The 72,089-nt window shown below is 46.2% G+C and overlaps 1 protein-coding gene across 1 annotated transcript; it reads right to left on the bottom strand.

Annotated features, from left to right (window-relative positions):
- Positions 1 to 25,938: 25,938 nt before the first annotated feature.
- On the bottom strand, positions 25,939 to 51,780 carry Hapstr1 (HUWE1 associated protein modifying stress responses). Its single transcript, XM_078024621.1, has 4 exons — positions 51,158 to 51,780; positions 50,476 to 50,556; positions 40,595 to 40,870; positions 25,939 to 28,338 (listed from the first exon to the last, which is right to left on the bottom strand). The coding sequence occupies exons 1-4, from the start codon at positions 51,381 to 51,383 to the stop codon at positions 28,094 to 28,096; spliced, it is 828 nt and encodes a 275-aa protein (XP_077880747.1). The 5' UTR covers positions 51,384 to 51,780; the 3' UTR covers positions 25,939 to 28,093.
- Positions 51,781 to 72,089: the final 20,309 nt, after the last annotated feature.

The raw sequence follows: 72,089 nt of genomic DNA, 5'->3' as shown, positions 1-72,089 counted from the left end.
AAACTCTGATCCCACCCCGGGACATCGATGTGATTGGCCTGGGGTGTGGCCCCCACATCAGGGATTTTTTTTTTTAAGCCAGATGATTCCAACGTGCAGCCAAGGATGAAGACCACAGCAGGACCCTAAGGTCCCCCAGCCTGAGCCTGCATCAGACAAACCTGGGGGCTTGAGAGGGGCTGATTGCTGGCCTTCGACCCCAGAGCGTCAGATTCTGGATGCCCAAGATTGTGCATCCCTAAGCCGCTCCCAGGTGACGATGATGATGCTGGTCTGCAGACCACACCTGGAAAACAGTGCCCTCCACTGTGGACCCATCTGTGCTCTGTGCTCCATGCCCATTTGACGGATGGGGATACTAAGAACCAAGCAGAACACTTCCCCATCAGCCCAGAAAGCCAGGCAGCCACTGGGGAAGTGGCCTCACCTAATGGCTTTACAGAGTATCTTTGTGGGTCCTTGATGCCCAAGCCCCACCCATGTGACCATGTCCTTTCTGCCTGCTATTTCTCATGGGCTTAATAGTCCTGCCTTTAGTTAAAGCAATCCCTGGCCGCCCGCCTGCTTTAATTCTTGTATAAACACACACACACACACACACACACACACACGTACTGAGCAAAAGGAGTGAGAACGGGGCGCTCTGAAACCCCAGCACCCAGCCACCTGCAGCCGGGTCTGCGTTTCCATGTTCTTCCCAAGAAAGGGGACCATGCTGCTGAATTTCCAGCGGCTGCGAGCCAGCTCCGGGCAGCCCATCCCGTACCTTCATCTCAAAAGGAACTGGGATTGAAAGGGCAGAAAAGACACTCAGAGGTCATCTGGGCCAGCTCCCAGCGTCTCCCATCTCCTGGCAGGACGCAGCTGACAAGGCTTCCCGGTACCGGGACACCCAGCAAACGCGATCTCCCGGCGCCCCCTGCTGGGTGTGTGGGGAATGGCTGGGAAGCCGGGCAGCCGGAAGCTGGGGAACTTCAAGGACCCAGGCGCTGCCTGCTCTTGCAAGGTGCAAAATTCCCCCAGAAAACTCGTCAGCCTTTGCAAAACTACCCGGGCCTAGGGGATCAGCTCAGGGGTAGAGCACTTGCCCAGCCTGCTTGAGGTCCTGGGTTCCATCCCCAGCACTGAAAAACAGGTTTTCAAATAAACGACTTTGAGATTTCATAGATTCTCAGCTAATTCCCACAATTATGTCTCCAACAGGTAGACATTCAGTATCTCGGTCACTACAAGAAGTCCCATAAGAAACGCCGGAAATACAAAGAAAATGGTCTCTACGGGGATTGGCAGGTGACAACCCACCAATGAATCCAGACCACTGAGTGTGTGTTCATACAGCTCTCACTGTAGATTCTTACACCTTTAAGTTGTTTTAAGCAGGGTACAGTGGTGCCCAAAAGTAATCCCGGCAATTTGGGAGGCTGAGACAGGGGTATCACAAGTTTAGGGTCAGCCTCAGCAACTTAGTGAGACCCTGTCTCCAGATAAAAAATAGAGCTGGTGACGTAGCTCAGTGGTAGAGAGCCCCAGGGCTCCATCCCAAGTACCCTCAAAAAAATTGTTTTAAAACCATCAAAAGAAGAATAACATTTTGTAACTTATAGAAATTGTAAGAAATTCAACGTCCACATCTGAAATGTTACTGGGACTCGGCCATCGGTAATCACTGACGTCCACCCAGGGCAGAGATAGACGTTTCGGCCGAGATGGTTCAGCACCCAACGACTCAGAGTATTCATTCTCTGCCCCTTACAGAAAAGTGTGCCGACCCCTGGTCCACGAGGAGAAAGGCCAGCCCCCGCGCCCCCTGGCTGCGGCTCCAGGCACCTCTGGGTGGGATCACACCATCCTTGCCATCCCAGGACGAGTCTCATCAGGGCCCCTTGCTGGCAGATGGTCCTAAAACGTTTGGGGATGAGGGCCAGGATGCGAGGGGCTGTACTGGGTCAAGTAGTGTCACCCCAAATCCACGTCCTCCTGCAGCCCCAGCATATGACGTCATTTGGAAATGGGCTCTTCACTCATGTCGCCAGTTAGATTTAGTTGAGGTGGCACAGGATCAGGATGGGCCGTAAGCCCAGGGACCCGTGGACAAAGGGAAGAAGCCATGTGACAACAGAGGCACACTCCCACCTGCCGAGGACCCTCCAGCATCAGGGCAGCCTCCAGAAGCTGCGGGAGGGGACTGGGACAGATTGTCCCTGCAGCCCTGAAGGAACCGAGGTTGTGAGCACCTTGGTTTGGAGTTCTGGCCTCCAGGACGGTGGGTGAACAAGCTGCCATTGTTTTAAGTCACCTGGTCTGTGGCCCTGTGCCCAGGCAGCCCTGGGAGACTCACACCGGCTGCAGGAAGCCCCCAGGGAGACAGAGCCAGCCTCAGGCTCCTGTGATGAGGGTTGGAGACACGCCTGGCAGCCGACCTGCGTGAGGCCACGTGGGGGTCTCAGGGACACCCACACACTTCCAGTGTGAAAGGCCAGGCCAGGAGCGAGGGGGCACTGAGACCTCAGCTCTTGCTCACCTGCCCTCGGTGGCCCAGGGTGTGCACCGTGAGGTGGGCAGGGGCGTCCACCCTGCAGGATGTGGTGTGGACACAGAAAGCCAGCACTTACGTGGTGGAACTGCAGCTGGCATGTGGCATGAGTGTCCCCCAAAGGCTCCTGTGTCCGAGGCTTAGTCGGAACCTATAAGAGGTGGGGTCTCGTGCCAGGAGGTCACTGGGGTCTGGCCTTGGAAGGGATCAATGTCATTTCACAGGACCAGTTAGTTCCAAAGAAAGTGAGTTTTTACAAAAAGAGCAAGAGTGGCCCCTCCCCAGCCTCTGGCTTCCTGTCTCACCAGGTGATCTCTCCCTCCCAGACCAGCTCCCACCACGATGCCATCTGCCACGTCGTGGCACATCTAAGAAGCCCTCACCAGAAGCCAAACAGATGAGGCCACCTTATCTTGGACTTTCAGCCTCCAAAACCAAGAGCTAAATAGCCCTCTTTTCTTTATAAAGTACCCACACTCGGATGCTTCGTTGTAGCAACAGAAAACAGACTGCTACAGGTGGTGTGAGATACAGCTCTGGGACAGGAGAGAAGAGGGAGGGAGGGACAGGATGGGAGGGTTCAGCATTTCATCCGCTGTTACCCCAGAGCAGAGCTAAGACTCTGAATTTATTCTCCCACAGGGCTGCCCACAGCCCTTCTTTAAATGCCTGGCTGTTCTGATACTGTCGGTAGAATGTGGACGCTTCATCAGTGGAATTTACTTTACAGATTTTAATAAAAAGGGGATCTGACATGAGTTCCTACTGATATCCCAGAGCACAAGGCCCAGAGCAACGCGCTCTTCCCCAGCAAGCTACACAGAAAATAGCACAAAGCTCAGCTCTTGCAAACTCCACATCCCCCCCACCACCCTTGGAGAGGGAATTTCCTAAGTGATACATGATGGGGGCTTGGAGGAGCACCACAGCAGGACAGAAGAGCCTAGATTCCTAAGCAAGTGGTAGAGGCCCTATCTGAGGGAAGAGGCGTTGGCCCGTGTTGATCGTACCACGGGCACTGGGGACGTATGAGCCGCGCACTGCACTCAGAGGTCAACGTGGGCTCCAGGTGCACAGCCAGCTACAGGCCCTCAAGCCTCCCTAACTGGCAGGAGTGCCCGGGGGCTTGGGTTTGCTCCTCCAGCTCCTCCTGCACCTTCCTATGCTGGGTCCAAACAGTTTCGTCACATGCGGGAAGAGCAGAGCCGGGCTTGCCCCCAGCCCCTCGTTCCACCTGCAAGCAGAAGCTTGGAGGCCAGGGCTGGGGCTCACTCAGGGCAGAGCAGGTGCCTCATGGGCATGAGTCCCCAGTTCTATCCCCAGCACGACAAAAATATATATATAGAAAAATCTTAGAATTTTTACTGTGTTTATAAGAGCAAAACGGTGGGGCAGAGATGTGCTGTTTTTGTCTGCTAAGCCTAGACTTTAGCTCACAGATGCAATATTCTATTGATGTCAAAGACCATCTTTAATAGGGAAATGTGGTGCACACATCGGTAAGCCCAGCAACTCAGAGGCTGAGGCGGGAGGATTGCAAGACCAAGATCGGCCTTGGCAATTTAGCAAGGCTCTAAGCAACTCACTGAGATCCTGGCCCCAACAAATTAAAAATAAAATAGGCTGGGGATGTGGCTCAGTGGTTAAGCACCCTTGGATTCAATATCCAATTCAAAAAAAAAATTTTTTTTAAATAATACCAAGCAAAATAAGCCAATTCAGAAAACCAAAGGCCAAATGTTTTCTCTGATATGTGGAAGCTAATTCACAATAAGGTGGGGGGCACTAGGGACGAATAGCGTTACCTTAGATTAGGTAGAGGGAAATGATGGGAGGGGAGGGGAAGGGAGGGGATGAAGGGATAGGAGAGATAGTAGAATGAAGCAGACATTATGACTGTGTGTATAGATGTGACTGCAGGACCAATGTGATTGTGCAACACGTACACTCAGAAAAATGAGAAATTATATCCCATCTATGTATGAGATATCAAAGTGCCTGAATGCATTCTACTGTCATATATGACTAATTAAAACAAATTTTAAAATCAATTTAAAAATCAAAAACTAAAAACTAAAACAAATGAACAAAAAAAAAAGCAACCACATAATGAATATACGATGATTAGGAGTTACAAGCAATGATCAAGATGAGGTCCTTCGAAGGGAGTTCTGGTTATTAAATCGACGATGAAATATTTGGGGGAAAATGGAACCACCAAGTGTAGAAATGACCAGATGACTGAAATGGAATTCTTTCTGGAACATTAAGACACAGAAATTTCTACCTTTTCTGCAAGGATCTTACTCAAAAGCATTTCAACATCGAATCTGAAATAGCTAATTTTAAAAGAGAATGAAAATCCTACTCTACTCTGAAAAGCAATGCCAATGTAAGAAAAATAAGCTTGTGGAAATGGGAGGTCTTTGTTAGTTTAAACCTGGGAGACTCTGAATGGAATTTTTGGCTTGTGGGAAACCAGTGGTCATGTGGATAAGCTGCACAGTTCTTTTAAGAAATGACACTGTTTTTAGGTCATTTAGTGGTGATGCCAGAGTTGTTTTTTTGCTTTTCGCTTTTTGTTTTTTGGAGGTTTTTTTGTTTGTTTTGATTTGTTTTTATTTTGTATTGTTCCATCTGAGCAAAGATGGAGACAAAAATTTGTGATCCTGGAAGGAGAGAGCGAGTACCACCTTGAAACTATCAGGGGCTAATGCTGGATCCAAACTTATCAGAAATCTTCTTTATAAAAATAACCTTGTTCTGAAGTATGAAAAGGCACATATAAAAAGTGTACAGTCCACAGAACTACGGCAAAGTCAACATACCTGTGCAAACACTTCCCATAGAAAGAACGAGAATACTACTGAAATTCCCAACCGCATCCCCTCTAGGCACGACTCCTGTCTCACAGGTCATTGCTGCCCTCCAGTGAAACGTCTGTGGACTCCTCTCACTGCCTGGTACTCAACCATGTGTTCCTGACTGCATTGTATATAACGAGCCACACAGTGTTACCTTCACGTCTGGTCTCTTGCTCTCACTGTTATTCTTTGAAGTTTACTCAGGTGGTATGTGGTAGGATTTCCTCTTTTTGTTATATTGTTATGTGGTATTTTATTATATGAATACCCCACAACTTTTTAAAAAATAATATTTAATACACTGTCCTGTGGCGGGGACCAAGCTGCAGTAACCATCAGAAGTTCATAAATCAAAGTTCATAGCTTATGACCATGAATCCTTGTGATGTTCAAGTTGTCTTCCAGGGGTCTCAACATTATCGCGTTTTCTGATTTCCCTCACTCAAATTCTGTCCTTTAGGAATCGGTTAATGTATAACTCTCATCCTTAACATGGTGGACATCAAAATTAGATCAATATGGTTTAGTTCAATCCATGTGATTCTGTGACCATCCCTGACCACCAATGGAGCACTGGTGTACACTATACCAGTCAATGATTCACAATCAATGAAGTGTTAGCAAAACAATAAAAATAAAATAAAATTGAAATGTGTTCTTCCTATTTTATTATTAATCATTTGTTTTAAAACTGAAGAACAAGAAAATGATTTCTAGTAAAGATTTCTGTTAGGGGAGATACTTCTGTCATGTAGAAGACGTTGATTAACGTCACCAATGTGCACACCAAAAACGACCAAAATGGTGGACTTTACATGGATTTTACGACAAGTTCTAAAGTGAATGATGTAATGGGCCCAAGAAAATCAAGCTGTCTCCGTGAGCGAGTGCATTGTGTGGTGTGCTGGTTACGTACCAGGAAGAAGGAGTGTTGAAGGAGAATCCACCCTGGGGCTGGGAGGGGGCTCAGTGGGAGAACATAGGCTGAGCCTGTGTGCGACCCTGGGGTCAGTCCCAGCCCAGAAGAAAAGAAGAAGCAAGGATCCACTCCGCGTGTCGTGTGTGCTAGATGTGCCACTGGGCAGTGGTGCCCTGGTTTTATACAAGAGGAAGCAGGCCCAGAGAGGGAGAGGGGCTTGACCAAAGTCACACAGACGGTAAGTGGAAGAATCTCGATTCAAAGTCAGGCCTGTCTGTCCACACTAACACGAAACTGTCCTCTCTCCTGCCATTTGGCCACCTCCATATGGATGGTGACCCTCTCCCAAGTGGGGGAACCCGACAGCCGAGATCTTCATGGAGGTTAGGATATCAGGGACAAACGTGGCAATGCAGGGAGAGGGAGGTGACCTCGCTGTGACATGTCTGCTGTGACATCGGACCAGCCCACACTTGGGACAGAAGGAGGGAGGGTGGCTGGGGCAGACAATTGAGAAGAAGCAGGTGCAGGAAGAGCTCGCTGCCCTAAAGCAGGACATGAATGTGTGAAGGTGGCCCTCCCCAGGCCATTAGCAAGGACAAAGCTAACCAAGGTGACAGGCCAGACCCTATCAGCAAGCCGTACCAGCTGCCCTCCTGGACATGACCATCCTATAGATTCACCTACCTCTAATTTGCCGCCCCAAAAGCCCGAAGTCCCTCACCTTGGTCTTGTCACCCATCTGCAAACCACTCTTTTGTTAAGGGCTTCACAAGCCCAGGTCCCGGCCAGGCCTCTCCAGGTGAGCACCATGGACACGGTAATAAATGGGTTTGGTCTTCTCTTGCTGTTTTTTGTTGTTGTTGTTGTTGTTGTTTGTTTGTTTGTTTTGCGTTGAGTATTGAACCCAGGAGTGCTCTATCACTGAGCTACACCCCCAGACCTTTTTATTTTTAGGTCTCCCTAAGTTGCCTCCTCCTGCCTCGGCCTCCCGAGTGCTGGGATCACGGGGTGCACCACGGCACCCAAGCATGCCAACCTGTCTTCTGTGAGTCTCATTTTCAAGGCCCCAGCAGAGAACCCACCATCTAGATCAACACCTCTAAATTCAGATGCACCTGATCCCAGCACATCGGCTCCCTCGGTAGGGAACAGGCCAGGACCTCAGCCACAAAGACCCCAGAGGCCACGGGCACTCGGCAGCCAATGCCCACAGACGCCGGCGGCCTGTGGAGTGCGGCCAGCTGCTGACAGCTGAGGCTCCTTTTGGAATCCTGGACTATCACTTGGATTTTTCTGAAACCCAAAGCACTGGGTCTCCTCCCATGGCCCACCAGAGGCTGGAAGAACCCCAGCTCCCGCAAGCCCCCAGCATTCTCCAGGGGGCCCTCCCCCTCCCTCCCTCTCTCTCTCTCTCTCTCTCTCTCTCTCTCTCTCTCACACACACACACACACACACACACACACACACACACACACACACACAGGGACACCATCATCCACAGCCCACAGAAGCAGGGGAGAGGAAGGGGGAGGGGGAAGAGGGAAAGAACACAGTCCCATGGCCCCATCTGATTCAACTTCCAAATTCAATAGACTAACATGTTAAAGATTTGAATAATAATAAAATGCCTGCGCTTCAAAAGAATATATTATCCAGAGCCAGCCCACCGCTGCCCAAGGCACCGCAGGAGACAGCAAAGGAACCAGACTCAGCCCCCAATAGGGACAGGAGAAAAAGAGACCCGGGCACAGCGGGCCTCAGTCACCCCCAGGAGGAACCTCAGAAGTCACTTCTAATAAATCAGCAGCGAGATGCTGACAGGTTGTATTTGTCCTGCTGGCAGAGGCTGCCGCAGCACCGATTCTCATCACGAGCTCTAAGCTGCCCAACCTGGCCCCAGGGACTCCCAGAGAGCCCATCTTCCCGTCAAAGGCAGCACCGTGCCGACACCGTGTGGCCCTCAACAAATACATGTGGATGTTCTCAGTGGCTAAACTGGACCTCCTCACCAGGCCAGCGTCCTTCTAGCAGCCTCTGCCCCTGTCTGTCCTCACCTCCTCTTCTCTGTCCTCACCTCCTCCTCTCTCCCCTGTCCTTGAGCCAAGAACTGCTAAAACCTAGACGTGGATTAGCCCAAATAAAAATAATCAGCCGTAACTCAAGAAATGTAACTCAAGAACAAGAGGGAAGACCCAGGCACACTGGTGCAGGGTGCACGTCAAGTTCAAGGACTGAGCTACACTTCCTACCTCCCAGTGGTAGAGAACAGGCCTAGCATGCACAATGCCCTGGGTCCTGGCCAGTCCGGCGGCACAGGTGGATCACAGCGACTCAGGAGGATCCGAAGTTCAAAGTCAGCCAGGGCAACTAGAGAGACCCTGTCTCAAAATAAAATAAAAAGGACTGGGGAGAGAGCTCAGAAGTAGAGGACTTGTCCAGCATGTAGCAAGGCCCTGGATTCAATCCCCACTACCATAAAAAAATAAGCAAATAAAACAAAATGCACCCCATTTTTTAAATGGAGTTGTCTATATAGCAATTTCTCTATAATTGTACAGAATATATTCTATTAATGTATAACAGAGTTAATATGTAAAATACCTTGTCTCAGAACCAAAATACCAGTATGTACTTTCAAAAGAAACCTCTATCTATGTCAAATAATAATAGAAAACATCTTCTCCTTCGATGTTATATTTAGTGTTGGTAAGTTTCTGTGGTTGCCTTTCAAATGAGTTAAAGAGTTACCATCTTGACTTTCATCTTCTCTCCTTTTCATCCCTAACAATAAACTTTGTAACAATTCTCTTTCTTCAATTTTGCTGTCCGTGTGCTTTTTCCCTCAGGATTCCTTCATAATCAAGTTCGTGTTCTGAAACTGAACAATATTTTGCAGAATCCAGAACTTGAGAGCTAAATAGGGTCTCAGACACTAGATGTGGTGGTGCCTGCCTGTGATTCCAGCAACTTGGGAGGCTGAGGCAGGAGGATGACGAATTCAAGGCCAACCTCAGCAATTTAGAAAAACTCTGTCTCAAAATAAAAAATAAAAAGGGCTGAGGGCATAGCTCAGTGGTAGAGCACACTGGGTTCAATCCCCAGCAGCAAAAAAAAAAAGAAAAAGAAAAAGAAAAGAAACCCAACAAACATATCATTGTACATATCAACAGCACACGTCAACAGTACTTATTATTGAGTATTTGATAAATGCACCATAAGTTAAAAGCACAAAGGTGAACTCAGGCCACTGGCCCCTAAAAAGTGTTCAGCCACATTTTTGGAAACAGAAAAAAAACAGGAGAAGAATGTGACTGAATTGTTTTGAAAGGCTGGGTGTCAAATGTGGAGCAATGAAGCTATGTGTTTGTAAACACGGCTATTTAAAAGCATGTTCAGCTTTCCTTGCGATTAAAACACCGTGCAAATTTGTGAGGCTGTCTTGTTCAGCTAAAATCTGTAAACAGAAGAATTCAAATGATATCATTTCTAGTTGAATTAATATGATCAGACTGTTTCCTTTTTTATAATAGTTAGGAACAAAACAAAAAACTTAACAACCTGATCTATTTTTCTTCCCCAGAAGAACCCATCTCTAGAGTTCTCACAGGGGACAGTCATTATGATTAGACGCTAGAGAAGCTAATAATAAAAGCCATTTACTAAGGGCTTACAATGTGCTATAACCTTGATAGGCAACTTACATGAGCTTTCCTCTCATCCGCCCAAGAAATCTAGGAGGTAGCACATCCTAATGAGTGATTGAATCCAGGGCCTTGCACATGCTGGACAAGCTTGATCCTAATAGAGAATCAAGCTCAGGTATAAGTAACAGAACACAAAATGGCAGTGGCCTAAATAAGGTAGAAGTTTACTTTTCTGGGACATTAAAAATCTGGGGGGCTGGGGATGTGGCTCAAGTGGTAGCGCGCTTGCCTGGCATGCGTGCAGCCCAGGTTCGATCCTCAGCACCACATACAAACAAAGATGTTGTGTCCGCCAAGAACTAAAAAATAAATATTAAAAATTCTCTCTCTCTCTCTCTCTCTCTCTCTCTCTCTCTCTCTCTCTCTCTCTCTCTCTCTCTCTCTCTCCCTCCTCTCTCTCTCTTTAAAAAAAAAAAATCTAGTACGAGGTGGTCTAGAGCTGGTGTGGTGGCTCCAGAGTATCAGGGAAAGGACTTTCTCCCATTTCCTTGGTCCACTGTGGATACTTCCCATTCTTCATTCATAAAGTGACCTCACTTTGCAGATGGTGGCTCTGTCTCCAACCCTTATGCCTGCAACCCAACTCAGTAGAAGGAAGAAGGGGAGTGGTAGGACAACACCCCTGAGAAGTTTTCTCTACCACTTATCTTATGCCCATTGGTCATTCCTTGATCACATGGCTACACGTAGCTGCAAGGGCCTCTGGGAAATGTAGTCCTTATTCTGTGTATACGGTTACATTTCCCTCCCAATGTCAGAGGAGAATGGATCTTGGGGGGAAACGGGCAGTCTTTGCCAAAGGTGGAGGCTATTGTTAATTTCTTTTAACAGATGAGATCTAGATTTAGATGACAGCAGCGTGACTGAGGTCACAGAGGTAAAAAGTAATGAGCTAAGCTTTGCAAAATATTTTGTGGCGCTTGTTCTCATGTACCTTGCACTAGTAAAGTATGAGTTATAAACCTCTCTACATTGCTCAGCAGAGAGAAATTATACAAAAGTCATGAATTCAGAATTTTGCTCTTTTATTTTAAAAAATTGCTGGCAAGAATGAAGAGTAAAAAGAACCCTCATACACTGTTGGCGGAAATATAAATTAGCACAACTACCATAGAAAACAGTATGAGGGTTCCTCAAAATTAAAAAATAAACCACCTCCTGTGGGAAGCCATCCTGACACGTGACTGGGCGGCTCCCGTTAAGGGCCTGAGGCGCTCTGGCTGTGTGGGAACTTTCCCGACCCTTTGCTGATGAGAGAGCCCATCCATGTGGGGGTGTGCCTGACCACTGACCCCGGGGGCCCAATCACTGACCCTGACCTTGGAGTGCAGCCCCCCCCTCAACCTTCATTGGATGGAATTCTCCCCTGAATCTCTTGTTCCCCAATAAAAGGCTACTCCCAGGCTGTTCACTCTCTCTCTCTCCTGCTAGCCCTGAGTAATCCTGCTGCCCTGCTGGGCGATTAGAGGTGGGAACCAGAGAGGGGGGCCGTCTCGGACCTGGCAATAGAAATAAGGTAACTGAGTCTGTGTGTTTTATTTCGATCTCTTCTAGCTAACTTTATGCCTAGAACCTCATTAATGAAACCATTGCGCAGGCCGCATGGTGGAACCTCCAATGCTGCATGCCTGTAATTCCAGCCACTCTGGGATCTAAAGAAGGTGGATCATAAATTCAAGGCCAGCCTGGGCAACTTAGCAAGACCCTGTCTCAAAACTTAAATTTTTTAAAAGGGCTAGGGACATAGCTCAGTGGTAGAGCACCCCTGGGCTTAACACCCAAAATGACAAAAATAAAAAATAAATAAGCTACCATCACATTTTTCAGCTGTACCACCCTGAGTATACCTGAAGGAAATGAAGGCAGCATACAAGAGAGACCGGCACAACCCTGTGCATTGCTGCACTACTCAAAAGAGCCAAGATGTGGAATCAGCCAAGGTGTAAGTATTGCGTGTTTTTTCTCATATGTGGAAATTAATGTTTTTAAAAACTCAGGATCTGAAAGCAGAAGAGAGATGATTGGGGAAGGGGAAGGAGCCTAGGAGGGGGGAGAGAAGGGAGGGCAGGAGAGGGGAGGGGGGCGTGATCGAAGCAGGATATGGGCTTGTGTGGAAATGACGAACTCAAGCCCATTAATTAGCACAATTAATACGTACTAACAATTATAATTGTTAAAACAAAAAAAATAAGAGCAATACAAAAGAAAAAGAGAAATTGACTCTTTTAGACAAGTTGCTGTTTATTTTTTCAAACAGAACTGTGTAAAGTGCAGCCACTCCTGTGGCCAGGGACAGTGGTGTCCTCCCCCTGGGGTAAGGTGGAGGAGGGGTCTGCTGTGCTCCTGTCCTGAAGGGCTGGTGAGTTATCCAGAAGTTTCTGCCTCCATCCAGGGCTCCCACTGCCCTCTGCAGCCCCCTGTAGGAAAGCTCCGTGTCCAAGTCCGCCATCTTGCTCTTCCCCACAAGGGACAGTCCAGTGGAAGGGCGAGCTGGTCAAGGGAAGAGCATGAGAGCAGGAAGCACAGGAGCCAGGGAGAGATCAGGAAGGAGCAGGGGGGCTTTGGGGAGTCTCAGGACTCGGGGGTCTCCCTTCCCCCACCTGCCACTAGGCCTTTCCTCTCACAGTCCCCTGCCGCCAGACCCCGTGGGCCCACTGATTGACCAATGCCAGGCAGCTGCTCTCATGCACCATGCCAGGTACGGAGTGAGGAAAAAAGAGAGGTAGTCCCCACCCCCCAAAAAGGAAAGTGGGTAAGAAACAGAAGCAACAGAAATAAACCATAATGGTGAACTGGGACAAGAGTGAGGAGGGCAAAGACAGGAAAGAGGCAGAACCCGTAGGGGCGGCTGGGAAGGGCCCAGGGTTGACCAAGGGCTAAAGGAAGTTGGGGACCCAGCAGGGCAGGGAGCCCCAGCCCGAGGGGCCAGCAGGTATAGAGGTTCCCAGGTGAGAAAGGGCTGGGCCTGTTCCCAATGGGAGAGGGGTCCAGGGTGGCAGGTGCGGAGTGGGCAGGACAGTCTAGGGTCAAGTCCTGGGCAGGGAGTGCCCAGCCAGCTCCACTTGGAAGATTTGAATCCTGATGCACATGGCATCTGGGCAGGGCTCAGACTGGGAGTGGGCAGGACAAGATGACTTGTGAGAAGGTATGTGGATTCTGCACACCTGTCCCTGGCCATCTCCAGTCTGACCTCCATGATTGCCCTGGGGTCACCCTGGTCAGTTTCCCAAAATCCTTTCCCAGCATACTATAAATAGAGAAAACCAGCCAGGCACAGGGATCCACACCTGCCATCCCAAAAACTCAGGAGGCTGAGGCAGGAGGAGCACAAGTTCAAGGCCAACCTGCACAACTTAGCCAGACCCTATTAAACACTAAAGAGGGCTGGAGGTAGAGCTCAGTAGTACAGCACCCCTGGGTTCAATCTCCAGCATGAAAGAAAAAAAACCATTAGCATGCTACGTGGCACCTTACAACTGGACCCTGGCACGAGGCACTCTGCCTGACTCTTGGATGTTAGCTTGAGATATGCCAGGTACATCGTGCTCTGGATTGAAGGCATTTTGTCCTGACAACATAAGTTAAGTGCCTGGTTAAGTGCCCTTGGGTTCAATCCCTGGTACCAGGAAAAAAAAAAAAAAAATCTGCAGTGAGGCCAGGTATGGTGGCACATGCCTGTAATCCCAGCAACTCGACTCAGGAGGTTGAGGCAGGAGGCTGGCAAGCTTAAAACCAGCCTCAGCAATTTGGCAAGGCCCTAATCAAATTAGTGGGACTCTGTCTCAAAATAAACAAATAAAATTTAAAAAAAAAAAACAGGCTGCAGATGTGGCTCAGTGGTTCAGCGCTCCTGGGGTTCAATCTCCAGTACCAAAAAAAAAAAAAAAATCTTCAATAAAGAGTTCAAAGACAAAGCAGTCAGGGGCTGCCCACACTCCAGAGACACAGCTGGAAACTCTACCACAACCAGCCAGCGCCACTAGGAGGGCCAAGCAGAAATACAAGAACAAACGCACTCCCCAAATAACAAACAGGGTGTTGGAGTCTCAAAGTGCTCTCTCACGCTGACAGGTATGGTGGTGCACACCTGTAATCCCAGCAACTGGGAAGGCGGAGGCAGGAGGATCGCAAGTTCCAGGCTGGGCTGAGCAACTTAGCGAGATCCTGTCTCAAAATAAAAAGTAAAAAGGGCTGAGGATGTAGTTCAGTGGTAGAGCACCCCTGGAGTCAATCCCCAGTACCACAAAAATTTTCTTAAAAAAATAAATATCCTTCATTGTAAACCCACAGTCCTGCTCTGGTCCTAGCTCACTGTGAACTTAACAAATCATCCTGGCTCCCGTTCCCCCACCTAGTCTGGGATCCCAGCCCCCCCTGTCTGGGGAACCAGAGTCTTCTAACTAGTGAGCTGCACCCTCTTGTTCCTGTCTGTCCCCTCTCCCCTGCAGTCAGGGGAAACTTCGAGAACGTACATCAGATGCCCCTCAAAACTTCTTTTCTTTGAACCTCCGTATAATACCCGCACGAATTCACATCAAACTCCCCACTTCAGAGTGTACAGTTCAGCGGGTTTTGTGTGCTTCCTAAAGTTGTTCTGTCCGTCACCATTTGTCTAATCCCAGAGCTTTTCTTTACCCCAGCAAGAACCCCCACATCCTGCCTTTCCCCAGCCACAGCTATTCCCTGGGTGGAATTGCCCATTCTGAACATTGTGTGTAAATGAATTACATAGACACAATTTCTCATGTCAGGCTTCTGAAATTTAGCATTGAGTGTTACTGAGGATTGAAATCGGAGTGTTTTACCACATGAGCCACATTCCCCACCCCTTCTGATTTTTTATTTTGAGACAGGGTCTCATTAAGTTACCCAGGCTGACCTTGAACTTTCAGCCTCCCATTGCTGGGATTACAGCGTGTACCACGGCACCCAGAGAGCATCATCTTTTCAAGGATCCTCCACGTTGCAGCATGAATCAGTGCTTCATTCCTTTTTACAGCTGAATAATGTTTGGATATCTATACTTTGTTTACTCATTCATTGTTTGGATATCTATATTTTGTTTATTCATCCATTGATGGACATGTCGACTATTCTACTCTGAAGCTATTATAAATAATGCTGCTATGAACACTTGGTGTAGATTTTTTTTGGTTTTTTTTTTTTTTGCGTTGGGGGGTACCGGGGATTGAACTCAGGGGCACTCGACCACTGACCTCATCCCCAGCCTTATTTTGTATTTTATTAGAGACAGAGTCTCACTGAATTGCTTAGCACCTCGCTAAATTGCTGAGGCTGGGTTTGAATGCGTGAGCCTCCTGCCTGTGCCTCCCGAGCCACTGGGATTACAGGTGTGCAGCACCAGCCACATGTAGATTTTTAGGTGAACCTGTTTTTAATTCTCTTGAAAAAAAAAAAGTGTGTGTGTGGGGGGGGGAGGGGGTCCCACAGCTGTCTAACAGTTTTCATCAGTCTTGAAGTGAAGACTGAGTCTTTTATCCTGTCTGGCCTGGTCTGAGCCTTGCCCATCCCTCCATTTCTCCAGTGGTCCCCCTCCTGCTTCTCCAAGGGGCCCCAAACTGCCTTCTGTTCTTTTCAACTATACTCGCTCCACCCAGGCCCTTTGCAAGGGCTGTTCCCACTGCCTAGAACTGCCTGCCTGGCCTCATTACCCTATAAACTCAACATGGGCAGCAACTGGTCCTGTCCACCACTGTGTCCCCAGGCACAGTGTCTGGCACCAAACAAGAGGTCAGTAAACACACACTATTCCTTGTCCTGGGTCCACAGCACAAGAGTGAGCCTCAGAGCCTCAAGAAACCTAACAAGTATCTGTGTGCATTTCTCCAGGGAGGGAATCTGTGGTTTCATCAGATTTTCATGGGGTCTATGCCAAGTCACCATCGCCAAATCACAAAGTGTCCCTGGTCTGTGTCATTGGTCCTCAAATTTCAGAATTACTTCAGAATTGCCCAGGGGCGGGGGACAGGCTCTAATTTAGATATTTAGCACCCCTTCTCTCCAGCCAGGTCTGAGTCAGGGGCTTGGAGACAGGCCCAGAAATCTCTGCTAGTTATTACTAATAGTCTCCCACCAGGTGACCTTGGTATGGGTCTCAGAAACTCTCTTCCAAAGGCTTCTTTGCCCCCTTAGGGATCTTGCCGTAGGCAGCTGGGAGGGTCTTTTAGTGCTGACTTTCAGGAAAAGAGCAGCTGTCCGAGGGGTCACCCGACACAGTAAAGAGAGGGCCCCTCTCTGCCCTCTCTCAGTGTCCCAGGGGCTGCACGGGTCAGATGCCCTGCGGTCCAGGAGCCTCTAGATGGCAGTGCCCAGCCAGAAACAGAGCCCGCTGAAGGTCAGGGAACACCCAAAGGGAAGGCTGCACTCTCCTGAGCCAGGGCTGCTTCCTGGAGGGCGAGACTTCCGGTGACCAGGAACCAGCAGCCCACAACCTCCCCCAGCTGGCCCACGGTGACGCGGGCAGCCAGGACACTTAGCTGAGCAAGGAGGGAGCTAAAGGAGGGACGGAGGAGAAGAGAAGGGAGGAAGTCGCTGGAGGGTTAATGTCCACCTGACAGCAGCTAGCATTTATCGCATACTCTGCTGCCCCCTAGGCCAGGCCAATCCCCATCCTTAGGAGCACTTCCCAGGTCTTGAAACCATAACAGATGGTTCACCCAGTCCTCTGCAGGAGAATCAGCTCAACTCTCATGAAAATAGGTGTAGAGATAAGACCACAGGATGCAAAACTAGGATCACTTTTAAAGATCAATAGATTTGGCCAATTTATTTTCTGAAAATGTTTTAGCATGTCCCAGGAGCAGCCTGAGAGTACGTCAGCTCTGGCTCCCCAGCACTGAGTACTGACCGCCATCTTTAAAACCGATTCAAAATACTGTTTTTAAAATTAGAACTACCAGCAAGGAAATGTCTGAACTTTTTTCATATATTGATTGGTCGTTTGTATTTCTGCCTCTTAAAACTCCCTTTTCACATTTTTTAAAATTTTTCCTTTTTGACATATCACTTTGTTGGGTTTTTTTTTTGGGGGGGGGGGTACTGGAAATGGAACCTGGAGTGCTTAGCCACTGAGCCACGTCCTCAGCCCTTTTTAAAATTCTATTTAGAGACAGGGTCTCACGGAGTTGCTTAGGGCCTTGCTAAGTTGCTGAGGCTGGCTTTGAACTTGTGATCCTCCTGCCTTCAGCATGAGCCTCTGGGATTACAGGCGTGCACCACAGCACCCAGCTGACATTACTTCTTATTCACATATAAAAATGTGTCTGTACCGGTATGTGTATCAGGGAATTTAAATCGTCCATTCTTGTCATAGTTCCATTCTCCTTCTGATTTTGATTACATTGTTGAAAAACAAAAATTTACATTTATGTACATAATCAATGTTTTAGAAACTACTGTCCATCGTCTTTATAAGGTTCATTATGTATCCCTCCAGTTTTAAATGTCATACATTTAGGCCTTTGTCTTGATGTATACATGAATTTATGCTCTAACCTCATCTATCCCCCGCAGTACTTTCCCAACACTGTTAGTTCATGAAACCCTCCCTCTCGTTGTTACTTGACAGAACACCAACTTCTCACATGAATCAGCTATTCTATGGAGAAGCTACCCTACCTCACTGTGCCTGCACCTAACTTTAATTATTGCTATTAGTAAGTTGCAATTTCTCTTATTTCAAAATTTCCTTTTCTCAACTATACATTCTTTATTTTCCAGTACCGGGGATTGAACCCAGGATGCTTCATCATTGAGCTACATCCTAAGTCCTTTTTATTTTAAGACAAGGTCTTGGCTAAGTTGCCCAGGCTGGCCTTGAATTTGGGATCCTCCTGCCTCAGCCTCCCAAGTTGCTGGGATCACAGGTATGCACCTCTGCATTCCTTCTTTCTTCAAAAGGTGAAAGAGCAAATGTTTGTCTATGTCACAACTACTCAGCTCTGGGGTCAGTTGTAGCAAATCAAGTGTCTGTATTGCAATAAAACTTTACAGAGACAGTGAGTTGGATTTGGCTCGCAGCCTGTAGAAATTACCTGGGGAAAGCATGAAAATTGGGGCTTTGGGGACAGAGGGGATATTAGTCCATCTGTGATGTCTAAGGACCACTCTGTAGTGTATCTATCTAGTCTGTTTAATAAATACTTAGATAGTACAATACTGACAGTATGGCAAGTACTAGAGACTTTATAAAGTCATTAAATCCATGTAAGCCCCCTAACAACTTGAAAAGAAACTATCATTATCCATGTTTTACAGACGAGGAAACTGAGGCCCAAAGAAGTTCACTGGATTTGCTTAAGATCACATGACTGGTTAAGTGCTAGAGCCAGGACTCGAATCGGGCGGCCCGGCTCCAGAAACTGAACCTCAGCATTACTTGTAGTCCTGATGTGTGGTGTTCTTCTTGAAGCGTTAGTATTCTAAGCCAGCCTTTTAATAAAAGAGCTCCATTTTTATCATAAACTGGAAGTATAGTTCAGTGGGAAAAGGCATAACTGAGAAACCTCTCTCCACCCTTAGACCATAAAACACTACCATTTACCAGGGGTGCGTAAAAAGCAAAGTCAAACACATAAAACGGTTCCAAATGTGATACTTTCCCACTGAATTTCAAGCTCCACTAATACAGATCAAAGAAATGTCACATGGGCAGAGTTCAGACTTTAGAGATAAAAATCTCAAGTTGGAGTTCCAGCTGGGCATCCCCTTTCTGATGGTCAGCAAGGCAGGCCCCTACACTGCTTCTGGAGCTGGGGAAACTATGAAATGGGAAGTGCCCACAAGGCACCCTGGAGACAGAGGTGGGCTACTACTCAGAGCCATGGTCCTTCATTAAGGTCTCAGCTTTACAAGAATTCCTGTGGGATTGGCCGGCTTCCTGTTTCAGCCCAAGGCTAGTAGATGGGTCATAGCCACAAGTGGGACCTAGGAATTTTGCAGGCAAAGCCCTGAAGGGAGGCTCAGAGTGCTACCAGAGGCCCATCTGCAAATCTGAAAATGAGAAATTTGGGGATGAGGAAGCAGGCCCTAAACCCAAACAAGCACAATTTACCGGCTCCTGAGCTCCCAACCCACAAGCCCAAATCCCAGGCCAGCAGGTGGGGAAGGTGAGGCCCAGAAAGCTAAGCCTGTTTCTGAAGGCACTAAAAGGTCACCAGCCCATGCTCCAGGCATCCCGGTCTGCAAACGGAAGTGCTCACCAGGGTCTGCTTGCAAACACACCAACGGGAGTGTTTAAACAGATGTGCGCTCGCAAGTCACCTTCTGGTGGCTGCCAGCTCTGCTCACTACCTGTCCCCATTCACTGACAAGATCTTTCAGAAGCCTGCAGTGTTGTTACCAGTTTGAGACAAAATATAACGGAGGTCTAGACGGGCAAGTTAATGGTTGGCAGACAAGGTCGGGCATGCAGACCTTCCCTGGGTCCTGGAGAAGGGTGAAGGCAGCAGGGAGTTCCTTCAGGGAAACAAAAATCAAAGTCTGAGTGGTGGGTTGTGGCAGCAGGACCCCTTGCATTCAAGCCCCACCCCCATTTCCAGACCCCTGTTGGCACCCCAGGATAAGCTGGTCTGGCGACTGTAGCTTTAAGGCTCTGGTGGGCAGGCCCAGTGTCTCCATGGAGCTGGCTCAGCGTAGTTTGTCTGCACATTCTTCAGCCCAAACAGGAAGTGAGTCACTGCCAGGGAATGCTGGGTGCCCGGAATTAAGGGGCTCAAGGCCAACCTAGAGGCCCTGAGGAGGCTAGGCCTTTCACAGAGGTGGGTGGGAAGAAGCTCCAGGTTTTCTTGATCACTGAATGGGGTGACTGCTGGAAAGGTCTCAGATGCAGTCTAGATGCATCGAGCTGACCAGGATCAGCAGGTCGCACAGGTCTCTTGACAGGCTAGGCCCCCAAAGGCATTAAAGGCCTGCGAAAAGCCAGCAAAATGCTTTATATACTGAGAGCTCCTGTGCTGTAGTTTCCTTTACAGATGTGGAAACTCGGGCTCTGGTTATGTGACCTCCACTTAACCTAGGTTCCTAAAGGTCCATGCTTCCAAATCCCCCCTGAGTTTGAACCCAAGCTTGAGCACCACAAGAAAGGCTCAAAGTTCCCTCCAGAAAGCACAGAGTCCAGACAAACCTGGGCTCGGACCTGGCTCGGCACTCCTCCTAGCTGTGGAGTGGGAATGCCCTCCTCCCCTCACTGGACATTCACCTGGTGTCAGAACAGTGAATGACACAGGCAGACCCTGCCCTCCAGGAAGCAGACCCCAAACAAAAGTAAACCAGTAACGAACAAGGGACACAAGGGCACCCCAGAGGCAGACATTACAGTCCAGGTGCCATCCGCAGCTAGGGCTGATGGTGACAAAGGGAGGCCTCTGGAGGAGGTTCAGAAAGGCCAGCTCAGACCCCAGAGCCTGGGAATGACCCATGCCTCCCGCTTCAAGTGGCCTCCACTGGAGCCTGTCTGTCCCCTACTAGCCTGTGCCAGGAAGTCAGCCCTGGCAGGACCTGGCTGCAGGCTGGCACAGTGGGAAGGCAGCCCCCTGGAGGCTGCAGGCTTCCATCTGGGCAGGTGAAGTGACTGTGGTGCGGGCTCACAGGTAGCTCTGCAAGAGCCCACCTGCTGGTGCGCCCCTGGCACCTAGGGTAAGGCAATGAATCACTGGGGACAGAGTTCCCTCACAGTAGGTACACAAACAAGGAATGCACCACCCCCAGCCACACTCTATTCCTCTCACCTATGGGGACAGAAGGGACAGCCTCCACCTTCAACTGGCCATTTCACAATTACACACTTCCATCTACCCTGGAGACCTGGGGAGAGCGCCATCCTGCAGGTGGGTTGCCAGGGGACAACTTCCACAGCACTAGACCCGTCACCCCCCTAGCATTAGGGAAACTGAGGCAGACGCCAGGGCGAAGTGCAGGAAGTGCCGTATGAGCATCTGCATGCTGCTTCAAGTACTGCCAGTGACTTGTGACTGGGGGTCCCGTGGGGCCTGGGGAGTGGGCGGGCAACTGCTCCTTGAGAACAAGGCTCCAGCCAAGTTGACGCCGTGGCTGACATGCTCCAGGGCCAAGGGTCTTGGTTTTCTGCTGTATCCATCAGCTTGACCTGGCCCAGCTCCCCTTAAGAGGCGGCAGTGGCTCCAGTCACCCCTTCATGATGTGACACACAGGAACAGCAGACTACTCAGAACACAATCACCCATATCTTCCTGTACAACCCCTGAAAATAACATGTTATCAATGTTACCCTAAAATATAAACAGAGGTAAATGGGTGGTAAGATTCACTTATATTTGACTTTAATTTACTTTAAAAAAAAAAAAAAAAAAAACCAGTGTGACCCACCCCAGACCTTTGGATACAGTGTTTGTATGTAGGTGGGGAGTCCAGGAATCTGTTTTAAACTAACCCAAGGTGACACAGCCAGCCAGGCAGGGTCACTCCTGGTGAGCCATGAGTCATCATGCCCGGGGCCTTGTGGGTGCCAACTTCCCCCTGCCAAGCCCAGAAGACACCCTGCCCCAGAGGAATGCTGGTCATGCCAAGACTTCCTCAAAGCCTGAGGCCTGAAGGCGGGGGTGGGCGGGCAGCCAGGGCCCCATATGTCCTCTGAGGAACAGGCTGCCCTCAGCCTCAGGGCTGGCCCCAGGATCCAACCTCACTGTCCAGCTAATAGGAAGAGGGGCCCAGCCCAGGACAGTGATCATTAGTGATTGTGTACTCTCAGAGCTTGAAGACTCCTAGTGCCTGGGCCCCACCCCAGAGTCCCATCAAGCTTTTCTGGGGTACATTCTGGCTGATTCCAATATGCAGAGAGGCTGAAAACCAGAGAAGGGATAGAGTGAAATGAAGGCTTTAGACAGTGGGAGAACCCAGGAGAGCCCTTGCTGAGGGACCCTGAGAAGGGAACTTTATCCAAAGGATGACCACAATTAATAGCCCATATCTGGATGCAAACCAGGTGCCAGGCATCATCCCACCAGATGGAAGGCAAGGCTGCGGAGGCAGGCACTGGGCAGAGTCCTGTTCCTCACCACCACTCACATTTGTCCTTGACTGATGATTGTCCCAGGAGAAAAAATAAGGATTTTTACAAAATGTTCTCAAACCACTTTTATCTACTCACTTATTCAAGAAAAATCTATACCTACCCTGTGCCAGGTGTGGACATCCAGAGCGCCCGGGCATCCAAGCTGGTTGAAAACTAACACGGTCACATACAGCAGCTTAATACCAAGGAACCACGGAGAGGAGCAGAGCGCACCACACAGCCTTCCGGTCACAGCATGCTGCGTGTGTATGTGCATGCTCACGGCAGGCCCTCGGGGAGAAGTACTTCTTACTGTAGACCATAGCCCAGCATGTCTGAGAAACAGAATGGCCAGAGGCAGGCCTCCACAAACCCAATGGGACTGTGTGAACACACAGCTCTACACAACACCCCCGCTAAGCTAGGAGGCCCCAACAGCGGTCAAAACCCCTGAGGACTGAGGAGTGGCTCAGAGGCAGTATGCTTGCCCATCTTGTGCAAGGCTCTGGGTTCCATCCCCAGTGATGCCCCTCCCCCCAAAAGCCCACGCCCCCGAGCAGTTACAAATTTGAAAATAAACCTTGAAATGAACACAGCCATCATGATTTTGACATTTGCCATGGGGAGGAATTAGTAAGTGTGAAACAACCTCCTTCCACCACTCAAGGACAGTGTGACACGGGATTCGTGCTGGCACCACCATCCCTGAACCCCTGAAGAAGAGAGAGCAACAGTAAGATAATCTTCTCTCAAAGCTCAGTTACAAGTCAGGCATGGTGGTGCATGCCTGTAATCCTAGCTAGTAGAGAGGCTGAGGCAGGAGGATCACAAGTTTAAGGCCAGCCTCAGCAACTTGGCCCTATCTCAAAATTAAAAATAGGAAGGGCTGTGGATAGAACTCCGTGGTACAGCACCCGAGTTCAATCCCCACTGTCAAAGGCAGAAGGGTTCCGTTCCAGAGGAGCACATGCCTTGGCCCCCATGTGCTGAAAAGCCTGAACCTCAAGCTGTTCTTATGGGTCAGGCTGCAAGGCGTGGAGCGTGCACAGTCCTCTTCACTCCTGAGGCCAGAGGAAGACCCAGGGCCCTGAGGCTCTCCAAGGCAGTTCCAGGAATGACTAGAGCGCTGAACGATTGCAATGCCCACTGACCTAAAGCAAAGGAGAGCCACAGCCCTTGCCAACAACCGCTCTCCACGCCCACACAGTGCACAGCACTCTCCAATACTGACACCCCTCAACTTGGTCAGAGAGGCATAGTCCCCCAATCAGCGATCAAGTGCTACTGGCTGTGAGGCTGCCGGGACCCACCCACCCGGGGCAGTTCCTTAGTGGGCACAGGACCTCACTCGGGTGGTTAAGTCCTTGCCTTGAAAACTCCCATTTCACAGCACACACCAGCTTAATCACGCTTGTTACCTCCACTCAGCTGCCCCCCAAGCCAGCTGAAACCAATCTTCAAAACCCACTGAGGAGCCTCCTACAGTGGCTCCTCCACTCCAACTCACCCGTAATCACCTACTGATTAATGTCTACACAAGAGACTTGTAAACATTTAGAAAATTGTCTGGAAAGTCACCTTCCACGATTCCTGAGCCTCACCTTTGCTGAAGGGAGAGGACATGTCAAACAGGGCCTTTACGCTAATATCTGACATTTGAGTTATCTTCACAAAAATGCATTATTGATTTTTCAGTGGCACACTGAAATCGATGTCTTGTTGACATAAACTACGTGACAAGCAGATGCCAAAATGTGCCTGTAAATGTACTTGACTTCCAAGGGATCCAGCCACCAAGAGTCACATCTTTCTATTTTACCTTTACATAGTTTTGGAACTGAGTCCAAAAAAGCAAGCTTACCTGGCTTAATTCTATCCCCTGGCATAATTCTAGCATTTGAAACCCACAAAAAACTTCCCTTCATATAAGAGGGCCAAAAGCCATTTAAAGTCACCAGATCACTCTGCATGCAAGAATCACAGCTGCCCAGCTCTGGCTAAGATGCAAGCTCCTGGCACCAATGACCATGCCATTCCAAGTATCAACTGATACCTGAGAGGTTTGGCAGAACCTATCCTATTTAAATATAAATTCCTTTAAGTCAGCAATTTCACCTGCATGAATTTATCCTATGGAGACTTAAAGAAGCCAAAATAGCCACTGCTACCCTTCTACTCATTATGGAATAGCAGCGCCAAAACTTACTCCTTCTGTGAAGGCCTCAAAACCTGTGCTGGAACCTGTCTCGGGTCACAGACAAACCACCACTACTAAACTTCACGAGAAGGGCGCAGGAAGCAGCTCAGCAGGCAGACCTCACACCTCTCCTCGTGCAGTGGGACAGTGGGACAGACACATACCTCAGTGTCCAGGCCTGCTCCTTTCTCAAATAATGTGCCCACAGAGACCTGCCAGGTACTCCACAGTGCAGCAGGACAGCTACCCTGAAGGGCAAAGTTGTCTGAACCACTGGAGCCAGGTTGGCTCTCAAGAGAGCAGGCAGGGGGCTGGGGATGTGGCTCAAGCGGTAGCGCGCTCGCCTGGCATGCGTGCGGCCCGGGTTCGATCCCCAGCACCACATACCAACAAAGGTGTTGTGTCCGCCGAGAACTAAAAAACTAAAAAATAAATATTAAAAATTCCCTCTCTCTCTCTCTCTCCCCCCACTCTCTAAAAAAAAAAAAAAAAAAGAGAGAGCAGGCAGCAGGAGCCATTAACATCTGATCAGAGCCTCCTCTATCCACAGATGACCTTGTATGAACACTCCCAACCTCACCACAACAGACACCTCAGCGACCCATCTAATGGGTGAACTGCCAGGTGACAGGCTGCTGTATGAAATAAACCCAACGGGATTCATCTGCCAACAGTCACTACATGCAGGGAGCATCAGGCCAAAAACAGCGAATCTGCTCATCATTCTTCTAGAATTAATGGTGCTGCAGATGTCTGAGACTAAAGGTTCCATTTCAAAATCATCCCCTGGTCCCCTGCACCTGGGTTAACCACCCCTCCTCTTCCTATACAGGGAGCCACCCCAGCTTTCACAGATGAATGAAACCATTAGCCCCAAAGCCACAATAAAGTTTAGTGAGCTAAACAGCCCAACTTAGAAAAAATCTAAAAGACTAATTGTTTTTCAAAAACCTAAACTTCCTCTATTTACAACAAAAAGTTACTCGGATATGATGATCAAAACAAAACTGCAGACAAGCCCCATGGTGTTTTGGGTTTTTAAAATGATTTATTCACTTTATGATTTAAGGTATGTATCTACTCCAGTTGGGTAAACCACATTGAAGAATCTGACTGCAGTTCTTTAGATTTAGCCAAATGCTTTCCATTAATTTTGTTCTATAAAATACTACACATTAAAAGTTTGAATATTCCAGCCATGCTCAGAACGCTGCAGGGTAAACTCAACCTGCTCGTGCGAAGTTAGAGCAACAGGAGCAGAATTAATGAGCTGCAACGTCTAAAGAATCAGACTCCAGCTGAAGATGAAGAAGGTCTGTTCACCCAATCTAAACTTCCAAGTTTTAAATTTCAGTCTATGTTGTTCAAGAGTCTTGGAGGGGGGGAAAAAATCGGCATTACTTTTCAGTACCACACAGTATGCAATCTTCCATGATTTGTTTTGCATCTAAACTGACACAAAGAAGTTTCCAAGTATTTTGAACTAAACTGTCAAAATTAAATTCTCCTAAGATTAGCAATCATCTCCCTTCATACTAGGGGTTTCAGGGTCATTCTGAGAGCTCGGGGCATAGGAAGAGCGCAATGGGACATAGAAGTGGAGGGAAGGTTACCACAGGTGACAAGGAGCACTTCAGATTAAATGCAATGGAAAAAAGTAACAAATGCTAAAGTTTTTAAAAAGTTTAATGGAGCCAATAAGGCATATAAATTGTGTTCTGGCAGACCTGCTTTCTCTTACCAAAGAAAATGGCACATGTTTTATCAAAATTTGACAATTGAGAATAAAGGGTACTAAGATTAAGCTTCAGAGCACCAACTTAAAACAAAACAACCAAAAATATTGTTATTCAACTTAGAAAGAGGAACAAGAACCAAGGCATAAAGGGGAGATTAAATATGTGTTCCTCCATCGCAAAATCCTGTAGGAATAGGAGTTCTGGCCTCTTGTGAGCAATGCATCACATCACCAAACCCCAATTCCAGAACCTAAATTTACAATGACAAAAAAGCAAAGATAATTCCAAATGCAGTTCTTGGTATATTCCAAAGGGAAGCTTTAAAGTATTCATAATACATAGGCATGTCCGTTTCAGGTAAAATGATAGATTGCTATAATTCTTCCTGCTATCATACTCTAACAAAAAATGATCCACTTTTGCAAAAATTTAGAATACCTTTCATTCCTACTTTTGAGTATGGATTTCACTGTTTTAAATAAGGGTTATATCTATAACGAATACAGAACTTCAATTCACACAACATTTCTAACATTCCATTCACATCCCACCCAGTCAATAATGGTTAACTTAGCAAAGTTTCTTCACAGAAAGATATTAAATGGCTGAAGAAATTGCAAACTTTAACAAAGTGCTGTAATTACTGGAAAAACCCTTACACTGATTTGCAATGGTCATTTAAGGATAAAAAATAGGAAGTAACTGATACTGGACTACAAGTTTGCAAGGAAACATTTTTCACTGTCCTACTTGATATATAATAATAGGATAGAATAAATTACAGTACCTGGCAGGCTGACATCAGTTCTTCATCTAAAAAAGACTATCATTCAGTTCAAGATATTAAAAATGAAGATGAAACATGCTCTAAAACATTGTAGCTACAAGAGGTCTTATATTTACTCCAAGAGGACTCTATTGAGAACTTTTATTTAGGTCTACCTAACATCTAGAGAACCTCCATGCGATTCCACCTTTTCTAGAATGAGATTCCAAACTGCACTTCTTAGAGGAGGGGGAATGGAGGGACAGGGAGAGTTGGGTTTTGCTACTTAAGTTGTGATCACATTATTAGTAGATAAAACAGCTTTGTCACCTTCCACCCACTATAATGGAAACTGCACAAAGTAGGGATCCGTGAAAAATGAAAAAGCAGATATGAAAGACTAGAATAAATACCTATCCCACCCATCCATCTCCCTCTCACTAATACTGAACCAAAAGGAAGCCCACTCTCAAAGTTCATGACCTCTCTATTTCAGGTCACCTTGAATGCAGACTACAAGTTTACATTTACCGTAAGGAGTACCCCGCATAGAAGTAGTACTTGTCTTAAAACTGAGTATTTGAAGCCTACAGGGTTAATCTGGGGCAGTTTAATAATATTGCTATTTTTAGAGCACTAACACACACAAAGTGAATCCAATAAAGTTTTGTGTATTGATTCAATATTAAGTATTAATTGCATGACCATCATAGCACCTCTTTACATCACACAATCACCAGAATTAGAAACTGTGTTGAAAACTAAAAACAGGGCACAGTCCAATAATTAGAAGTTGCACACTGTTACTATATAGAAACCAGGTGCATGGTACAGTGCGGCTATAAAAATGGAAGCCTGCAGATCTGACGAGGAAGCCAAATCGTGTTTTTAGACAATTTTAGGAACCTGGCAATACTGTTGAAGCAAAATACTCAACACAGCAGGAAATGGACTGGGGGAGGGGAGGAAAAAAATTCTATAACCAAATAAACATCTGATATTTCCTTTCCCTTTGAGAATAAATACAGTTAAGGTCACTTTTAGCCTTGGAACGGATATGTTTGCCTATGATGATCTTGCTAATGACTACACGATATCTGATGTCCTCTGCTAGGATTATAGTTTTTGAGAAAGCCATATTACAAGAGGCATCTACTGTAAATACCTAGAACTTCCTTTTATGGCAACCACTATCGAATTCACTTGTCTTAAACAGTGAACAAGGGAAGATGGCCTCATGTTGCCTTTGCAATAATAGTATATGTTGAGGATCGAGTGGCTTTCAAGCAGCATGGTGGGTGTGAAAAATGTTTGCAGTTTAGATCATTCTGTTGCGTTTATGGGTTGGTGAGTCTGTAATGACATCGCCACACTGGGCTGAGGTACGCTTTCTAGTTCCACCATTGTCCAAGTGGAGTGCCATTTCTTCTGATATGAAAGTGTTCAAATCGACATCATGGAGTCCATTTCTCCTTCGACTAGCATTCGATCCACTGCTTACATGTGTAGGAGAGCCTGGGGTACTCGAACGCACGCTTATACTAGCCATTGCACCACTAAGACCTAGGAAGAAGAAAAGAGGTTTTAGAGTTGCTCCATTATTTAGCCCTCTTGAAAGCAACCCACTTTATTTTCCACGTTGTCACAGTGTCAAGGGGTATCTTGCCAATTTTCTCTGTAAGGGGTCACCAATGAGTGGTTAAGTTTTATCATTTTTTTATTGGCTTTGATGTGGGGCTTACAAGTAATACTACCAATATTTATGGTAGTTACACAATATTGGTAGCAATTACGGAAAGCTTACCGTTTGTCAAGCACTGTGCTAGGTGTACAAATACACCATGAGATTCTCCATCTCCTTTACTAGGTAGAAACTGTGCAATTTGCAGAGGGAGGACAGGAGGTGCTTATTTAAACAGGACATTTAGGTTTTTTTAAAGCCACCACCCCAATAGATCTGTGCAAAGCACGTGTGTGTGGTGTACATAGGGAAAGCAAGAAGTCATTTCCAGGCCTGAGAGGGCTTGGTCAACATCCCCCTCCAGAAAAGATGAGTATCATCCAAAATAAACACATTGTCAAGCCTGAAAAGGTATCCTTGTTAAAAATTATGCTAGGGCATCACATACAAAGTGGGTGTGCTCAGGACAAATGGGTCTACACAAACACCCAAGGTCTGGGTTGTACTTGGTAGATTCCTCAGGAAAGCCCAATCAATGCTGTCTCTAGTCCTTCAGAAGGGAAGACAGTGGTAGGAACAGTTCTGGCTTTGCTTTCACATCATTAAATCGGAATATAGCTAGCACTGGTCTTTGGACACTCATTCCTCAGAATCTTCAATTTAAGGAGCCAAAACTATATTCCACACCTAAATGTCCAGGAGAAACCTGTGAAAGGCACAAGTCGTGCCAGGACACTTTATAACCATGGTACTGAACTCAGAAACCTAGCACTGACAGTGGATTTTCCACCTTAAGAATTTCCCCTTCCACTCTCCTAGCCTCACCTAGGGATTCTGTCATTGCCTGATTGGATTTATAACATGGAGTGTAGCTGATGTTCCTGAAGAATAAGATTTCTTAGATTTTAAAATAAGCTTCTTGTTTTGATTTGGTAGGAGTCCATTTTAATTTTGAACTCTGTAAAAATGTGGCTTAAACTTGAAAGTTGTGTTGAAAAAAGAATCCTCTGCCTCCTACCATATCAAATGTGCTTGAATTCCCCTTGATGTTGTTGGCTCTCTCTGAATCCTCTGTGGACAGTGCTTTCCACCCATGGCCTCAGCCACCTCCCATCTCTACCACTATTCAATGGTCCACGCCTCCCTGATAAGGGTGGCTTGCCTTCCTGCTCCAGGGGCCTTTGCTCTTCTTTCTGCACTACTCCAACCAGTCCCCTTCAAGGTCTCCCTCAGAACATACACCTCAACAGACACTGGTGGAGGTCTGAGGAAATCTAAGTGTCCCTCTACCCTCTTAACCTTTCAAAGGCCAGCACCTGATTACAAAAAAAAAAAAAAAAAAAAAAAGGAGAGCACTAATACCCAAGTACCTTCCGTGGTCAGGCACTATTATCAAGTACTTTGAAATGTAATCTACAAAGTAACTCTATAACATGCAAATGAAAAACCAAGATGAAAAAAGCCAGGTGCAGTGGCCCACACCTGTAATCTCAGAGACTAGGAAGCTGACGCAGGAGAATATCAATATAAGGTCAGCCTCAGCAACTTAGTGAGACCCCACCTCAAAATAAAAAATAAAAAGGGCTGGAGTATGACTCTGAAGTCAAGCACCCCTGGGTTTGATTCCTGGTTTGGGGAAAGTTATATAAAAGGTTAAGTTATCGACAATAAGCAAGAGCTGAGACCCCCCTCCCAACTCAAGTGGAATCTATACTCCTATTGGCTTTTATTCTGCCCCTTCTTAAAGCCTAAATTGTTTCACCAAGAAAGTGGCTTCAGGATCAAGGGCCAGCCTACCTTAGTACTCATCTCTCTGGCCAATTTTCTCCCTCTCTGCCCTCTTTAACCCACCCCAAAACTCGAGATGATTTACACACTGCCAGTCTCCTTGATTAGCAGCTCTTCCTCAAATTAGGCCTGTGTTGCTTATCAACATTTAGACCTGCTGCCTGAGGCCCAGAAGCTCCTCCGGTTTCCTGCAGGCTGGTTCTCCTACCTCTCCTTTTCAGTCACTGGCTGGCTCCTCTTCCCTCCTGCTTCCAACTCTGCTCCTTCCTCAGCTGGCTCTGCTGGGTTCTCTTCTGCCCAACAGGCAGATAGGCAGGTGTCACCCAGGGGAGTTCCTCCACCCCTTAACCTACCCATATGTACCAACCAGTGTTTTCCAAAGCTGGACCACAGGAGGAGACCCCTCTCCTGCCTCAGGGCCCACTATATTCCTAACTACCTTTAGGACATTTCACACTTCAAGAGAAACTGCACTCTCTCTTCCCAACCCACAGGCTTACTTGGAAGACAAGAAAAGGAACATCCTGGGCTCTTCTTATATAGTACATTCAATCATCTCTGCCTATAGACAATCTTTTCATCTCCATCTAAAGGACTCGACACAGGACTAGGCATGGGCACAGAACACTGAATTCTGAAAAATAATAAACACCCCAAAGTTCAACCCTGCATTCTGTAATCTACTGATATCTGAAGCTCAGCTTTTGACCTCAGGGAATAAACCCAGACTGCTAGCTGCTCATTTCATTTAAATCAATGCCACCACATTTAAAACTCAATTATCCAAGTTGTTGGCATTTTTAAAAAGTTAACACAGCCTGTTAGCTTCCTACAAGGAAGCTGTGCCTTCCTTTTTCCTAATCCCACAACCCATGACTCACTATGAGGAGGTGCCCAGAACTCCTGTGATAACCTTCTCATACTTGTTCCATAACTGGGGAATTTGGAGATTTGGTAATAATCAGTCAACTTCAATAATTAAATCCAGGATAGCCTATACCATTTGAAACTATAGAAAGAATTCACAAACTCCACTCTAATACCCTTTTAGTTATGGTCCTGTGAAATAATGACAATAGCAAAGGCTTATAAAACACTCCCATCAGAAGTAGACTTGGCTAGTCACTTTAAGCAAATTTATCTTGTTACAACTTCCCCATGAAAAAGAGGATACATTAAACATCAACTTGGCTAATTTGAAAATTCCCCAGTATTGTCTGGGAAATCATAAGCATTATTGGATATATGACCTAGAGTTTAAAAGCTCAAGTAAAATCACAATGTGCAACATTACCTAATAGCTACTCTCAACAGTGAAGATCTTTTTAAGTTTGACTCACTAATCTTCCCCAAAAGGTTTAACACAGTGTCAAAAAAAAATTAAGATTAACAACCAAAATATATATGCATTTTAAACAGCCCAAATTTTATTTTACAAACCAATGACAGCTACTGGAAGATGCTTAGGAAACCTTAGCTAAGCCACATAAACAATTAGGCCTATACAAGTACAGAAAATCTAAACATGCTTCAAAACTAAAACTAAGTTGTCTGTCCTGAGGGCATACAACTTAATTTCTACCAAAAAACACACTTTTTCAAAAAGGCTATGGGAATATCAATTGACAAAAGCAGTAGAACAAGTAGAATGATTAGACAGAAAAGTCTCAATTGCTTAATACAAGATAAATAACTCAGTTTTAAAGGTTCTGCATCCATTTAAAATATTTAATGCAGGAATGGGGTAAAAATGATTAGGATGATTTAATCAAACTTTGAAAACTCCCATTTGGAACTAAAACAAATTTACAGTCCAGGTTATAGGAATCCAAGTTACATGGCAAATTATTAAAAAGTAGCACAGAGCTATTATTGTCATACCAAGTTCATGCTTAGGGTAATAAGAAAATGCTGTTTGCAGAATTGATTACATTTAATTCCAGTTTCCCAGCGCATTGTCACACACAGGCAGAGAAAGAGCAATTGCTGACCCAGTCAATCTCACTGCCTTGGTCCGCCAGCCAGGGGCTGAGGCTCCGTCTACACTCTCTATGGGGATCCCAGAGCCTCAGTCCCCTGTGAAGAGGGCTAGCCCTGGAGGTGAGAAGGCACACTGTTGATCCACAGGCACAGGTTCAGGCCCTCAGCAGATCTGCTCCACCAGTGATATCTCCTGGAGAAAGGAGGATCTGAAATCCCCCAAACTGGAACAAAACGGGTAACATTCTACCTGGAAGCCCTAAGAAACTGGCATTCTTGCCTTGGAAAAGAACTGCACTGAGATGTGCAGCACGCCCTGTGCCCAAAGCTGTGTTCTGAAATGCCAGGCAAGCACCTGTAGTGTCAATGCAGTGTTTTTTAGATGTACCAGGAAGGTGAATCATTTAAAAAAGAATTCTACTAGGAAGATTCTGGTAATTTGAAGTAGATACCACTCCCCACCCCAATCTGTAAATTGTAATACTGAATTTTTATTGAAGTAAAGCACACTAAATCAAACCAGTTACAAAGATACATGTATCACACCAAGAAAACATTTTCAGTTATGCTGACAGCCCAAATGCTTTCCATTTTTCAGACAGTTTTTAATGCCATGGAAAAAAATGCTCACGACGTTAAAATGAAAAAAGCAAGATACAGTAGCATATATGCAGTATGATCTCAACTATGAAGTAATTTTCATATTTATACATTGAAAAAAGGACTGAAAGAAAATGCAAACATTTAACTGCATGTGGGACCACAAGATACTGAATTTTTTTTTACTTTTTGGAAATTTTCAAATATCGTAAGATATTAAAATAAGTCAGAAAATGAGAAAATTGAACTCAGATATTAAACTGCTTCATAACTACCAATAGATGACTATTAAATAAGTACTAGCTACATGAACTGGCTTACGCAAAGCCACCCAGAATCCTTTTTCACTGCAATTAAAAAAAAAAAAAACAAGCCAACAAAATTTTATTGCCGGTTCAAAACAACCCTACTCCACTGATGTTGGAAGCTGTTAGGTCTTACCTCCGGAAACTTCAGTGTTTAATATCTAACCTTTTTCATAAGAAATTTTAATGCTATCTTAATTTTTCTTGTTCTTAGAGGCTGGTGTGAGGAAAAGACAATTTAGAAATCTCAACCTTCAGATAAAATTTAACTAAAGACTCCTTGAGATACTATAACTGATTTTAAGAGACTGCTTTGATGCATTAATCTCTTACGTCTTTTTACAAATCAGGTTTTTAGACATTTTACTATTAAATAGCTGTCAACAGTTCTGTTACTTGAAAGATGAAGACTGTAACATTCAACAAGCATTCAATGAGAACCCGCCGTGCTCCACACACTGCTAGAGTGCGCGCTTCCTCAGAGAGCAGGACTGAAAGACGGATGGACAGAAACCCTCACTGGTTGCTTCTAACAGTCCTCAGCCACGCAACACTGTTGTAGTCTCTTCTATAATGGGATGTCAGTTTCAGAATCCTGAACCTAAACATCTGTGTTAGCTGTCAAGATAAATTTTTCAACATTTAGCTACATCAATGGAAGTGACAGGAATGTAGGGGATAGAGGGGACACAAAACAACTGATTAAATTTCTTAACATGTAATGAGTATAAATTGCCTAGGCAATTTTAATCAGGAAAGATTTGCTCTCACAAATCTGGTAACTTCCCTTCAAAATCTCACTGGCACACATGGATCAAAGAATGTTTTAACAAAAACAAAAAGGTACAAAAACCTATACTCAAAGGAGAAAGAAAAGGTTCAGGCTGCCTAAATGCAGCTTTCCATAAACTCCAGGATAAAGCAAGCAGCCATTTTATGCTCTAAAGTTTGACAAACTGGGAATGTGCCTTACATTTTTTCCCCCTGGGTAAAAATTCCTATCTGATTTTATACCCCTGAATCCAATTTCAAATGATTATATTTCCTATAGAACTCTATGTCCCACTGTTTTTCAGACCAAGGAACTGTCAAGCAACTTAATCCTCATGTAGCCTTGACTTTGTTAGGAAAATAAAAAAACATAACCCAGAAACAGAGCCTAAGACTTCCCAAGGCAATGACACTGTGCCTCAACCTTACTGAATGCATAATAATTCAGACTGATACAATTCTATTAGGCCAGAAACTTCCGGAGATGAGATTATCCCCTTAGCTACCCCTAGCTCCAATAAACAAGAGTGCTTAGAGTTCGCTGTGCTCAGCCAATGCTGGGCTATAGAAAGAACTACACAATGACTGATATTCTTTTATCTGAGAAAAGCCACACTTTCTGTACAAGGATTTAACTGGAAAAATCAGAAGTTATAATACCAAATTCACAAACAAAACAAAGGGTTTTTAAGCACTTCGTTAAAAGCTGCAGCCTTTGATTCTAACTCACAAAATACTTTCTTTCTCAAAAGACACCTTTCCTGAACTTGGTGTGGCTCAATGGTAGAGCACATGCTTGCTTGGTGCACCGCAAGGGCCTGAGTCCAATCCCCAGCATGGCCAAAATAAAAATTTTTAAAAAACAAAACACGCCATGCCAGGAGTCCCAGGGCAGGAGGATCACTTGAGCCCAAGCTACGCAACACAGCAAGACTTGGTTTTTAAAAATTACATAGTAAAGAAAAAATAAGATACCTTTGCTTTTCTTGCTTTGACTTTTTTTAATTCTCTAAGCACCATGCTAGCAAACACAGTAGCCCACTATACTGTAAATTTGATTTCAACATGAGGGGAATTTAAAATTGAGAAGATGGTATCTTAAAGTCAAGTGCCAATGACAGCAATGGTCTCCACCTGTATCTATGGTAATCTCAGACCCTGCACTTTAGAGGCCTGTAAGTTTGAAATGATGTTGAATTTTAGAGGGACAGCCCAGGCCTAGTGGAGTCAATTCCAAATTCTGAAATCAAGAATGTCATCAAACCCACTTCTGGGACTGAAACCAAATGTCTCAATTCCCATGTGGCAGTGTAAACTAGGGTCAGACACCTCAAAGACCACCTATGAGATGACGTAGGCTTTAAACAGTTACCAAGTGAGACGACCCAACCTCTCTGGCTCCACCTCCCAGAGTGCACACCTTCTCACTCTACCCTTGCACAGGTCCCTGTGACAAGTGGAGACCTCAGGAAATCAGACTCCAGCCTAAGCCTTTCCACCAAGCACTGGCTAGGGCAAGTCAACTCAGAGCCTCTCCATCAGAAAGAGAATGTAACCAACTCACCAGCTCATCTATGTGGAACAAGCTCAAGATCTTAGCATGTCATGTTCAAGAACTAACAATACAAAGATTTAACTTTCTTTCTAGAGTACTAACAAACAAGCTAAGGATCTTATTCTCTCAAAGGCCACTAAGAAAAGAGATCATGGCCCCAGGTCTACGCCTGAGGTTCACTATAAAGGGCAGTGAACACTCATGCCAGGACACAACTAGAGCTAATCAGCAAGCCTCTTTCCTAAAGGCAAAACAGCATCGTGATAGATTAGGTGACTTGAGTAGTTCTCCTCACCTTATAGTGTATCGCCATCACAAATGAGACTGGTTTTGAGAGATTAAGGCCAAGATTATGTGGGGATGATGGCCTCTATACAAGCCTGTGTGCTCTTCCAACCGTGGTGGTCACAAACCACCTTCAAGCCTACTTATCCAGATTCACTTATGGTGGAAAGCCCCAGACACACAAAATCAATGTATTCCCCAACACAGAAGCCTTAAGACCTTTCCCACACTACCCCCAAACCCTACAAAGGAAGGAGTAGGAAGCAAGACACTTTGAATGCACAGAGGTATGGTGGTTAAGAGGATGTATTTTAATAGCCATGGTAATAATCCAGAGTGTATGAGGATTGCATGAGCATCTCCTTATCCTGATACTGAAACAAAGGACTCACAAAATAGCAGTTCTAATGTTACTGTCCTCAGGCCACAGCAAACCACCAAGTTTTCTAATGTGAGATTCCTTTCTAACAGCCCTAGATACACAGGTTAGATTCTCTTCTGACTGCAGTCATCTGGGGACTATAATCCTCAACTCTTTCCAAAGGTTCTTGGTTCCCACCATGCTGTATGCATTCATTTTTCAGACCTCTGTGTTCTCCCTACGGTAAATTCAGATTACAACTACACCAGATTCCTTGCTAGGTTCTGTCAAAGCCAGAAGGAACAAGACAAGGCCCCTGTTTAATACTGCCCCAGCCGCAGGAAGGAACAGTGATGGAAACAAACTGAAGCCCTGTTCAGGTAAGGCTTTAGAGAATGGGGGAACTGGAGGAAAGCCGAGTCACAGAAGTGACATCTGGTCAGTCCTACTAGTTATAAAAGAGGAGACAGGAGTATTAAAGAGATTTCATAGTATGGCTGGGATAGCTGACCCAGGTCAAGACCAAACCACTAGGGCCTTATAATGCCATGCTGAGCCTGAACTTGTCCTTGTAGGCCACAGAGAAACCATAAGCAGTGAAAAGATCACTCAGTGCTCTCATGAAAGATGGACTAGTGACTGGATCAACTCAGACACAGGGGAGGAGCAAGAACCTATGCCTCAGCTCACCTCCTCCAGAGGGCCTCCCTGAACCCACAGCAAAGCCACATCGTGAAACATCCCTTTCTGCCCTGAGAATATCTTATCCAACATTCATGACATTAAAATAAGTCATCAACATTTGCCTCAACAGAAGAAGCACTTTCACTTACATATTCCTAAAGACTGCACAAAATCTACTGAGCAGCTAAGTCAGTCTGAACTGTCATCTGAGAAAAATGCCTATCGTACACACTAAGAGATGTATTCCAAAGAACAATGGGACACATGTTTGATGGTCTGGAGGTCTAAACAAGAGGTACAGATCTGGAAGTTAAGAGTGAGGTGGCCCCTCCAGGGCCTGCAGATAGTGGCAAATAGCACTAGAATCCTAGGAAATCTAATTCAGGTCAGTGAAAGATCCTCAGGGAAGCCGAAGTAGCGTTAAAGATAAAAGCAGTTCTAGAAGAAAGGTGACTAAGGAGCTGACAGACAAGCAGAACACAAAATGTGAGTTTTGGTCTACCAAAAATACTATGTACACAAAAACAAAAGTTACTGATTCTGCTCTCAGTAAATTTTTAAGATTAACAAGAAAAGGACAAATATCAATTCAGCATGCACCCATTTAATTTCTGAGTCTAACATCCAATGACTAACTGGGTTCCTTAGTACACAGGGAAGAAGCCACATGATGCAGAGAGTATCAAAATAAAGCACTGGATTGTAGTCTTAAACCTTGCTAACCATTAACTAAAGTAGCTTTGACTGGACTGGAACGGTCTGATAACCATTAATTGATATGTTTTTTTTGGGTACTGAAGATTTAACCCAGGGGAGCTTGACCCCACACTGCACCACAACCCCCCTCCTTTTTTTAAATTTTGAGTCAGGGTCTTGCTAAGTTGCTTAGAGCCTCACTAAGTTGCTGAGGTTGGCCTTTTGATCCTCCTGCCTCAGCCTCTAAATTGCTGGGATTATACGCGTGTGCCACCAGGCCAGAAAATTGATATACTTTTATTAAAACTATTTACATAAGTCTCTTACTAAGCCCAAGGCTGATGAAGGTATTCGACATCACATCCTGTCTACATGAAATGCTCTGCAAATACTTCAAGTCTTTGCCACTTTTCTATCAAAGGGATTTTAGATATATTTATGAGTAAATGTGATGAAGATATTGGTAGGGTGGGTGTGAGCTGATGAAAAAAACTTTTGGGAGAAACTGTCCTCTTTGTAAAGAGACAGAACATGAGGAGGAATGGAATATTTACTTGGATTATAAACTCAAGTCTGCCTCAACATACTGATTATTTTCTCACATCTCTCTGCACTAAAAAAATTCATGAATTTAGACTCTCCTTTCAATGCAGGATTTCAAAAACTTCCATTTGACTTTAGTTGTACTTCAGATATGGCTAAGCAAATTATGTGATGAGCAGAATTCCAGCTTAGTATTTATCCAAATTAAAATGTTCCCAAATATATGTTTAAAAATCACCTTGGGCCAAGTATGGCAGCACACACCTGTAATCTCAGGAACTTGGGAGGCTGAAACAGAAAGATGACATGTGCAAGGCTAGGCTCACCAACTTAGGGAGACCCCATCTCAAAAAAAAAAGGGGGGGGGCCGCTAGGGACTTAACTCGATGGTAGAATGCTTGCCTAGCATGGGAACCGAGTTCAAGCCCCAGTACCACAAAAAATAAAAATATCACCTTAACCTAGATTTCACTTCAATTTATAAATTACATATATCCAATAAGGTAAGAGTAAAGTCAGTCATTAATCTACATTACTATTTATAGTTAACAATGCCCTCTTATCATACAAACTACTTTCTCTGAATACTCAAGTTAGCATTCTCCTGAATACACTGATGTTCCTGCAAACCACTAGTAGAGCAAAAAAAAATCAGTATAATCTGATTCTGTAGCTTCTTTCAAGGAGAAATTACTTCACCACCACCAGTTAACATTTTAACTACATGAATCAGAGGTATGAATCAAGAATATGTTCTATATCTAATGTATTAGTACTACATTACAAACTTATTATAGGGAAAAATCATTTTCTACATGGTTTTGTTTCAGCTTTCTAAAACCCTAATAACTTCAACATAGGTCAAAATTATAAACAGTTCCTTCTACAATCTTATCACTAAAGAGTCCCAAAGTTCAAAAAATAGTAAACCACAGGATGTGAGGAAGTGTGATGGGAGTGGGAGCAGAGCAGCTTTTCAAGGAGGACCAAGCTCATCCTTTCTGCCATGCACACTGCTGCATTAAGATTCTATGGCAAGAGTAACTTATTTTTCTTAAAACTACCTTCTACGGGATAGTAGTATGATACAGAAAAGCACACTTTAAGTATGGAATGAGTCATAAATCCACTTGATGAAAATCAGAATGCCTAGGAGACACAACTACATCACATATTATCATGCAATAAAATTAATCTGACACTATGTACATCTCATTGCGGGTTTTCCAAACTTAAGGAAAAAGATATGAAACCAATTCAGTAGGAACAGATAGATCTCATTTTTGCAAATGTTCTGAACAGCCTTATTCTGATACATAAGAAACAATGTACAGTCTCTTAAGACTGCATTCATACAACATGGGCTTTCCTGTAGTAAGTGGTTTTGATTTTAGCTTACCATAAACAAACTTGCAATCAGGAAAGTCAAAAACTAAAAACTTTTTCCAACTCTGTTCTGATTAAGGTTCAGGAAAGAATCAAGGTTTGTCAAAAGAGAATCTCTGCAAGAATTAGAGTTTCAATGCTTTAGAAGCCCTTTATATATACATCCCATTCTTTTTATTAGCAGGTTAACTTTGTTTCAGAAGACTTACTCTATGGCCTAGAAATGTTAACTTTTAACAGGACTCATGACCTAACTCACTAGTTACCCCTACCTGCCTAGTCATCTGTTTATGATCAAGGTTTTTATCTTGATTTCAACCAAGTACTATTTTGCTGGTTTTTTGGCAGCAGTTTTTACATGCTATGGTACAAGTGATTAAGTCTCCAATTCTACACGGAAGTCTACATTAAAGAGCAGCAAGCAACAGACTTATCACTGACTGCACTCCCCAGGCTTCTCCAGTTAACACTAATGTTTTCTCACACATTCTAGGCAAGTGCTCAAGCCCCTTAACTGAGAATGCCTTTGGATGACAGATCTGGCTGGGGAGGTGGTGATGGACCTGTCCACTAGCTGCCCCTCTAGGGATCCTGACTATCAAAGCAAGGAGGACCTGAGGGAAACAGGCAAAGGAAAAAAAAGAAAGAAAAAAAAAAAAAAAAAAATCAATGACTTCCAACAGTCCCCTCTCACTTAGGTCATCAACTCCCATCCTCTACAGCACACTAGATAATGAAGGGTGTTCAAAGGCAGTTCCCAGTTCCCATGAGAACTAACCCAACAATTACCTGCTTTACTTGCTTGTCATGGACCGGCTCTCCAAGCAACTATAAACATAACAGAATTCTTAAGACATAAGAACTTCCCCTGACTCAAAAGAGTAAGAAAACATGTACAACATGAAAGCATTAAGCAACAAATTCTAGTCAATGTTGAAAAAAGATTGTTATTGTAACACCAATAAGCTCAAACTAACTTTCTAAAAACATTTTTAGGACAGGCTAGCTGACAAAGTTGCCTGTTAAGTTCTTAGCTTACATACTATTTCAACATTTCTATAGCAAGTGTTTACTATAATAGACAAAAAAAGACAATATATCTGGACCTAAACCTAAATGTGAAAATGGGTCCACAGGCACACTCTTAACCATTTTTCCAAAGAAATATGTTTAAACGGCTTTACCATGCAGAGCTATGGCTTCCCGGAAGGGTTGCAAATCAGTCTCTACAGATGAGCTAGTTTCCGTTGAAGTAGCTCGGTTAGGGGACACTACAGTCAGTCTTGGGGGAGCTCTAGAGTTTCGTGGTGGAGGAACCTTTCCACACAGGAAGCTGATCAAATCTTCTCTACGAATAGTTCTTCTGCGTTTTTTAACCCAAGCCAGCACATCCTTATTGCGTCGCTGATAGCCAATCTGAATTCCAATATCAAAACTTCGCTGATGGGTATCCACACTTTCTATTAGGGAAAAAAGAAAAAAGACACATGATAATCGTTAGAGCCATACTATATTCCCATCTAAAGAAAACTTTTAATAAGTTAACCAAATGAATTATGAACAATGAAGCCTCTTAACCCATAAATAAATAATCAGAAATGTTTGGTCAGTCACGCTAGAATGTTATACATGTTTTCTCACATATTCTAGGCAAGTGCTCTGGAGGTACATCCCAGCCCTAAATGTAGTCTAGTGTTCTAAATTCAGAATTCATACATCACATAATCATAGTTTCTTTTCCTTTAAAAAAAAAATTTAGAAATATTTAGTCTAACTACCTAAAATAACTTACTTAGCCTAGTTTAGTTTAATAGTACCAACAATAGCTAAATTATCAGATATTTATTAGTACTTAGATTCACATGAGAAAAGTAATAAATCTACTTTGAGACAGGTACTACTATCCCCTTACTCCAAGAAGAAATTGAAGTATTCAAGGTAACTCCTTCAAGGTCACAGTACACACAGAAGAGCTAGAATTTTGCTCCAAAGTCTATGAGACCATTATCACTAAGTTAAATTGCTTTTCCTTCAGAAGAGCAAATCCTCAGCCAGGAGCTGACACACATAACCCAGCAACCTCGAAGATTGAGGGGCAGGAGGATCACAAATTCAACGCCAGTCCACAACTCAGCAAGCCCCTTTTCTCAAAATAAGAGGGATTAGGGGTGTAACTCCCTGGGTAAAAAGCACCTTTGGGATCAATCCTCAGTGTGTGTGCACACGCGCGCACGGGCGCACGCACACACACACACACACACACACACACACGGATTCTCATGAAATGTTGGTGGCATCAGATGCCTAAATATCACATGTAACTTGAGATGTACCCCAACTGGAAGGATTAGCACAAGGCTGCAGCAAACGGTTTAGAAAGATGAAGGGAAAATTAATTCTGTAGTTTTATTCTACACAAAAATCAAACAGGAGGGCTGGGGTTGTGGCTCAGAGGTAGAGCGCTCACCTAGCTTGCGTGAGGCACCAAGTTCAATCCTCAGCACCACATAAAAATAAGGATAATAAAAAATTAAAAAATTAAACAAGGGCGGTTGGAAATAAGAAGCTTCATTAATTGCTGTGGTATATTTTCATCCTTCTTCCAATTCCCAGTAGTTTAATTCACAATCATTCCCTTGCCTTAAAATTCCCAATCTTAACTCCTCATAAGAGGAACCTGAATCTAATGAAAAACTCCCTGCCCTTTAATGGTTTTATCTAGTTGACAAAAATGTTTGAAAATTCAAGTCACTGCAATTTACTTTTAGTTGGCTGCTGAGCTAGCACAAAATCACTTGCATGTCTTTAAATAACACTGAACAAGATGGCTCCTTTATCCCTGAACCTTCCGTAAAAGCAATAAGACACATTCTCTACTACCATTCCTAGCTTTAATTATTTTAATTCTATGTCTGCTACATCTAGGGTAGAGTCTGAAAGGAAAAGCAACACACAATGAACAGCCATGTCCCAGAAAAATGGACAATAATCAAGACATCACAGAGGATAGGCTCCCAAGCTCAATGAACATGAACTATTAAAAAAGAAAGGACTAGGAGTACAGTTCAGTGGTACAGTGTGTGCTCAACAAGTACAAAGCCCTGGGTTCCATCCTCAGTACCACCCCCCCTCAAAAAAGAAAAAAAAAAGTAAGATGACAAGAGTGTGGCAAAACAAGCAGAACTGTTTGTTAACAAGGCCTAGCCCTTAGCAGATGACCAACCTTTAATGCTGAAGATCAACAAGAAAATGAAGAGGCTGTCCATGGGAGGATTCTTCTTTATACTTCAAAATGAAAAGGACCAAGACTAGAATTCAACATCCACTGAGAACTTGTGGTATACAACACTGTTTTCACATCTTCTCACTTACCCCTCCATCTGCATATATAAAAGTAGCCCTAGAGTTAAGTCATTTCTACAGTGTCTCTGCTAGAATAATGGCTTGACACAGTAATAATTGCTTATTTCACCACTCACAAAGCAGACGTGAACTCCATTTCAAAGGGAAACAGCTAGGAGGGCAAAACACCACCTTCTCATCTCTTAGAGAAACGACTTACAGGAAAGCCAACCTTAAGATGGATGGATGAACCTATCATGACCTTGGAAAGCTGTATCTAGTCCTCGAAAAATTCTCAAAGAGCTGGAGTCATTTAAAGGAAATCAAATCATCGAACAAGCTAAGCCTATCCCAGGCACCCACAGAAAGATACATTAAAAAAAAAAAAAATAGGCAAACATAGAAACAGTCAGGTTTTTACAAACCTGCTCTACCCAAAACTGTTTTCAATCAATCTTTTCATTTCTGCCTCCCAATAGTGAGAAAACTATCAAGAACTAAATAAAAGCTAAGCTTGGTAGCACACACCTGTAATCCCCAATACTCAGAAAGCTTAAGCAGAAGAATCCAAAGTTCAAGGTCAGCCTGGCATTTAGTGAACAGGCACCACCATGATGGCAGATGCCTGTTAATTCAGCAATTTGGGAGGTGAAGGCAGAAAGATTGCAGGTTCGAGGCCAGCCTTAGCAACTTAGCAAGGCCCTAAAGAAACTCAGTAAGACTGTATCAAAATAAAATAAAAAGGCTGGGATTATAGCTCAGTTTTTAGTGTTCCTGGATTAAATCCCTAGTACAAAAAAATAAATAAAGCTGAGGACACATAGCTCAGAGGAGTAGAGCACCCCTGGGTTCAAACTCCATTTAAAAAAAAAAAGGGAGATAGGCCCAGAATTGGAAAAAAATGGAAGAAAGGATGCATGAAAAAGAGGAAGAGAGCCTAAGGTTGATACAAAACTTGATCAAAGGGAGGGGGTCACATGAGATGGTTTTAAAGACCAGTCGTAGGAACAAAGGGCTTGACCAAGTTTTTGGACTCTTCTGATTAAGGACCCAAGTCCCAGCAGGGCTAGGGGATGCAGCTCAGTGATAGAGCTTCTTGCCAACAATACACACACACACACACACACACACACACCAAAATAAAGTCCCAACTGACAGATGCAGGGCTGATGCTCTCATCATAGGTTTTGAACAACACTGGAAAACACACTATCACTAGCAGCCTGGTTTAGAAATCAACAAGTTTTGAACTTCTTTAAGAAATTATGCAGATGACTAGGGGCAGTGAGGCACACCTATAATGTAAGAATTGCAAGTTCAAAGCTAGCCTAAGCATCTTAACAAGGCCCTGCCTCAAAATGAAAAATAAAAAAGACTGGGGATATGGCTCAGTGCCAAATGCCCCCTGATTTCAATCCCTGGTACCAAAAATCAAAATGATAATAAAGTAGAATAAATAAATCACACAGTTAACCAATCATTGCACCAAAATTTTGACCAAGTCTCAACATTTGAACTGTTTGAAAAAGAATTTAATAAAAATCAGTCATTTTTTTAAACACTAATTCATGGACTAGAAGGAAGAGAAAAATCAGACAATATTTAGTCTTTTTTTGTGTGTGTGGGGCGGGTACCAGGGATTGAACCCAGGAGCACTCTACCACTGAGCCAAATCCCTAGCCCTATTTTGTATTTTATTTAGAAACAGGGTCTGAGGTTGCTTAGCACCTCACTGTTGCTAAGGCTGACTTTGAACTTGCAATCCTCCTGCCTCAGCCTCCAGAGCTACTGGGATTACATGACCAGCTAATATTTAAGGTTTTAGGTACATGCTTTTGCTCTATTTGGGCTTAACTTGGTTTGGCAGCACTAACAGCATATTCTGAAAGCCAAGCCCAATCACTTTACCACCTAAATTAATCAAACCTGGTTATTTCCCCTAAATAGAATGTCTCCTGTTGGCGCTAGAGCATTTAAAATAGTTGTTTTTAAGCCAGGCATCGTGATGCACACCTGTAATCCCATTGGCTCGGGAACCTGAGGCAGGAGGATGTTCAAAGCCAGCCTCAGCAAAAGCGAGAGGCCAAGCAATTCAGTGAGATCCTGTCTCTAAATAAAATACAAAATAGAACTGGGGATGTGGTTCAAAGGTCAAATGTCCCTGAGTTCAATACCTGGTAGCACCCCCCCCCCCAAAAAAAAGTTGTGTTTAGGTAGCTTCCTGAAGACTCAGCAAAGCACTGGCACTGGACACCCAAATTCTAAGTGCAGACACTTCAGGACCCTGGCCCAAAAAAGCAAAGGACAGAAACCATACATCAGTCTTATATCCAACCTATTTTACCAAATCCAAAGCCACTGTGGAAAAGAGCCATAAACTCAAACTTTAGGTGAATATCCAAGGGTATCAAAATGTCAATCTAACCTTTAACACCACATCGATCTCCTTAAAACAAACAAGAAACCGATTTATACAATAGTCACAGGATTTGTCCAACTTTTTATTAATGTTTCATATAAGAAGTTGAATAGGAACAAGGGATTTCAGAACTCTTCGACGACTGCAGGAGGATGGAGTAGGGGCAGAGAGCACACAATCTCATTATTCTCAGGTGAATATCAACTGCAGCACTTTCTTACATTGATATATAGACAAATTCAGTTGGAGCTGGGGATCAAACCCAGGGCATGGAGCATGCTAAGCATGCATTTTACAAAGCTTTAATGTTTTTTGATAGAAAACTTTATGTGGGACTGGGGTTGTGGCTCAGTGGTAGAACATGCCTAGCATTTGATTCTTAGCACCGCATATAAACAAAATAAAGGCCCATTGACCAAAAAAAAAAGAACTTCACCTAAGTCAATCCAAGAAGATAATCCAATATCATAAACAATAAATGAGGCTCAAAAGGCCTTTTCCAAAGTTGGGCAAATGGCTGCGTTCCTTCAACCTATTATTCTCCCCAGCAAAAGAAAAAGCTCTCTCTCATTTTCCTTAGAGAATCTACAAACAGCATACTGCTGGTATACATCTAAGGAAAACTACCGACTACAAAATATTTCCCTTTAATTAAACTTATACTATCGATCCAGTCTAGGGAGTGTGAGGGGGAATGTAATGCTTCATTAGGAACCTGAAGGTCTGAGTCAAAGCCAAAATAAAACTTTTTCCAACTGTAATGCAAAATTACACACTACCTTCTCCATTCTTTTACATTTACTTCATCTTCACCTGGCATGCAGAACAAAGGACAAAAACAGGGGAGAATCAGAGCAGCCATGGATTGTTGCCTGCCTGGCCTCCAATCCCTGTTCTCTCCCTTTCGACCCCCCTACCTCAGCCCCACAAGTAGCTGGGGATCACAGCCATGCATGCACCACCCTTCTGGCAGAGATTAAATTTCTAACCATAGTCTACACTGAAGTATTATGAAGTCTCAAAGCTCAATAATGTTTTGCCAAGAAGTGTCACAAACCAGTGCCATCTATCTCCCTGACCGTTTACAGTCACCCACCAGCTGGCCCACAAATTTACATTCGTTTCTGTTCACCTTTGACCTTTTAGTTCAAAAGGGCCACATTTGAATTAGAGCATCATATTAGAGGACTTGGATATACATCACACTCTTTTTCTCACCTGTTACTTCTATTTATGTTTGTCCCTTTTAGGAAAAGACGATAAAGAAGGAACAAACATACTATAAACCTTATTCCAACATGAGAAAAAAAAAATCTGTAGACAAAATAAACCTCCCTTCATGTTAATCACTGCTCAACATGAGAAACATCTGAGCAATAGTTAAAACTTAACTACCAATACAATCAACACTTGGGCCCTCACTGTATACCAAGAACAGAACTAAGAGCTATAATTTTTTGGTACCTAGCCCCACTTATATTAAGATGACTGATGGACACAACGGTGAAACACCTGGCTCAAATATCTGTCTCCAAGACTACACACAGCTAAGCACAGGGCCAAGACATGAACTCATATAATCTGGTGTAGACTCCCATTCTGACAATAAAGCTAACCCTTACTGCCAGAGCACAAGACACCTGGGGGTAAATGACATTAAAGAAGATACCCAGAAACATCTTTTCTTTTCCCTTCCTAGGAACATCTTTTAGTAAGTACAGGATCAAGAGAAAGCTCTCAATGGATGTCACAGGGCTCTAGTCAACCAATGCTTCAAACACACTTTCAAAATGTAAAGACCAAGAAAACAATAATCAAGAAAAAAACAATAAAAAGCTGAGAAAGAACAATGAGGGAAGCAACTCTATGGAATGTGATCAAGCATTGGCTCCCAAGTCAGGCTGCTCTGGGAGGCTGCTTAGCAGGGCCTTGCCTGAAGGACAACCATCAGTCCAAATCTAGGGAACAAAACAAGCAGCTCCAAACTAAATGAATTCACAACTAGATAAAGAGAACACTTTCCTAACAAAGAATCAGAGACAGAAATTGAAACCTGTCACCCAAGAAATAAAGAGGTAGATTGAGAAGCAAACACAGGGCTGGGGTGTAGCTCAGCATTAAAGCACTTGGCTGTCATGCACAAAGCCCTGGGTTCCCTCTTCAGTTCAGGGGCAAAAAAAAAAAAAAAAAGCAAACATAAGCTTGGCCAAGATAAGCATAAACACTGGCTAGATTAAAACCAACTCAGTTACTTCTCACTTCCCTCTTTAGCAGCAGACATTAAAAAACATACTAAGCCAGGGACTCAATGATATTGAAGAAACTTGATCCTCTGGATTTTTAAAGCCAAGAACCAAAAGTCAGAATTTTCCTTCCCTTCCTTGACAAATGAAACCAAAGTTTGCCCCTACCATCTGGAGGACAATGCACTCATTTTACTGAATTCTGTCCTCAATGAGGGGATACCACCAACTTCTTTTTCCAAATCCTTGCAGCCACATTCCAATCAAACCAAGCAACAAAAGTTCAACTTTTCAAAATCCTACTGGCAATTAAAAGGGATCCTCTGCTAGGTTTTTAACCTCAATTATGACACTCCTACATGCTTACTGTAGGAGTTATCAAGAAACTGCAAGAAGCTGATCCAAGTGTCAAACTCCTCACACTGCAAAATGAGCCAGTTTTAGTTTGCCAGATAAATATTTAATTATACAAAATTTAGGAGTCCTGCCCACTTAAAGGATTTCCTGAAATCCCCAAGTTAAATATTTCATTTAAATTACCACTATTTAATGCTGCATGCACTTGTAACACTACCCTGCTAATTTTATTGGTTCTATTTAAGGTACCTGATTATTCCCAAAGCTGTATGCCTGTTCTCTAAGACCACACCCTGTAGAGGAAAGGTGTAAGCATCTGCAGAGTCTCATTCACTCTTCTGGCAACAAATAGGAAAAAAGTAAGATGCTGCTACACTTCCAAATTCCACTAAATACAATATATCTATTCCTGTTAGGTAAAAAGGGAAGTTTCGTTCTATGGAACAGGATACAATCCAGGAACTACATGGGTTATTTAAAATAAAATTAATGTCCCTTAAAATTTCTGAACAACAAAAAAACTAGTAAATTAGAAGCTCTTTCAAATGAAGTAATCAAATTAAGAATTATTTCAGAGTCCAACCTCTGAGGCCCTCTTCTTTATAGTTAGCACTAGCAGGGGGCATGGTGGCACATCCTATAATCCCAGCAACTCCAGAGGCTGAGGCAGGAGGATTCAAAACTCAAAATTAGTCTGGGCACGAGGCTGGGGATGTGGCTCAAGCAGTAGCGCGCTCGCCTAGCATGCGAGCGGCCCGGGTTCGATCCTCAGCACTACATACCAACAAAGATGTTGTGTCCGCCGAGAACTAAAAAATATATATTAAAAAAAAAAAATTCTCTCTCTCCTCTCTCTCTCTTTAAAAAAAAAAAAAACTAGTCTGGGCAGCTTAGTGAAATCCTTTCTCAGAATAAACCAAAATAAGTACCATTAAAAAAAAAAAAGTGAATAAGCTTTAAAGAAAACTGCTAGCTATAGTCCTAGAGGTATACATCCTGTCAATATACAACACCACCAGAACCAGAGAATATTTGTATTTATAGGTCTTATCTAAGAGCCTTGCCTTCCTCTTCAAGCAAAATGTTAACTGAAACAAAAAGCTAGACCATGTAAGGTACCCTCATACAACACACTATTCAGCCATTAAAAAGCTTACTGTACTTGCAATGTGCACTCAATTGATACAGCTCAAAAACAATACGTTAAGTGGAAGAAACCAGACACAAAATAATAAATTACATGACTGTTAAGGGGAAACTACACAAATCTACACAGCAATCACATCAGTGGGTGCCTGGATCTGGGGTGGGGAAAATTCTTTCTATTTGTTAGTAATACACATTTGCCCAAGTGAAACTATACACCTAAACAAATGATTTTACTGTATGTAAACTGTACTCCAAAAAACTCAAGTTTTTAAAAAATTGAGTTTTAGTGTATATTTTTCAAATTCCCTTTCCAGATAAAACCAACAGCCATTTCAAAAAGAACACCAAAGACCCTGAAGCACTGATGGATGTTAAAAAGCAATTTATTCAGTAATCAAAATTGATGAAACTCAGCTACATAAAAACCAAAGTTGACTACCAAGGCACCATTTAAACTGTTTCCTTTTTCTGTATAAGGCTAGACTATTAGTTCCTCATTCCCTAAAATTAACATTCTTACTGACCAGTTTCAGTTAAGAGCTCTCAAAATTACTGTCCCCCAGAACTGCAAAAAAGTCTACTAAAGAAATCTCACAATAGGGGATTTCATCCTACAAAATGCTGCCACTTGAGCCTTCTAACACAAAAATAAGAATCAGAGAATAAGGAGGTAGTCCACAGCTTGTTTCAGCCTATTATCTTTTTAAATGCACTAAATTCCATTACTGTTTGAAAACATGCAATTTCATTACATTTTCATTAAGATCAACTGTTAATGCCAAATCCTTTTTCCACAGAAAATATGCCAAAAACCAAACCGGAATTTCCAAATCTTCTGTATCTTTAACGCACAACATCTAAAGCCATTGTTGTCAGGAGAGCACAATGGGCAGAAACGTTCACTTACGTACCTTCATTTCTTCAAAGAGGGAAAATGTACTTCAGAAAAGCAGCACCATAAAACACAAAGCTATTAAAAACTGATCACAGATTTCCTGCCAACAATTCACAGACACAAGGTAGTTTTAAGCAAAAATACCTGATAAATTGCTAGCATGTAAATAAGCACAGGCAGAGTCCAATTAGCACGTTTTCATAGCACTTAAATGCCAAACTACCTTGCTCTAAATTGCTCAAGAATCTTTCCCGGGGTGGTCCCACTTCTCTGATTTAAAACAACAACAAAAAAAAACTCTTTTCTTCCCTTGTTGAAATTTGCAACGAGAAGCACGGTCTTAATCTGTGTTCCAGCTCAGGGCTTCACAAACTCACGACTGAGTCTGAGAGCTAGACAGTCCCAGCTGCACGGCGAGGGGCTGCCTTGGGCACTGCGCGGAAACCCTGCAGCACCCTCTCGCAATCAAAACCGTCCCCAGGTGTTGCCATGTGTCCCTAGGGGACGGGAAAGGCGCCGGGGGGCATCAAAACCGCCTGCAGTCGCTTCAGGACACACCGAGATTCTCCAGTGGCCGCGGAGCCCCCCTGGGAACGCGGGACACACGCCCGACGCGGCCGCCCTTCCCCTCGACCGGCAATGCCGCAAGGTTATCTTTACCTTTGTAGAGGTTGGTGACGGCGGTGGCTGCGTTTTGGAAGGGGACCCAGAGAGAAAGTCCTGGCTGCTGACACACTCGGTCTGAAAACGATAAACCAAAACAAAAACAGAAAGGACGAGAGAAAACGAAAAGAAACGCACGCACAAGGACACAGACACAGACAGAGACAGGGAGAGAGAATGTTATTTGGGCGTCAATCACTCCGAACGGCCATATTAGGCTTCGCCATTTTGTCCGGGGTTTCGGGACCCCGGGCGGCGCGGGGGACCGGGGGTCGCGGCGGGCGGGGGACGGCGGCGCAGCCCGGGCGCCGGCGCAGGGAGGCGGCCCGCAGCCCGGGACGCGGGCACAATGGCCCCGTCGCCACCTTCGCCATCTTGTGGCGGGGCTCCTCCCTGCCCGCCGGGCCGGGTCGGGCCGAGCCGGGCCGGGCCAAACCCGGGGCTCCGGGCCGCGGAGGGCCCGGGGCGGACGGGCGAGCGGGCGGGGAGGTCCCCCGGCGCCGGCCGCCCCCCGCGACGCCCGTCTCGGGAGGGAGGGCCGCAGCGCGACCCCCAGCCCCGCGGCCGCCCCGCCGGGCCCCGCCGCCTCCCAGGGCGCGGGAGGTGCGGGCCGGGCGGGACCGGGCGGGACCGGGCCGGGCGGCGGGCGGGCGGCGCCAAGATGGCGGCGCGGCCTCACCTTTGTAGAGCTGGGCCACGGCGGTGGCCGAGTTCTGGAAGAGGTGCCACAGCTTCTGCTGCTTGTGCTCGGGCTGCGCGGCGGCCGCCGCCTCCTCCTGCAGCTCGGGGGACAGCTGCTCGTCCTGCTCGGCCTCGGCCAGGCACTGCCGCTCCCACTTGGAGAACCAGTGCTCGGGCCCGTGCTCCTGGATCTCCGCCTCGCCCTCCTCCTTCCGCTCCTCCATCCTCCGCGGCCTCCCGCGGCCTCGCCGCGGCCGCCGCGTCCTCCTCAGGGGGGGCCCCCGCGGGAGCGTCGTCGTCAAGCGGCCCGGCGGCGGGGCCCGGTGGCCGGCGGCGGCTCCTCGCGGCGGCCCAGGCCTCCTGCACCCCGACGGCCGGCGACCCCGCCCCGCGGCCCCGCGCAGTCCGGACGACCCCCGCCCCGGGCCTCCCCGCCCCCGGGCCCGCTGACGGCCCCCGCTTCGCCTGCCGCACTCGCCTACCGCCCCCCCATGGCGCCGCGGCCTCCCTAAGGCCGCCGCTACTGCCCTCCGAGCCCTCCGCGTAACCCGGACTGCGCTGCCGAGCCCACCCCAAAGACTGAGCAACGTCGTCGCCGCCGCCGCCGTCTACGCCTCTGCGGCTGCTGGTCCCCGCCCTCCCCCGCCCACATGCTGACTGGGAAGCACCGCCCCCTCGGCACGGCTCCCCCGAGCGGTTGGGGCGCGCCCGCTGCGAGGGCCCCCATTGGTCCGAGCCGACCGGTTCCGCGTGCCGGCCCCTGAACACAGCGTCGGGATTGGCTCAGCAGCCTGTCTCCCTGACGTCATCAATGGGCGGGGGAAAAGGAGGAAATGTCAGGAAGGATGAAGACGGAAAGGAGGGGGAGGAGTTGTCAGTGGTTGCGTCCGAGCCAGCCAAGTGCGAGGAGCGGGGGGGAGGATTCGTAGAAGCGCATGCGCAAGGCTTGCTGCTCCTGAGCGGCGGGGCGTCGAGCGGGAGCCACGTGATCCAGCCCTGCGACCGCACCCGGCGGGGGCTTTTCCGGCGCTGCCAGGCCGCTGAGGACGCCAAGTCCAGTGTAGCACAGCACCGCTCGCACGGAGGGGCGTGACGGGTGGCAGAGTGCCTGCTCCGGCCCTCGGGCTCCCAGAGGGAGGGGGGAAGTGGAGAAAGGGAGTTAAACGCGCAGCTTGTGCCCAGGTTTGCCGAAGGATTCCGTCTTTTTCCACCGTCTCACTTCTTACTCGGGCAAGCGAGCGTCCCAAGAAAAGCCCCAGGGCCTGGCCGGGCGGGCCTTCGGCCTGCAGCGCGTCGGGGGCGCCCTCGGGACGCACGGCCCCCGCGGCCGCCGAGGCGGGAGGCAGCGGGCCGCGCCTGCGCTCCGGGAGCCGGCGCCCGCACCTGTCGGGGAAGCACGCCCCCGGGCCACGTGCGGCCGCAGGCCACGCGCTCCTCTGCGGGCCGGAGCCCGGGCGCGGCGCCGGGGCGGCCTCGGGGCTCCCTGGCCAGGGGGCGGCCCGCGCCGGCGGTGACCGCACAGAGATCGCAGACCCCCTCGTTCCGCGCTGGCCGCCGGGGCGCCTCCTGCGGGAGTGCGCCGGTACCGAGCCCCGGAACCTCGCCGCCCCCGCGGCCTGCAAGGGCCCGACGGCCCTGATTCCACACCGCGCAGTCCACCTGGAAGCCCGGGCCGCGCGCCCCACTGCCCTGCCCACTCTCCAGAACCTCGGCTCCCTTCTGTCTCGGCCCCTGTCTGGGAGCTCTTACTCCTGGGTCCAGGCTTGGACCCCCGTGAGTCCAGCCTAAGGCGGCCTGCTCCCTCCCGGCGTCTGCACGATGTGAAATGATCCGCTGCCGATTGATACTGTATGTCATTTCACCAAAACACAGTTCCAAAACGCAGGTGTCTGTGTCAGTCTTGTTCCTAGTTGGACCCTAAAAGACAAGGTTTAGAAAAAAGGGGAGGAGGACCGGCCATGATATGAAGGACAAGCCAAGCAAAAGCTTCAAGAAAGCAAAGACAAGGAAGAGGGATTACCAGGGGAAGGTCAAGTCCTTTAGGCCCAAAAGAGTGGGAGACAGGAGGCAGGCAGGTTGCTTCATTCAGCATTAGTCACCAGCCTATTTTTTGTGATCCCTGCGAAAACACGAGTTGTGTTGTGTTTAAAAAAAAAAAAAAAAAAACTTTTCAATAACAATTACAATACAAAAAAAAAATTAATCTTCAATTCTTTTGTAGTGGGGAGGTGCGGGGGGGATTAAACTCAGGGGCACTCAACCACAGAGCCACATCTCCAGCCCTATTTTGTATTTTATTTAGAGACAGGGTTTCACTGGGGGGTTGCTTTGCGCCTCCCTTCTGCTGAGGCTGCTTTGTACTTGAGATTCTCCTGCCTCAGGCTCCTGAGCCTCTGGGATTACAGGTGTGGGCCACCGCCCCAGGCTAATCTTCAGTTATTTTTACAGAATAAGTTTAGCAGGGCTCAGTGGTGCACATCTGTGATTCCACCACTCAGGAAGGTGAGGAAGGAGGATAGCAAGCTGCGGGCCAGCCCAGGAAAATTAGCAAGAACTTGGGTCAAAATTTATGAAATATAGAGGACTAGGGATGTAGCTCAGTGGTGCCCCTGTCCTGGCTTCAATCCCCAGTACCAACAACAACAAAACCAGAACTGATCATACTCCAGATTTGATGTCCTGTGTAAAGCCAAGTCACACACAACTTCATCTTTAACAGCCCTGCTTAAGATTGTATTCTTTTTTTAAAATTTTTTTTATATTTATTTTTTAGTTGTAGTTGGACACAATACCTTTATTTGTTTTTATGTGTGCTGAGAATCAAACCCAGGGCCTCGCTTGTGCTAGGTGAGCACTCTACCACTGAGCCGCAATGCCAGCCCCCTAAGTTTGTACTCTCTAAGGAATGAAGGCTGCTCTTCTTCACCTAATTCAGGCACTGCGGGAGTCCGCCGAAGCTTCTGACCCTGACCTTTCCTTGTAAAGACATCTATTTTCAGCCCTAGGTCAACCCAGGAACCAGTGAAATTGAATTGCAAGAAACCTGAGAGGGTCTCTAATAAAAATTGAAAAAAACCACCTGTCCACTTGCTTGCCACACCCCCAAGCTATGCAGGTCTCTATTTTGACCTCTCAGACCATTTAATTCTGGTTTGATGGTCTTAGAGTCCTTAAGCTATTGCACAGGACCTGATTATCAATGGCCCTTGGAATGTTAAAATGACAATGCATGGGCCCGGTTTGTAGCTCAGTGGTAGAACCCTTGTCTGTGCGCCAGGTTTGATTCTCAGCACTGCATATAAATAAAGGTCCATTGATAACTAAAAAAATATTTTAAAAAAATAACAATGCATGGCCAGCAGTCAACAAAGAGAAGGCAATTTCAATCTACAGGCTCCAATCAAACGCTGCCTACTCTTCAACTTAAAGATCGAACTTCATGAGATTCTGAATCAGCTGATCTCTCCAGCCCCTATTGATCTTAGAATGATCCATATTTCAGGCTGGGAGTATAGCTCAGTGGCACAGCGCTTGTCTCGCAAACTTGAAGCACTGGGTTCCATACCCCAGTACCATTCACACATGCAAAAAGACAATTCACACTTAAAACACCAGATTTTTATATGATCAGAAGAATAACCACAAAAATTTGTTTCATCCCCTTTTTATGTATTTTCTTCTTTCACAGTTTGTTCAATTGTGAAAGTTGCATCCATACGTTTTTAAAAAGTGAAAACAAACTTTACACACAGTTCCCACCTACTGCCTCCTTTCAGAAGTGAGAAAAATGATCAGTTAAATAACTCATAGGAAGCCACACAGTTTACAGGTGGGACAGCCAGGATGGAAGGCCAGGCAGTGAGTAGAGGCCAGCACGGAAGGCCAGAGGCAAAGAGCAGGAAGGGGCAGCTATGTGCAACACTCTCGGGGAGAGGAGCAAGCATGAACATGGTCACTGAGAAGTCTCATATTTCCCGGCAAGTCTGATCTTTCAGTGAGCCAGGACAGTGAGGAAAATCGGAGCTAGTCAGTCTGAAGCTGAGCACAGAGGATGTTTTTTTCTAGAACACTCTTGGACAAGGGGAGTGGCTCCGGGGTAGAGTACTAGCCTAGCAAGCACAAAACCCTGGGTTCCAGCACTGAAAAAAATTTTTTTTCTTTTTTCATTGATAAGAGACTATGAGAAGATAGGACCTTGAGCTACATACACTCTCTACCAGTGAGTTACACCCTCAACCCCTGAGCAGAAAACCTTTGACCCGAAAGTGTCAAAGAATCTCAGATCTTATGTGAGAAATAGATTTTCACAAAGGCATCTAAAAACTGAGCACGTTATGGGATAATATGCACAGAATGGCGTCTGCCAGCTGCCTTCTCAATTTCCATTCCACCATTATTCTTTGCTAACAGGACCTGATTTTAAGTGGACAATGTGCTCAGCCTAATGACTACATTTCCCAGCATCCCTTGCAGCTAAAAGAGGATGATGAAATAATAAGAGGAAGTCACTGGGTGGAGCTTCCAGGAAAGGTATTGAAAAGGAACTGACTTAGCTTGCCCTCTTGCTCTTGCTACTTCCTCCTTCCTGCTCCCTGGAACACAAACAAGATATCCCAGGCTGCAGCAGCCATGTTTGACCATGGAGTAACCTTAAGGAAGGAAACATGGGCTAAAGCGGTGGAGTGGGAAATAGGATGTTCTTGATGAACCAATCTGTGGCCATCCCTGGGCTACCTACCTCTAGACTTTTTTTTTTTTTTCTTCTTTTTTTAAGTAGGCAAAAATAAACCTCTACATTACATAAGGAACTGTGGTCAGGTCTCTGTACAAACTCAACACGATCCGTGGTTCTTTCCGGTACATAAAGCTCAGGGTGATTTGCAGATTGCTAAATGAATGTGATGTTTCGTAATTTGGAGGGATTTGAGGTTGTTTGTTTTGCTTTTGCTTTGCCCACTATGCTTACTCAACTTCTAGCCATGATAACAGTGTGTTCCGTCCCTGGCCAGTCCTAGGCGTTGAACTGTGCCTGCAAGTTGCTGCCAGTTCTGAGACCAGATAACAATAGGATCACTCACTCCGAGGGCTATCTGGGGCTGCATCGCAGGCAATTAAGTGCATTTTCTGAAAGACTTGTAGCCACAGTGTGGGTGACTCCCTGGAGCGTGGATTGGAGTATTCTTCCAAAACCTCACAGTTGACTTTTTTCTCTCCAGGGCCCCAACTCCTAACATTTAAATGATTTCTTGATTTTCCCGAAAGCAGTTTGTTCTAAAAGTGGCCCAGTTCTGAAAACAAAACGTGAAGGCTCAATTCCTCTGGTCAACTCGGACATCTCAGGAGTATCAGCTTAGCAACGAGACCAGAATGCACACAACAGCCACACTGTCTGACCAGGGCCTGCCTCCTAGGAGAGCAGTAACGGAGCCCTTGGGTTCAAGTGCAGGCTCCACTCAGGTCTGCGTTTCTCAGCAGCCCCAGGGATGCCCAGGCTGCTGGAGCAGGACAGCACTTCCCAGCCAAGCTAACAACACAGGTCCAAGGGTCCAAGTCTCCGAGGGCTCATTGTTATTGTTCAGGTCTCTGTTCAAATACCCCCAAAGATGTCTAAAACCATCTCCCAGCTCTTGTCACATGCTCTTACTTCACCTGGATTTCTCTCTGCAGCACCTTCACAGGCTGAATGAGACATCTTCACTCTCTTAAGTGCCTTCAAGCCTCTGCTTCACTGTGGCTTCATGCTCTGGTCACATGTCCCTTAACAGCGCCCCACCAGCAGGAACTTGATACATATCTTCCACTTCTCCGTCAGTGCAAAGTGCTTCCAGAGTTGGATTTGACTTGTTGCTGCTCTCAAGACTTTAGGTGTCTATTTCTGATAAGGAAGGCACTAATCATCTACTATGAAAAAGTAATTTCAAATAATATGGAGAGCAGAACAGTTGCCAGGTTGGGTTCCCCTGACGCAAGACCTGGAACAAGGATGTGAAGGCAAGTAGTTTGTTTGGGAGGTGACCCTGCAGTGGGAACGTCAGCAGGAAGGGACAGGGCCCAACACAGGCCGTGTTGATGAGCAGGTGACAGCTGGGCCTTTGGAGCTCAGTCCCAGTGAGGACCTCAGTGTCTCCCCATACAAGGAGCTAGGGAACTGGGGTCTTGTCCCTTACTGGTCCAGGTTAGGGATGATGGTGATTTCCCAGCATTTTGGGCCACCTCTTGACTAGGTAGAGCTCTTCTTATGACCAGAGCAAGGCTGCAGCTGTCAGTCACCGGTGCTAAGGGAGAAGCCATGGAGTCGGGGGCAGAGTGAATCCCAAGGAGTAGGGGTCTGCCACAGGAAGAGTCCATCCAGGACGGAACCTGCTAGGTCTTGCATGTGTCCCTCATATGCTTAGATTGCAAACTTAATCTCCAAATTCATATGTTAGTGTTATTTGAAAGTGATGGTTCTGGGAGATGATTGCATCGTGAAGACTTCGCCGTCACCAAAGGATTAATCCATCCATGAATTCATGGATTCAGGGCTCGTTGAAGGAGGAGCTGTTTATAAAACTGGGCTTGCACTGTCTCACCATGTGACGTCTCAACCTGCCCGGCCCGCGGGACTCCTCTCCAGCAGCCGAGCATACTCTGGGGCCTTGTCCTTAGACTGTCAGGTTCTGGAACTGTAAGCCAAGTAACCTTCACTTTATTTATTTATCTATTTCTTTATCTATCTCTTTATTTGGTACCAGGGATGGAATCCAGAGTTTTACAGCTGAGTTGCATCTCGGTCCTTTTTATTTTTCATTCTGAAACAGGGTCTTGCCAAGGTATCTAGAGCCTCACTAAATTCCTAAAGTTGGCCCCAAACTTACAGATCTCCTGACTCAGCCACCTGAATCCCTGGGATTACAGGCACGTGCCACCATGACCAGCTAAACTTTTTTTAAAATTATTAATTACTCAGTCTACAGTATACAGTTACACCACCAAAAAACAAACAAACAAACAAACAAAGAACAGACTTAAGACCAAGCTTATCCCTTTTCTAGCAACAGCCTGTCTGCTCATCACCCCACCCCAGGGTCACCTCTGGACGCCATGTTTTGGGGACAAACAGCAGGCCATAAATTTCAAGCCTGTGTACAAAGAGGACAAAGTGCAACCTGCTAAGATCATTTTTTTGAGATATAACTCAATTTTTCTCCATTTCTCAATTTCAGTTTCTTTCATAAAATTCGACATTTTGAAGTGTGTAGTTCAGTGATTTTAATAATAAATCCATTACATTGTACAACCATCACCATGATCTCATTCCAGAACATTTTGAAGACCCTTACAAGAAACCACACACGGGCTGGGGATGTGGCTCAAGCGGTAGCGCGCTCGCCTGGCATGCGTGCGACCCGGGTTCGATCCTCAGCACCACATACCAACAAAGATGTTGTGTCCGCCGAGAACTAAAAAAATAAATATTAAAAAAATTATCTCTCTCTCTCTCTCTCTCTCTCTCTCTCTCTCTCTCTCTCTCTCTCTCTCTCCTCTCTCACTCTCTCTTTAAAAAAATAAAGAAAAAGAAAGAAAGAAACCACACACCCAGTAGCCGTCATTCCCCAGCCCCCCAACCCCTCTGGCCACCCAGACTCTACTTCCTCTCTGTGGATTTGCCGGTTCTGGATATTTCCCACAGTTGGAAGCATGCGATATGTGGCCTTTTGAGTCTGGCTTCTTTTCCTTATTGTAATGGTTTTGCGCTTCCACCACGTAGGAGCACACATCACGACTCAGGAGGCTGAGGCAGGAGGACCACAAGTTGGAGGCTGGACTCAGCAACTTAGCAAGGTCCTGAGCAACTTAGCCAGACCCTGTCTCAAAATGAAAAATAGAAAGGGCTGGGGGTGTGGCTCAGTGATTAAGTGCCCCTGGGTTCAATCCCAGTACCACCAAAAAAAAAAAAAAAAAGCACACACTAGCAAGGTAGTGGGGATCAACCCCGGGCTCCCACATGCCAGACGAGTGCTGTTCCCTTCGGTCACCCCCACAGCCCGGCACGTTGTGTTCCTTTGTGACTAACATTGCATCGTGTGTTAGACCATCTTTGTTCATCCATTCATCTGTCAGTGGACTTTTGAGTTCAGTCCGCTTTCTGGCTATTATCAGTGAGGATGCTATGAGTATTTTTGTGCAAGTTTTTTTTTTTTTAAAGAGAGAGAGAGAGAGAGACAGAGAGAGAGAGAGAATTTTTAATATTTATTTTTTAGTTTTTGGCGGACACAACATCTTTGTTTGTATGTGGTGCTAGGATCGAACCCAGGCCGCACGCATGCCAGGCGAGCACGCTACCGCTTGAGCCACATCCCCAGCCCTTTGTGCAAGTTTTTAACACTTTTTTCTTATTTGTTAGGGTGCTGGGACGGAGGCCAGGGTCCTGGGTGTGATAGTGAATGCTCTATCACTGAGCTATGAGCCTCATGTGCAAGTTCTTGTGCCAACGCATTTGGGATCCCTTGCCTGACTCACGGGATTTCTTACATCAGTTTTATGCGGCTCCATCCTGGTGGGAGGCGGGCAGCTGCCCTGGCTCAGACACACCGTTACCTTTGACCCTCCATAGGCCACCCAGGGTTCCCATGTGTCACCAGTTTTTGCTCCAAGTGAAGCAACCAAGCCAAGTCCAGCCCTGGGGTCAGCAAGAGAGAGGGGGAGTGGAGGCTCTGAGAAGCCAGGGGCTCAGGAGACGCCTAGCCACCCAGGTTCACGAGCCACGGTCCTGTGTCCTGGGCCCTCGGAGGTGTGGACAGGACTGGCTGGCTGCAGGGTTTGTAGCGGAAGGTGCTCTCTCCCGCTGCCTGACGACTCAGGGTGGAAGAGCCCAGAATTCATGCCGCCAGGTGCCCTCATTCGCTGTCACACGTGTGCAGGATGTCCAGGGCACACTCCACATGGCTCTGCCTGCGGTCCACAGCCTGAACACCCACACCCCTCAGCCGCCCCATCACCATGTTTACACAAGACTGTTTGTGTGCCATCATTCCTCTCCCCACCTCAATGGACCAAAAATCCTGGAGCTGATGCTCTTGGCCAGGAATTTGGCGTGAGACCAGAAGTTGGGAATAGTGTCATATTAATGGTCATTCTACCTTTCCTTGGAAAACGTAAACTAGCCCAATGGCTTTCTCCCCCAATTCCTTTCTGTCTTCTTTTTTCTTTCTTTGCAGTACTGGGGACTGAACCCCAGGGTGCTCTACCACTGAGCCTCGTCTCCAGCCCCACCCCCTTTTCTAATTTTAAAACAGGGCCTCACTAAGTTTCTGAGACTGGCTTCAAACTTGTAATCCTCCTGCCTCAGCCTCCCCAGTGACTGGGATTTCGACTCGCACCTGGCTTCATTTCATATTAAGCCTAATCTATGCACCGTCCTCTGCTCTACCACTAGCATTTCAGCGGTGTTCTTTCCCGTCTTTTGTATTTACATAGTCATTGCCTGTGGTGACTGGAACCCGCTGCTATGGGTGTGGACTGTGAGTTGTGCACATCTCTGCCCCATGGACATCCTGAGGTGGCTTGAAGTCAGCCACCATCAGAGGAGCATTGACACCAAGGAAATTGGCAGGTGCTACAAATCCGAGACCAGTCGTCAAACATTTACCAGCCCAGCATGGACTAACTTACAAGACGTTGGTTCACCCATTCACGTTGAGAGCCACAGCGGAGTCGGAATGGCCCCTGGCATTTTGCCAGAAGTAATGGTTGAGAGGCGAGCCATTAAGATGATGCTGGATTGAAACAGGCTGCGTATTCAATTGTATACAGACCCCTGCTGACCGCCTCGGGTGCCCACTACTTTGGAGTTCTCGTGGGAATTCCTGGGGAGTTCGGTTGGTTGGTGAAGTTCCGGTGGAGGGAGTTCCCGTTGGTGTGGGGTGTGTCTAGAAGGGCTGCGTGGGTGGCGTTCAGGGGAGTTGGGAAATAAAGTTTGTTCCTGCTTTAGTGGCTCGTGATTTGTGCCCAGCCAGACTGCGGCACATTCACGAGAGTCTGCCAACAACTCAACACTCAGCCAGGGTGACCCGGGATCTTTCCCTGGGAAAGAGAGACAGCTGATAGCTCAGTAAACCCGCACACAAACACGGCATCACAGGTAATGACAGAGGACAGAGGAAAGGATGTGCACCCGGTGACAGATCCTCCCTACCATAGCATGAACATGTCTCCAGATTTAGAAAATTCTCCTGATCATCATACCCTTGGTTGCTTTTCTCCACCACCCCCTTCTGCCATGATGTCTTCCACTCAGACACAGAGCAATGGAGTCGGCCGTCTATGGACTGAGACTCTGAAACCATGAGCCCCAAATAAGCTTCTCCTCTAAGAAGAAGCACTCTTCTTAATGAACACATATCTTTATCATTTCTGAGGATATCATTCCAATTTATGGAAGCAGTCCCCTGTGGTTCAAGACCTCTCAAGTTCAGCCCTATTGACATTTGGGGCCAGATAGTTCCTTGCCGTGGGGGCCGCCCTGGCCCTGCATGCTGGGTTTGCTGGATAGTATCCCGGGCTTCTGTCCACTGGAGGCAGTAGCACTGCCTCCCTCACTATCCTCTCCTCCTGTGATGACCAAAAATGTCCCTAGGGGGCAAAATCACCTCCGGTGAGGATCATTGCTATAGTCAGACACACATGACTTTATTTTACTTTATTTATTTTTTTGGTCCTGGAGATTGAACACAAGGGCTCTTAACCACACCCCCAGCCCTCTTATGCATTTTATTTACAGACAGAGTCTCACTGAGTTGCTTAGGGCCTCACTAAGTCACTAGGCTGGCTTTGAACTGAGATCCTCCTGCCTCAGCCTCCCCAGGCACAGGGATTACAGGCGTGCACCACCGCACCTGCTTTACATGACTTTAAATTGGCAAACACAGTCAGCCCTGCGTACCCACAGTTTCACAGTGACTGGTTCATCAAGCAAGAATGAGAAATGTTTGAAAAAAGACAATTACATCTGTACTGAACATGTAGGGGTGTTTTATTTGGGAGGGGGCGTGTTTTGTTTCTTTGTTTGGCTTTGTGTGTGGTCCTAGGGATTGAATCCAGGGGCATTCTACCTCTGAGCTACATGCTAGCCCTTTCTATTTTTTATTTTGAGATAGGGCCTCACTCAGTGGCTGAGGCTGGCTTCAAATTTGCATCCTCCTGCCTCAGCCTGCAGAGTCTCTGGGATTAGGGGTGCGCACCACCACACCCAGCCCAGTCTTCTTTCCTGATCATTATGCTTTGAACAATCCAGCAAAGCAACTATTTACACAGCATTTGCATTGTTCTACAGCATTATATGAAACCTATAGGGAGGAGAAGATGTGTGTGGATCATGTACAAATACTGTGCCATTTTACAGAAGGCATTTGAGCATTTTAAGATCTTGCTTTCCTCCAGGGTTCCTGAAACTCCTCCCCTGTAGATACCGAGGGACAACTGTGCAAGGTTGCAACACGGAACACAGTCTCTGAATGCAGCCTCTGGACCAGCAGCATCAGCGCCATCTGAGAACTTGTTAGAAATGAACAGTCTCAGGCACTTCCCCAGGTAATGGAACCAGAATCTCCAGGGACAGACCAGGAAATCTGAATTTTGTTTTTTTGGGTTTTTTTGTTTGTTTGTTTTTTAGTTTTTGTTTGTTTGTGTACTAGGGATTGGACTCAGGGGTGCTTTATCATTGAACTACATCCCCAGCCCTTTTTATTATTTATTTTGAGACAGGGTCTCGCTAAATTGCCGGGGCTGGCCTCAAACTTGTGATCCTCCTGCCTCAGCCTCCCGAGCCACCGGGATTACAGTTGTGCAGCTGCACGACGTCTGGTGCAGTCTGTTTAAACAAGCCCTCCAGAGGATTCTCCTTTGAAAACCACAGTATCAGGGGCCAGGAAGATTTCAGAATTCAAGGGCTGGGGCTCTAGCTCAGTGACAGAGCGCTTGCCTAGCAATGCTGAGCCACTGGGTTTGATCCTCAGCAACACATAAAAATAAACAAATAAGGGGCTGGGGATGTGGCTCAAGCGGTAGCGCGCTCGCCTAGCATGCGTGCGGCCCGGGTTCGATCCTCAGCAGCACCACATACCAACAAAGATGTTGTGTCCGCCGAGAACTAAGAAAAAATAAATAAATGTTAAAAATTCTCTCTCTCTCTCTCTCTCTCTCTCTCTCTCTGCCCCCCTCTCTCTCACTCTCTCTTTAAAAAAAATAAATAAATAAAAAATAAACAAATAAAATAAAGGCATTCTGTCCATCTACAACTGCATAAAAAAAAAAATAAGATTTCAGAATTCAAAACTGTGTCTGGGCCTGCCGCAGTCCTGCAGTGGGCGGCTGAGGTTGCGACACAATGTTTTCCCCCCTGGCTAATCCTCAGTGGGTGCCAGTGATTAGGGCAAATTAGCTGTGTTCAGGTGTACTTTTGACTTAAGTAGCACCTGACAGCTCAGGATTACCAAACACTGCTTATTTTTACCCCAGAGAGGCTCCGGGAGGCTGCAGCGGCTCCGGGCCAGAGAGAAAGTTAAGAATAGAAAGCTCTCGGGTCATCTGACTCCTCTCAAACCACGGCCCTGTGATTCAGCAAGGAGTGTACACCGTGGTTCCTTAAATAAAGAGGGCGCTGGTCCTTTGGTCCTCTGAGAAACGGAAGAACTACCAGGGGAGGCCAGGGCAGGGCGGACCCGGGCAGCTGCCCCTGGCTCCGGTTACCATCTTGTGAAATGGGCCACGATGGATTCAGCTCCGGATGCGTTCACCACTTAAAGCCCCCAGGTATGGCAGCCTGGCATTTGAGAGGCCAGGGGAGGAAGGTCACCCTGCCTTCCCCTGGCCTTGTCCTGCAAAGCAAGACATGGACACAGAAAGAGTCCCCGATGATCCTCTGAACACGCCAGAAAAAGGGTGACCACCCGCGGCCAGAGGAAGACAAACCCTTACCTCCGGAGGGAAGAGTCTCAGGGATTCCTCTGGGAGGTGCTGGGGAGTCCCCCTGGCCAGCCACACCAGGCAAACGCGCTCCGTCCACGTGCACTTCTGCATGACTGTCCCCCTCCTCCCACCTGAGCAGAAGCACACCCAGACCTTTAGGCCTGCCTTTCCCAGGTCTCCGTGTCCTCAGTGAGTTGACCTGTTCCCTTACAGGGGCCTCAGCCGTGGGCCTGGCCATGACTGAGAGAAGACCACCTCCTCCCCGACCTCTTGTGTGGTTCTCCAACGGGGGTGTGTCCTTGCCTCCCTGGGCCTGGGGTTCTTTACTGCGACAGAGCAGGGCACTGGGTCACCCCATCTCTGAGGACTCTGGTGTAGAGCGCCAACGCTGTCAAACACCCCGGAAGGTGCTGGTGGGAAGCTAAAATGGTACGATCCCTTTGAAAAATAATTCAAGAGTGACTTTAAAATTTCAAGCTGGGCGCCACGGCTCACACCTGTGGTCCCAGGGGCTCCGTAGGCGGAGGCAAGAGGATCGCAGGTTCAAGGCCGGCCTGGGAGGAACTTAGACTCTGTCTCCACATAAAAAATAAAGAGGGCTGGGGATGTGGTGAAAACCTTTATTAAAGATTTCATCTTTAGTGCCCACCCCACCAAGTGAGTGGGTACAGGGGTTGGGGTGTGGCTCAGTGGTAGGGAGAGTGCTTGCCTAGTGTGACCTTGGGTTCCATCCCAGAGCCATACACACACACACACACACCAAAAAAAAATATTCATTGTACACCTCTCCTACAGTGCGGTCACTCCATGAGAGGATTCACGAAAGAAAAGGAGAAGCCTATGCCAGAATATTCACACCAGCCTCATCTGAAATCGCAAAACCTGCAAGCGACCAAATGACCATCAACACAAGAGCAAATACACGGGCTGGAAGGTAGAGGCAGTGGGAAGGAATGAAGTATGGGGACCCAATACAACACAAATAATGATGCTGGGTAGAAGAGGCATGAATCCTAGGCTTTATGATTTGTGCTCTTCACATGAAGTTATAGGAAATTATAGAAATTATAGAAACTCACTGATCTTCACAGAAAGCAGATCCAAGTTTGCTGAGAGACGTGGGGAAGGGCCGGGAGGAAACAGGAGGAGAGATTACAAGGCGATTACCTTCTAATCCCCTCTGGGAAAGCAAACAGTTGGGTGGTGTTCCGGGCTCTCCCCAGGGCAGCTCAGGAGGAGAGAGTGAAAGGGGCCCAAGACAGAAGCCTCGGGGTTTTTGGTAACCTATTCTCAGATGTGAATCCCAGGGACTAGGGAGGCTGAGGCAGGAGGATGGAAAGTTCAAGGCCAGCCTGGGCAATTTAGCCAGACGCTGTTACAAAATAAAACAGAAAGGGCTGGGGCTGTAGCTCAGTGGTAGAGCACCTGTCTGGCACGCACATGGATTAGGTATTGGATCCCCCTTACCACAGGGGGAAAAAGCCACCTCCATTACTGCCACTGTGTCCCGGGCATCTGAGGAAAGTCAAACCCAACCCACACTCAAGGGACAGGCAGCCTAGGAGGGGGCCACTCCACAGAGGGTGGATCTTTGGGGTTCTCTCAGGTGCTCCCTGCTGCAAGCCGCAGAGGCCAACACAGGCATGTTCTGCAGACCTGGCCACGTGAGGTCACCGTATCTGTGGCCTGGTGGGTCAGAAACACCTCACAAAGACATTCTTTCCTTCTTTAAAAAAAAAAAACAAAAAAAAGGTCATCATTCCTCCTACCCCAGTGGTCACAAGAGCTGCAGGTGCCAGCAGAGTTGGCACCCGGTGTCTGGGTGCTCTCCCTTGCCACCAAAGCGAGAGCCTGTGAGGAGGACAGGCGAGTCACAGACATGTGATGGGTGGTAGATGGGAGAGGACATGCCCTGGACCCTCCAAATGCTCCAGGTTGTTTTCTGGAAACATCTGTGTAGCAACACTCAGGATACGTTCTGCTGCTGTAAGGAAACAAACAAGAGAGGATACCAGGATTTAATTGGCTAAATGCTGCAGAAGTTTATGTCTTTCTCAGGCAAAGCCTCCTCTGGGTCCAGGCGACTCTCCAGGTTATCCGCCTCCTCCGTGGAGTGACTCAAGGATCCAGGCAGCTTCCGGCTTGTGACCCCACCCTTCCCACACCCAGCTTCCTGCACAGTGAGGAGGACAGAGCCTGGGGAGTCTTGCAGGGCTTCTGGCTGGTGGGAAAGGAAAGGACACGTCAGTTCTGATCTTCTTCCATTGGCCAGAATGAGTCATCTGGCCCTGCCTACCTGGGGCCAGCTGGGTCAGGGATTTCCAGATACCCTCAATGGAATGGAGGAGGTGATGTTGGAGAGTGTGTCATTATCAGTGGCATCTGGCAAGGAGATTCAGGACAGACCCCAACAGCAGGACCCATAACAGTACAATAGGTACACATCCCATCGGCATGTTCAAGCTAGGGCGCAGCCAACCACGAGGAAATCAGCACCAGAAAGTGCCTCTTCCACAAGTCCCCCTGTGGCTGCATTCACGCCACGTCCCATTGGAACCTCCCAGGTGTCCAGTGAGGTCCATATTCTCTTTCCCCTTGTACACAGGTCAATGTGGGGTATGAAGAGAGGCCTGAGATCTGTTTCTACCCACAGACGGCAAATGTGGCTTGGGGAGGCCACACCAGCAGTCAGTTCTCCAATTCTCTGGACAACAACTGGGTCTCCTAATTCAATTCAATCCTGACCTTGCCCACCCATTAACAACGGACCCTAGGCTGAGGGCCCAGTCCCACAGACTTCTCTTCCTCCTCCTCCTCCTCCTTCTTCTTCTTCTTTTCTTTTTTTTTAATAGAACCCAGGGGCACTTTACCACTGAGCTACATTCCCAGCCCATTTTTCCTTTAAGTCAGGGTCTCCCTGAGTTGCTTCGGGCCTTGCTAAATTGCCCAGGCTGGTCTTGAACTTTTGATCCTCCTGCCTCAGCCTCCTGAGCCACTGGGTTTACAGGTATGTACTACCATACCCAGGGGACTCCTGTCCCAGAGGCTGGGATTCTGCCCATCAGCAGGAGCAGGGGGCTTTTAAAGAGTGGCTACATTCCAAGTGTTCTCTGTTGGAGGGTAATTCCCTTGTTAATTTGGGAGATAGTCATTTCTGAGATCTTCTGGTACCATCCCCAAAGTCTGGGTTACTTCCTTCCCATGGTAAGTGCACTTTCTGTCTAGGATGGGGAAGAAAGGAGGTCCCATTTCCCCTGAGATTGGGGAGGCGGAGAGATTAGGGAGGAGCAGGGAGACAGGAAGAGAAAGATACATGGCCATTTAAAAAATAATGTGTGGCCGGGTGCAGGCCTGTAATCCCAGCAGCTCAGGAAGGACAATCTCAAAGTTCAAAGCCAGCCTCAGCAATTTAGCCAGGCGCTAAGCAGCTCAGTGAGACTGTCTCTAATAAGATACAAAATAGGGCTGGGGATAAGGCTCAGTGGTTGAGTATCCCTGAGTTCCATCCCTGGTACCTCCCAAAATAATAATAATAACAATAATAATAATTTGCAGTGGCAGAGCAGCAAAGGCTATATTCAAAGCATAAAGTGGACAATTGTTACATCCCCAGCCCTTTTTAAATGTTTTATTTCAAGACAGAGTCTCACTAAATTGCTTAGGGCCCTGCTTAGTTGCTGAGGCTGGCTTTGAACTTGCAATCCTCCTGCTTTAGCCTCCTGAGCCACTGAGATTACAGGCATGTGTCACCACGCATGGTCTATTTTAAAAATTAAAACCAGGCCTGGGGATGTGGCTCAAGCGGTAGTGCGCTTGCCTGGCATGCGTGCAGCCCGGGTTTGATCCTCAGCACCACATACCAACAAAGATGTTGTGTCTGTCGAAAAACCAAAAAATAAATATTACAATTCTCTCTCTCTCTCTTAAAAAAATAAATAAATCTTCTCTGTTTAAAAAAAAAAAAATTAAGGGGCTGGGGATGTGGCTCAAGCGGTAGCATGCTCGCCTGGTATGCATGCGACCCGGGTTCGATCCTCAGCACCACATACCAACAAAGATGTTGTGTCCGCCGAGAACTGAAAAATAAATATTAAAAATTCTCTCTCTCTCTCTCTCTCTCTCTCTCTCTCTCTCTCTCTCTCTCTCTCTCCTCTCTCACTCTCTTTAAAAAAAAAAAAAAAAAAATTAAAACCAGTTTGGGGGCTGGGGTTGTGGTTCAGCAGTAGAGTGCTCTCCTAGCACATGCAAGGCCCTGGGTTTGATCTTCAGCACCACATAAAAATAAATAAATAAAAATAAGGGTGTAAAAACTTAAAACCAGTTTTGTCCTATTGAAGAATCAAACCATATTATTTGTAGGAAAATATAAAAAAACAGATTAGTGGGAAGAAATAATCAAATTATTGTCCCTCCAAAGAAAACCAAATATCACATATATATTATTTATCTATTATATAATATATATTATAATATTATAGTATAATATAATATATATTACATAAATATATATCACATCTATCCTCCTATTATTTTTTCTATGCACATATGTATTCTCCTACACACACTGTTATTGTTTTCGTTTTGTTTTTGGTGCTAGGGACTGAGCCCAGGGCCTCATCGTGCTAAGCCTATGCTCCACGACCAAGCTATATACACACCGTTCTTAATCATCTTCCTCCTCTCTTCTTCTTGCCACTTAATAAGTGGTGACCATCATTCTGTGTCTTTACATCTCTTCAAATTGTCCTGTGGAATTAGATTATGGAGCTTTGGCATCATCAATAATCAGTATAAAAACTAATTTCCTATTTGAGGGCACTTCAGTCATTTTTAATTTTTGGTTTCTACAAATAATAATGTAAAGATGATTTTGCCCCTATCTTTGAATAGATATTCACTTTCTTTATAGAAATTGCTAAATGAGGAACTGATGGATTCTGGTGGCACTTTTTTTTTTTTAATAACTTTGTTTTATTTATTTATTTTTAGGTGTTGCTGAAGATTGAACCCAGGGCCTCACAAGCACTAGGTGAGTGTTCTACCACTGAGCCACTAACCCAGCCACTCTGGTGTCACTTTTTAAGGCTTTGGATGTGAATTGCCAAGTTTCCCCCTTCATTCCCACCCTGACCCCAGACAGCCTATACAATGACTGTTTCCCCACATCTTCAGCAACCCTGGATATTAAAAAAAAATTGATTTGCAGTGGCAGAGCAGCAAGGATTATATTCAAAGCATAAAGTGGACCAGGATTACAAACATATAAAACTATTGTCTGAAAAAAGTCTTTATTTAAAGTACAAATGCAAATCAAACAACTTAAAATTAACTTTCCTTTGAATAACTATGCAGCAAAAATTAGTACTAAAATCATAACCAGCCAGCCAGAGTAAAGAGGTAATCGATGTAACTGTTAAAATTAGGGGAACTTCCAGTAGAGAAAACCGAGAGACACTGCCGGTGCCAGGTGATCAGGGTTCACAACAACACTGATAAGTCACAGTGCTGGTAGACACCCCAAAAACACAGGGGGGAGAACAGCACTTCACCCTGTGGTTTCCCTCTCAAAAACCCATAACCGCTGACCATGGTGGGGCGCGCTAGCAATATCAGGGACTCCAGAGGCTAGAAACTGAGATACTAGGATCACAAGTTCAAGGTCAGCCTGGACAGTTTGCAAGACCCTGTCTCAAAATAAAACTTCAAAAAAGGTCTGGGGGTGTGACCCAGTGCTGAAGTGCTCACCTGGCACCTGTGAGGCCCTGGGTTCCTCCCCAGCAACTCCTCCCTTTGACCCCCAAAGAAAAACAACTATGAGTCCAGTCTCACTGTAACAGGGACTCCTTGGTGCTTTGCCTATATCCCTTGTCACTTTGAAACTTAAATGTTTTTTTTCTTTTCCCTAATCTTCTTTTCCCTGATCTTCTCCTTCGTGATCTCTCCTCCCTAAATTCTTTTTCTCTGAACCACCCCTTAAAAAAAAAAAAACCCTGTTTCTGCAGGTGGGCAGAATCACAGCCTTTGGGACACGTCCCCTGTGTTTCTCCTTGGCTGGCAAAGCAATAAGCCATCTTTTTCCTTTTTCTCAAAACCGTGTCCCTGTTATTGGATTGGCATGGGGGACAAGGACCCAAACTTTCGGCAATTCTCCCCGTGTCCCCCCCCAAAGAAAAATAAATATAAGTCTGGTCTGACCCTGAGAAAAAGATCTGAGAAAGTCTAACTGCAGGACATTCTACAAATGCCCAAGAACAATATTAATCAAAAGTCGAAAGGAGGGGCTGGGCTGGGCCTCAGTGGTAGTGCGCTGGCCTAGCACTCCTGAGGCACTGGGTTCGATTCTCAGCGCCACAGACAAATAAATAAAATAAAGGTCCATCAACACTAAAAAATAAAAATAAAAAAGTAGAAAGGAAAGTCACAATTGCCAAAAAGTGGCCACGCGTCCATTTTGGTGAATGGGTAGATCAAATATGGCCTACGCACGTAGCGGAGTATCATGGACCACAGAAAAGAGCGGAGCCCTGATCCGTGCTGAGAGATGGAGGAGCCTCAAAAACGTTCCAGTAACTGACAGAAGCCAGACACAAAAGGCCACAAATTACATGCTTCTATTTATACGAAATATCCAGAATTGGCAGATCCATGCTGGGGAGTAGATTGTGGTTGCAGGGGCCGTGAGTTGGGGGCCTGCTAATGGGAGTTGAGCCCCTCACCAGGCCCCGCAGATCAGACCAAGTGGAATTCCCAAGCTGAAGTTCCACCCGACCACACCAAAAGTAGGTTGCTCATCTGATCCTCCCAGTAATCTGGAGGGAGAGAGATTAGCTAAATCTCCAAACAAGCTAGTTTTAGCTGGCATGATAAAACCACTTTCTTCTTACAGGGGTGATGAGAAGGTTCTGGATTAGATAGCAGTGATGGCTGTACAATTTGGTGATGACACTAAAAACCACTGAACCGTACAGTTTAAAAGGGCGGATATTCACCAGGGGATCCCAGCGGCTGGAAGGCTGAGGCAGGAGGATCAAAAGTTCAAGGCCAGCCTCCGCAATTTACAGAGGCCCTAAGCAATTTAGCAGGACCCTGTCTCAAAAAGAACTGAGGATGTGGCTCAGTGGTTAAGCCCACCCCTGGGTTCAATCCACTACCAAAAAAAAGTGTGTTGGGGGGGGGGCGTTGATACTTTAGCATGTGAATTCTCTCTCTCTTAAAACAAAATGGGTGCTGAGAGCTTAGCAGGGTAAAGCAGGTTCAATCTCCAGCACCCCCAAAACAGAACCACACAAATAAAGTCCAAGACCGTCACAGCCAAGAGAAGGCTAAGGAGGTCCGACCCCTGAATGTGATGGGGATTCCCTGTGTGGGCTGCGGCCTAGGGAAAGCACATTGGGTCAGAACTCAGGAAATGCTGGGCACGATGGTGCTGGCCTGTGATCCCAGCAACTCCGGAAGCTGAGACAGCAGGATCACAGGTTGGAGGCCAGCCTGGGCAATGTAGGGAGACCCTGTCTCAAAATAAAAACCAGAAATTGCTGGAGATTTTGCACCCTGAGTTTGATCCCCAGTGCCGGAAGCAAGTAAGTAAGAATGAGTAAATAAAATAACAATAAAGAACCCAAGAGTTCTTGCCTCGGGCGGTAAGGACACTGGCTATTCTGATTTTCTCACTAGGAAGACTGCCCAGGAGGAAACCCAGCCCAGCTGTGGCATGTGGGGAAGTCATTGGCTGGGCTGAAGATAAACACAGCAATTCTATTCTCAGCAGGTGGCTCTAACCACCAACCAGCCTCCTTCCCCTTCGGTTAGTCGGGATCCTGTTTGGACCTGAATCAGACCTTCTGTGTGACTGCTGATTCTAGGAGACCTCTGGTTTTGATAAGCCCTGGCAGATTTTGGTGGATTGGCTTAAAAGGAAGTGTCTGACTCTGTTTCAACAGGTGACTAGCCTCCACCTTAATGCCAGTGCCTATGACTAAGGG

This window comes from Ictidomys tridecemlineatus, chromosome 10 (assembly GCF_052094955.1).
Source record: "Ictidomys tridecemlineatus isolate mIctTri1 chromosome 10, mIctTri1.hap1, whole genome shotgun sequence".
Taxonomy (NCBI): domain Eukaryota; kingdom Metazoa; phylum Chordata; class Mammalia; order Rodentia; family Sciuridae; genus Ictidomys; species Ictidomys tridecemlineatus.
The sequence above is the reverse complement of the archived record's forward strand: the minus strand, read 5'-3'. Positions and strand labels throughout refer to the sequence as shown.

Bases quoted from the DNA above. Each gene is read 5' to 3' on its own strand.
- Hapstr1 (XM_078024621.1), bottom strand. From the start codon at position 51,383: ATGGAGGAGCGGAAGGAGGAGGGCGAGGCGGAGATCCAGGAGCACGGG. The intron at 50,557-51,157 runs GTGAGGCCGCGC...TATCGTTTTCAG, and splicing joins CGTGGCCCAGCTCTACAAAG to ACCGAGTGTGTCAGCAGCCA. The intron at 40,871-50,475 runs GTAAAGATAACC...TTTCCCTAATAG, and splicing joins CGTCACCAACCTCTACAAAG to AAAGTGTGGATACCCATCAG.